This window comes from Rhipicephalus sanguineus, chromosome 2 (assembly GCF_013339695.2).
Source record: "Rhipicephalus sanguineus isolate Rsan-2018 chromosome 2, BIME_Rsan_1.4, whole genome shotgun sequence".
In the NCBI taxonomy this organism is placed as follows: domain Eukaryota; kingdom Metazoa; phylum Arthropoda; class Arachnida; order Ixodida; family Ixodidae; genus Rhipicephalus; species Rhipicephalus sanguineus.
In genome coordinates, this window is record NC_051177.1 from 171887497 (window position 1) to 171959585 (window position 72089).

The window sequence follows — 72089 nt, forward strand, 5'->3', positions numbered from 1 at the left end:
GTACTTCAACACCCGCTGTCTAAAATCAGACAAACGGCCACGTAAACCACGAGCATTCCATTGCATAACAAACGTTTGACGCATGCGCTCTTCGAACACCGATGCCATATACACTTACTGTAGAACCACCAGAAGTGGCTCCAGCACCTCAAGTAGCTGTACAGCAGCCTTAGCAGCCGGAGTGTTTAGACCGCCAAGGATCTTGCGCATTGAACCCATCAAACTTTTAAGCATACTCTTGACGTCAGTGTTATCCATCCTGTCTCTCTCCTCACTGCGTTCATCAGCATTATACGGTGAAGGCGTGCACGTGGGTCTTGATGGTAAAGAAGGCCATTGTATCTCCGAAGTATTAGGGGCCAATGAGTGGTTGCCTTGTCCATTCGTCGACTGTAAAGGCGCTGAAGCACATGCGTCTTCATTTCTTGCCGGTAAAAGCAAGCGAGGAGGACATGAAGACTGGACCTGCGGTGTTCTTTCTTCGACTTGATGAGCGCTGTTGCCACGTTTGCGTCGGTGTCGTGAACGACGTCTACTGTGCCGGACAGCCCTTGCAGCTTCTCTGTGCGTGGAGTGATCTCTAACCATCTTCTTCATGATAGTTATTTGGTTCCTCATTTTAGGACATTCCTTTGAGGTTGCGTCGTGGGCGCCCGAGCAGTTTGGACACTTTGCAGCGGCGTTGCAGTTGCCATCATCATGAGGTCCACCACATCGTTTGCATGTTACCACGCCCTTACAAACAGCACTGACATGCCCGAATTTCATGCATTTATGACACTGTAGAGGCCTCGGCACGTACGGGCGTATCGGATGCCTCACATATCCAACCTTGACGTGTGTAGGCAACGATTCCGATTGGAACACTACTTTCACACATCGCGACCTTCCAAAGCGGTGAAAACCAAGTACAGGAGCCGAAGAAGAAAGCAGTTTCTCAAGACTCGAGTCTGTAATCTCTTCGTCCACATCATAGATGACGCCTATTGTTGTTTCCTTGTCGTACGCGGAAAATGCGCGAACTGGAATGTTCCCCAACTGAACAATAGCCTTTAACGTGTCCAGTATAGTCTTTGAATTAACCTCGACTGACAGGATGTTCTTGCGGGTATTTATGCGTATTTCCTCGACTTGGCCAGGGGCGATGCGTTCGAAATACTCCGACAAGCTTTGCCTATTGAGAGAGTTCAGGATGTCTGTCGTCGTTGTCGGCACGTACGAGATCGTGAAGGACCGCATGCTACTCGCCTTTTTCGGTGCCTGTCGATCAGTCGGCGACGTCCTTCTGATCTTTCTCTTCAGACGGCGGCTTGACACAACGGTGAAATCACTATCCGAGGCCATGTCTTCGGTGGAAGAGCCATCAGAAGCGTCAATCTGAACCACGTTGGGGCCGAAGCGGGCGCTCACGTCAGGCGCTCCATGATGAGACCGTCCAGGGCCGCCCGAAAGCTGGGCGGGGCTTTGGTCCCCCATTTTAAGGGACCACGTCCCCCAGTGTTCTTGTCCCTGATTGCAGCAATCACAGAGAAAATCGAGAAAACTCGGAGAGATCAAAGCTGAAGCTGTTTCAGTTACGTTTTCGTTTCGGTCCAAAATATCGTTTTTTTCGTTTTTCGTTTTCGGTTTTCGTTCCGTTCCGACACCCTGCTTCTCGGTGACGGCACCGAGAAATAGATCTAGCTCACCACTAGACAGAGCTAGTTCTTTGTTCGGAGTTTTCTGCGTCGCAAACAGATTGCTCTGCTGAACGATGTGTTCCGTGAAGGTGTCATAAAAATTCCTTGAAATATTCAATAGGAGCTCGGACAGTGTCACATTGAGGATGTGCGGTTTTCCAGTGCGGCAGTTCCCGCTGTTCTTGACAGTCTTTTTTTTTCCACCGCAGTGCATGTTTTACAGTGGCACTAGCTTGGTTGGTCTACCACAGCTTCGTCTTCATGCTCACTACTCGATGAAGACACTCGTGCTTGTGCATTGGATCCACATCGTCGTCTTCGCTGTCATTGACACAGCTGTCGTCACTTTTACCTTCAGGTGGCAAGCGCATGCGAAGCCTTTTTAGGGGCGAAGCTCCTTAAAGGGGCCCTGCAACACGTTTCGAACATGCTCAAAAAGCGCTGCCGATCGGTAGTCGAGGCTCCCGAGAACACGCGAGCCAAATATTACAGCGATGCGCACGGCCTGGAATTTACAATAAATTCTCAAAGTCAGCTGAAAATCGCTCCCTCTTCTCTCGACAAATGATGTATTAGTCCGCAATATATGACGCGATTGTCGGCAGTTCCACCATTGGCTGATGTTATAATCACGATAACACCCTCATTATTACTTTCGTTCTTAATTTTGAGTTCAATAAGTAGATAATATGTATGTTTATATTATGTTATCGCGTTAAAAACACCGAACAAACATTAATATTAGCACTTCCGGCCTCACCGACAGCTCGTCTGCTCGTAGTTGCGTGGTTCCGTTTTCTTCGCCATGCGCAGTGCCGAAAACGTGAATATCTCTGTGCTTTTGACCATCGCCGGTTGCCGTTGAGAGTGGCAGCCGTTCGAGTGTTGCCTCGTCAGCTGAGAACTGCATCGTCGGCACGTTCTCACGACCGACCGAGGCACGGGCGCAGCGTGTCTCCGATAACAATGCTGGTGTCCGGTAATGGCGGCGCTTCGGGGTCGTCTGCCAGTGCCGTCTTACGAGGCGGTGTATCGGAGTATGGGCCGAAACCGATCTCAGCTGTCATTCGTTCCAAACGAGCGCGCAGGTTTGCTTCCATGGTTGGCAGAGCGATGAAAACACTACGGCGTTCGAGGTGCACACACAACATTACCAAACCGACGCGCAGTTTTCAAGCACGCACGATACACAGAGCGATCGACTCCGCTCGACGAGAACGACGCAAGCCGACCGGAAGTGGCGGCACAGACCACGTGGTTGCGCCCAGACGTCAGAGAGAAAAAAATGAAGAAAAAAACTCCGCCGGCGCTCTTGGGCGGAGCCTCGCTCCTCTGCGCTGCCTCCCTCGACTCGCTGCCTAGCTTTCCGCGCGCTCGCGGCGTTGAGTTGAGGGAGAAAGCCGCGGAACGTGATCTCTATAATTTGGTAACACCACTTAGACTTGACGGATTCGAAAAATTTTTGCGGCATATGACTCGTGAAGAGTCATACGTCAATAATGAGACTATTCCAATATAACTAAGAAAGGTGTTGCAGGGCCCCTTTAAGGCGGCACCCGTTCGTCTCTCGTTGTCGTAGTCGTCGTAGTGCGTAACCAGTCGTAACGCTAGTACCAGATCTCGACCTCCAAGGTGGTGCCGGTGGGAGATTTTTCCTGTGCGTTGTTGAACAATAAAAAATTCGCAGCGTGCGCGTTAACTAAAAGCCGAATTCTTCTGTCTCTCATTCCCCGTTAGCAGCCATTGGCATGTTCCAGTAGGAAACGTTAGTAGAAGTAGGAGTGTAAGTGCTAGCTAAAAGCCGACTTCTTCTGTCTCTCATTTCCATTAGCAGCCATTGTTTACCTCCAAGGTAGTGCCTGGTGAGATTTCTCCTGTGCGTGAGTAAACAATAAAAATTTTGTTCAAAGCGCCGTTGATTGATGAAATAAACCAACGAAAGACGCCAGATGTTTTCTAAAAGCAAAACGAAAGAACGCCAGATATTTCTAAAGCAAAACGAAAAGACGCCAGCTGCTTAACGAAAGACGCCAGATGTTTTCTAAAGCAATGGTTTTCTAAACAATGAAAATTCACAGCGTACATGTAAAATTAAAGTGAGCTGCAAGTCGTCATAACTCTCATCGAACCTTTAGTATAAACGCGCCCGATCTCACGTCGGTGATGATGTACTGGGCAGAATTCACGGAACATTCACCGTTTACCGATGAACCTCCGCCGCTTCGCCCACTCATCATCATTCACTCCGTTGATATGAGGTGATTTTTTTTCCCATAAAATGAGCGGAAGACCATCATGAATCTGTCATACCGGCAGTCATGACTGACTGACTCAAATGCCGGATGTCGCGAGTTCGCGACATACCACAGAAGCGAGGATTGCGCAGGAAATAACGTACTTCAAAACAACGTGACATGTCGTGTGCAACCTCTTGTACGCGTGCACATCGAAAAAGCTTTATAGGAGATGGAACCTAAGTCCCTAGCGCAGAAAACAACGAAGTAGTGAGAGCTGTTGCACGTGCTTCGCACTCTCCGGCAACTGATACAGAACACTGGGTTCCAGCTCGCAATACCTTACATGCAATGGCGCTAGGGGTCTCGTGCTGAAAGCTACGTTCGCCGCAAATAAGTGACAGCCACCGGTGAAGGCATCAACGCGTTTCGCGTGTTACATAATCGGCGTCTTTCGCTATGTCGCGAATTCACGACAACCGGCAGTAAAGGGTTAAGGAGCTTCGCTACTAAAATAACTTGCCCAAACTGCGTAGAGCTCTCCGCGACTACGGAGACGGAAAAACAACCGATGGGACGAAAAAAAACGAAAGCTTTTTGAGCTCCTTTTTTGTTCAAACTGTACTTTCAATGTACACTGTGTTGTCAACGCAGGACTTCGATGACAGTGAAGCGTTAAACATGGATGAATATGAGACGGTCGCCGGGAACAAGGTTAAAAGCGCGTCAGCGGGGCGACGACTGGCCGCATGCCGTTTGCAAAAGTTTAGCGTCACGGAAATCTTGTGAACGGCAAAATATTTCCTGCTGCGCAAGGGATGGATGAGTCAGTAAGAGGTTTTGATTACTCACATAATGCGGTGGATGAGCCGTAGCCCACTCAGGCCGCAGCGGCACCAACAGCCGATGACTCGACGCCGATATCGTCGCTAGGCCTATAGCGCTTCGAAGCTGCAGAGTACGGTACGTTAATAAGAGCCGCCTACGCTGATATAAGAAGCTAAGCTTTGCTACCGCTGTTACTGCTTTACGCTGCGTTCGCGATAATATCACATTTTGAAAGGAATAGGGAAATCCCGGCGGCGAAATCGGCTGCGATGCCGGCACGGTAGAGTTTTCGCCGTGCACTCCGAGGCGCGAGCTCTACACAGCATGCTGTTATAGGTTTGGCTTGTATCACAGGTCTCGTTCATGCTAGACACTTGAGAGTCATCAGCGCTTTTGATGAGATGTCGGCTTAGGTAGAGCTATATCTTTAAGCGATCTCTGTTTTGCAAGGAAAACACCTTGTATCCAATCTATCACCCCGGCGAGGGGATCGAGCACACGTTGTATTAAGTTTTGCTGAGCTGATTGGCCCAGCAGTCGCGCAGAAAGCTTGTTTTGACGCAATAGAGCGCTGCTAAATTACCATGCATTATACACACGGAATTCACAAACACGTTTAACGATACGTTGAAAGTGCGCGGTAGTTGCCGCTCCGTCCGACTTCGTTGACTGTCGCCCACATTCCTGTTTGACATCCTTTGAAAACATGTAAAATCCGAGTTGCTGTTGTAGCGACCCAGCACGCTGCACGTGAACCCAGCCATAGCGATTCACCCAAATACGGCCGCTAAAGCTCGTTAATGCAGCTCGCAGATGCACCAGCTATTCGCAATGCACACGAACTATAGGTGGCGCGCGTGGCGATCCAAGATGGCGGACACAGAGATTATCAACTTGTCGACGGCACATGGCGTGTCGTAAGAGGCCGGCCTTTTCTTGACCCTGTCAGAGTTGATTCTCATCAGCTGTAAAATGCCGCTGCCTTTTACAAAACAGCTATCACTAGCGAATATCATGGGACACCTCGAAACCCCCGAAAAAAGGATTCGGTGTCTCGTCGAGGGCGAAGAAGTTCTGAACGCCGGCCACTTAATTTGTTGTGGCGTTAAAGCTTGCAGCGTTCGCGCCGTTAGCGTTCAAGCACTCTGCCTACAAACGTCCCATGTCCGAGGAAAGCCCCATGAGGTGGAGTTTGTTTTCGACGTAAGCAGCCACATCAAGGTACGTACGTACTGCATGAGCTTTTTGTTTATGTTGCAGCCGCAGTGGTCGCACACATGTCCACACCGTGCCAGATAGCGCGTCGTGCTCCACATCGTGCCGTCACACCCCGTGTAAATATAGGTGATTAGCGTGCTCAACAAGAAGTGCGTACGTGCTTATCTAACCGCGAATGACGTACTTAACCTTACTGAAGGATGTATACAGCGCTAAAGTATCCAAAACGAACGATATGGCTTGGGCGCGTTTTCGGCGTGGGACAGAAAAGGTACGCCGATCTCGTTTTAAAGTGGATTATAATCGAATACGGTCCGTGCACGCAACTATTCCAGAGAGCTAGGAACGGCGCGCAGCTGCGGATCCAGTTACGTTCCGATGCAATGAGCCTAGCGAGGCACAGGACGCACTTCAGCGTGCCACCCAAAAAGTTTGTTGCTTCCGTTTCGCCTGCCACTGCAACAAAAACGAAGTAGGATGTTGGGAGTGGGGTTGAAAGCAGTATCGTACAACCTACGTGGGTTAGAAATAGCGCCGCAAATAGTCGCAACCCAAAACCTTAATCAGTGTACGTACACACCGTTTCACACTTAGGGGAAAACTTGGAGCACATTGCAATGCGCTTCGGGCTTTCCCTTAAATGTGCAACAGCCAGTACCTTGCCATTTTTTCCTGTATTGCGAGTTACGCCTCTGTACTACAGAATTTGATTTCATTCGGGCCAAGGTATCAAATACTCTAAATTCATGCACAGTGCGGCTGAACTGTGTGTGATGTGTGTGCACGCACGTGATGCAGAGTGGTTCATAACAAAATGTAAGCCCACAAGAAATACTGCTCTCCAAAATAATGCAATGTTCCTTTGATCTATAACTACCGAAAGCAACCAAAATTTTGGTTGTAAGCTAAACCACATCTGTTAGAAATACGTAAATTCAGTTGGCAAATTTTATGTTTGCATAACTGACTAAATTGCAGCACCTTTAGGTAAACATTGTGTGGTTATGGCGCATGTGTGGATATGGTGAACCAAGTTTGGCAAATACGAGCTGATGTCTGGCAGCCGCTTCCCTTTCCAAGTCAAAGTGACTAATGTAGTAGTGCAATATTTATTCGGAATGGGTGTTACCATTTCCTGAGAGGTGGTATTTGTGTATAACCCACTTTCTTCTGCAGGGCCACTGCTCCTGCAAAGCCGGAAACTCAGAGCGTTGCAAACATATCATTGCAATGCTGCTACACGTGAACAGGCAAGAGCAGTTTTCTCTGTTTATTCAATTGCATAAAACACCAACCAAGCGTACAGATAGCAAAACAGAACCATGTAAACTTCCTCCAACGTTTTCTACAGCAGCTGTCCCTGCCCCACTCTCAAGCGTAGCATACACACCATTCGAAGCCGTGCAATCCAAAACTCTGAAACAATCAAATATTAAAGGTGGTTGTACTTTTCCCTTTGCTACTTATGTCATATGGCCTCTAATGCTGAAGCAGTCAATCGTGCACTAATGCTTGGGATGCCCATCGTATAAATCGATGTGGCTTCTTCTGTCTCATGAAAAGTTGTTCGTTGACACTGAATGTTAATTCCACAAGCTTCACTGTCAAAAAATATTTCTCTATGAAGAGCTCACCTTTTGTAGCATTTTTGCAATTAGCCTCTCTTCAACAAGGCAGCTGAAGACAGGTTGCACATGAATGTTTTGCAATAAATAGCTAAAATTACAAACAAGTGAATGAAGTCTTTTATGTTTCACTATGGTTTCTTTATGCTGTTTGGTTTATGCTAGAATCACTACTAAAGACGTGTTGATACTGTGCAAAACAGAAGTTATCAAGACCAGCAACACTGATGTGCGCAATAAAATGTTCAAGATAACTGTGAAACAGCATGGGCATGTCTCTGAAAGTGAGCCATAAGCAACATCGTTACATGTTACTTTGCAGAACATGCTCTAGAAGGTGCACTTGATCCCAAGTATTCTGTTAAGCAGCACTGCAAAGGAGCAGAAGATATCAAAAGTGATCTTTGTGGTTTGTTTTATTTTATTGATAGGACTGGCATCCAGAACTTGGACCTGCTGACGTCAACTGATGTGACACAAGCCTGGGGCAAGTTAAAGACTAGTCCACTATATGAGGCTTGTAAACTTAAAAGAACTGTGCCATGTACAGTCGTAACTGTGGCCAATTCTGGACCCAAAACGACAAGAGGAAGTACGGCAGCGGCTGATTGCCGCAGCGCAACAGAGTGCATTGGTGCTACATCAGCGGGGCAGGATGCATCAGAATGAAAGCAATTCATTTCACGAGCGTGTCACCCTTGAGGAGCGAACTTTGATCAAGCACACCATGAAGAATGAAATGAAAAAATACAGCCAACTAATGTTCCATGATGTGGCATTTTGAGATGCAGCAGCGATGGGAATATATAAGTTTTCACAGAATGACCTTGCAAAAGAGGAGCTGCACGTCTACAAGGCACACATTCAGCTCACTGAAGAGGAGGCTTTTCTAATGTGCACCGAAACAAGGCATCAAGACAACACAAAATGGCGAAGAGAACGAAAAGTGAGGATAACAGGGAGGCAATGTCACGCTTATTTTACATACATACCAAAAGATGCCACATCTTGGGAAAGCAAGGTGTCAAAAATGTTTTCCGAAAGCTTCTATGGAAATAACGCAACGCGTTATAGTAAACACTGCGAACAACTAGCCATCGAGAAGTACAGCAGCAAAACAAAAAAATATGTTTCAAAGATAGGAACAATCGTGCCGGGAAGGTGGTTCAATTCTTGAGACGTCCTGGGAATAAATGATTCGTGACAGGTTCTGGAATGGCAGTGCATTATCCCAACCTTATGGACATGATCAATGCAAGAGGAAATGTAAAAAGGGGATGATATAAGATTATCACGCAGGTAGGAATTGTACAAATATAAGTTACGGAATAAAGCAAGGCGAAAACACTTACGTCGGGATGAGAGGGGAGAAAGTAGTAAGGAGTTTTTCATGGAAGTTGCGCTTAATGTTCGGCTGTAATTACTATAAATGAAACGCGTGGCATTATTTCGGATTAGTTCAAGCGATTGAATATGGGTTGCGGAGTGAGGGTCCCAGATGGGATGATGCGTAGTCTATTTTACTCCTAATGAGTGTTTCATATAAGGTTAATTTTAATGAGGAAGGAGCAGAAGAGAAATTTCGCCGGATATATCCTAACATGCGGTTAGTATTGCTTATTACCTTATCAATGTGTAAGGACCAGGAAAGTGTCGAGGTTATGTAGACGCCAAGGTACTTGTAGAATGTCACGGCTTCTAGGGGAATGTTATTAAGATAATAGTTTGGCGAAGGAATATTGTTACGAGTTACACGCATTGTTTTACATTTAGTCACGTTAAGTTGCATTAACTATACGTCACACCAGTTAGAGATAGCGTTAATATCATCTTGTACAGACCTGTTATCGTTGTTATCCGAGATTTCGCGGAGGATAACACAGTCATCTGCGAAAAAATAAATGTTAGAGGAAACAGCGTTTGGTAAGTCGGTAATGTAGATTAGGAAAAGAAGAGGGCCTAAAACTGATCCCTGCGGCACACCAGAGTCCACAGCGTTAAATGAAGAAGTATGACCGTTTGATGCAATGTACTGTGACCGATTTAAGAGGAAAATCTCAAGCCATCTAAACAGGTTAGGGTCAAGACTAAGCTTACTAAGTTTAAAGAGAAGTTGGTGACATAATGATATTAACTGTGCACAGAAATGATGACCACATCGACAAACTGGTCCGCAAGCTTCAATTCGTGTATTTCAAGCACGTTTTGCCCAAACTTGCAGAACTTGCTTAAGGATAAACTGTCCATGTGTTTTTATTCAGTAGCATTTGGCCTTGTATACCTCCTCTGCCATGCTAAGTTCTTTACTCTTTCGTGACCGTGGGAAAATTGGCCACATTTTGTATGTTTCAGTAATTATTTTTTGTTATGAATAACATGATAGATACAGTGTGGTAATATATATCAATATGGAGCGAAGTGATTGTACTTTGTAGTGATATTACTTCAAAAAGTGCATATTAAGGTATAATATGCAAGAGCATTAATAAAAAACAAGCTTTATTGTCAAGCGCTGTGTGTGGGGTGTGTTCTTGAGTGAAATGTGAGTGTTGTTGAATGCGAAGTTGCGCTAAGTATGTTCAATATGACAAGTAACCCACTAGCCCAACAAGTTCTAATATGATTTATTGAACATTGCATAGAATATTTTCAATGCTATACCCCGAACATGGAAAAAAATTGAAAAATAATCTAAGATAGCAAAATATTTGCCCAACAGCTTTCTTATTAAAGGAAAGTTTGGTGTAGCTCAAAAAGCGTATGAGTTACAAGTTTTTTTTTTTGTGCACACTGAAAACTGCATTACTCCATCAGGTTACACGGTTACATTTCTTCCCTCTACAAATTTTTGAAACACAGCAATACAATAAAGATAATTGAGAAGAGGAATAGATTTGCTATTCAGCCATAGGTATTTTAGCAAAGCATGGTAAATAGCAGCACATAAAAAAGGTAGCATTGAGCACGGCTTCCCCGCACACAATAAAAATAATCTAAACGTGTAAGTTACAAAAAATCTTCCCATTTCAATGTATGACATTATCGAAGTAGGTGGAGCCCTGCCTGAAAGCTCTGAGATGTAAAAAAAATTTTTTTCTAAGGTTGGTGTGCCACTGGGCAAAACAAGCATTACAAGTAGCATTTGTCCAGTCAAGTTTCTTGTCCTCTTAGCACCTTTTGTATTTTCTCCGCTTCGTCAATCGGTAGGACTTGTTCTGAATGTACTTGTTTTGGCGAGGTATAGTCGTGGAAGCTCGACAATGCCCATAAGATCAGCAGGCAAATGAAATTCATCATTTCTGCGGCCGTGACCATTTCCCAAGAATCATCAACTTTGGCATAAGACTGCTTATATAAGATTTGCAACCACGCACTCTCATTTTTATTAGCACAAATCCTGCTTATTACTTCCGCGGTGAAAAAGATGCCCGAAACGCCGATTTTCCTTGTGACACATATCGCTTCACTGTGCAACACTACTCTGAGGTCACGGCCAGGTAGCTTTCTTGGACTGAACGTCTCTCTGCTGGTTGACGGTTATGTCACCAAATTTTTACCATATACTGTTGCGACACTACAAAGAAAAGATATAATATTGCCAACATTTTCACGACATTTCAATCTGAGTAAAAAATCGATATGCCAGAAAGCGTAACGTACTGATCAACACCTGACTACAATCCTGGCTCGTTCTACGGTTTTTTATCATACAAACTATATTTTCATGATTTGACATTATCCTCCGAGTCACTTCTGCTAGAAGCAGCAGAAAATTCGCTTGCGGACACAACAGATTCGTCCATAATTTCACTAGAACCTTTTCTCAGAGAGAATAGGAGTGGAGAGATTTACAATTCCACCAATCACAATAAATATGTCATCAAGGGCACCAACCATTTCCCAAGGCACAGGTTCCCTCAGAACTTTAAAAAGTTTCATCCTTTGGATTGCCCGCTCGACGTGCACACGTGCCCTGGCTATTTTTAATGTCTTTTCTGAGTCTTTTGCGGTGAACTGCAGCTGTCCACGAAGAAATGGAGGCTGCACAACCCCCAGCCCGAGGTTTTCACATAATACGTCTATGTTGAAACCTTTATCAACCATTACGTCATCTTCAAAACTGTTGAGTTTTGCTAGAACTGCCGATTTTTCAACGCAGGCTCTGTCTGACGCTCTGCCTCCAAAACCACGGCTGACAAAAGTGATTAAACCAGCAGGCGAGACACCAACAAGAAGCTTTGCTGTGTGCGTTCCCTTGTAATGCGAATACGTTAGAATTCTACACGAAGCACAGTGCGATTTTTCAACTGTGACCTCAGTACAGTCTAGCACAACACGTACGTCCCTGTATTCTTCAAAGCACTGTGGCAGATTTCTTGCAATTTCCTGTTTATCTGGCCATGGAATTGCAGATTCCAGAACCGCTGCAAGGTTATGAAGTGTGCTGTAAAAGTGGCGAGAGACAGTTGTTCTGCTCACACAAATAGGGGGGCCAAACACACAAAGGGTAAACACGTTTTCAAACGTACAAGAACGAGAATAACGCGTTCAAGAGTTGACATTTCAGTGACTGCCTCTTCAATTCTGCCTACTTCATTACTAACTGCTATCAGCAGATTCATTGATACACCAGTAAAAGCAAGAACAATGTTGTCTGATGTGAGTAAATCTACAAGCCTGAACTTCTTCCCCATAAAGGAGTCCACATCGACCTGGATGCTCTTGTCTTGTGTACACATGTCTGGTACATTCTGGATGAACTGTGAAAGCTGAACAAGGGCTTCTGCAGCCTCCTGGTCTAGTGAGGAAGCAGCTGTACCAGTTGCACCACTAGGACATGGTTGTGATGCAGTTTCCTGGCCATGCTGTCGTACCTGCGTGCAAGAAAGTTTTCCCGTAAGGACCGATTCAAGTCAAGAAACACATCTACGAATCTTCTGATATACTAGTCTCTGCTTTAGAGCTATTTTGGGCATTTTGGCGGAAATAGTGTCACACTGATTTAACTCATTTTGGATTCATTGCAATAAAAAAGCAATAGCTTAGCTAATTTGTCTTTGTAATTTTTTTAAATACTTGATAGGGTCATATGTATGCACAGCCGCATAGTGGGTGATGAGGCGTGCTATAGTGGGATGCTAAGATCTTATACTGTTTATATCAATTTATGCCTACCAGTGTTGTGGCTTTTCACTGCTTACTTATTCTATCAGCTACCTGACTCATTGTTTCCGTAATAACATGACATGTTGAGATGTTTGCCTACACAGCAAAATACGAGAGAATTGCAGGTACATGCTGCAGCGACACAACTATTCTGAAACAAGAGTTTGACTTCTTGGAAGAAGTGAAATGTGGCATTTTACTTTCCTGGAGCCTCTTTGAAATGCAATGGAAACCTTCACTTCATGTATGATGATATTGCACAAGTTATTGTGCATGCCATGAGCTGATTTGTATAATTTCCCTTCTGTATACCTCGCAATATATAAAGGGTCAGATCAGAGTATGGCATATTATGGTGAAAAAGTTGCCAGAGGGTGTAACGAAACCTTGAGGGGTATGTGCTTTAAGCTATTGACATGAACTTGTGCTCACTGGTTAGCAGAAATGCATATCTCGGTTGCCAAGCTTTCTCCCTGGATGCATCTAGCTACAATGGCAATACACATTACAACATGTAATTGAGCCTTTACATCATATAGGTCATCATCGGGGTTCTCTTCACAAGGTAGCCCATGCACAGCTCGGGCAGGTTCCCGACATGTTCCTTGAGAAGTTGGTTCTGCACAAAAGTGAAATGAAAGAATTCATAAACATCCCACACTGCAAAAGAGTATGCAGGAACAGTGACAGCTCAGGGTGTATTTACGATACTGTAAATATGCAAGCCTGAGCCAGTGTATATTCAAGATTGATTGAAAACCGCTTTATCTTGGCCATAGAACGACATGAGTATACTTTATATGGTTGGAGATGTGGTTTGCATTATCTAGCACCACATGAGTGCAAGCAGCTAGACTGACCACCACATTTTTATTCTTGTTTACAATGACCGAGTCTAGCCATGTGAGTAATCCTTTAAAATTAACCCTGTTATGTCTTGAATTTCTGAATATTATCTGGCATCACAGGTCGGCAAACTCACTCACGAGTGCACTCACTCAGACTCGGAGCTGTGAGTCTGTGCATGAGTGAGTTGCGGTGAGTAATATTCTGGTGAATTTGAGTCCGAGTGAGTCCGATTGAAAAAAATTTTGGTGAGCCTGAGTCCGAGTAAGCCCTAAAGGCAAAATATACTATTTAATGAGTTAGTCTGACTGAGCTCCACATGTTTTGCCAACCTACGCCTGGTGTTACCGCATTTCGTGACCAACTGTCATCACTACCCACAAGCAAATTTATCCAGAGAGGTAGGTGTGTAACCGAAAGCTCTCAATTTCTGTCCTGCCATTTCTTCACTGCTTCTAGAGCTGGAGCATAAGAACATGCAGTTTGGACAAAATGTCACATGCCACTTTCTATGCCTTGTTAGTTTTTTTGGTAATTTTTGACAACGTGCACTCAGAGATGCACATCAGCCCTTTGAAGTCAAATAAACCTACAGCGCAATAACTATTGGCTGCCTGTCAGCCTGGCTTCCCTATTGCAAAACCCAGCGCCACTGGGTACCAGCGTCCAGTGCCATGCCTGATTATGGGCCCAGCGTCGCGCTGGATACTGGGCCGCTGGAGCGGCGTTTTACTGGGAGGCGCTGGGTACTCAAGCTCAAAACGGCTCTACAGCGTTAAAACAGCGGTGCCTACGTTCCCTACATAAATATATTACTAAAAAAAGTCATATAGAAAGCATTAGTGCAATAAAAAAAAGAAAAAAAAGCCGTACGAAAAAAAAAAACTCCACCACGAGGATTCGAACTCGCCACCTCTCAATCTCCAAACGAGTACTCTACCACTGCGCCACGCTGAAACACGTGAACACCGCTGTAAAAGAGCTAGTCAACACAGTAAGAAAGCGTTTCGTTCCATGTTTCGGTGTCGTGCATTAAAGGAAGACGCGATCTTCCTTTCCAGATCACGCTTGCTTCTTTATTAGACACAAACAGGGGTGGCCGGCAACGAATGAAATGCCCAAAATGGGAAGAGCACTAGGTTTCTTTAAGAATTCCCGTTTTAACTCCGAAAATTATCAAATGGATCGAGGATCCGGGTACAGTTTGACGGCTGTTACTGCCGATTTTTAATAGCCGTTTCTCGCCCTTACTAATGATGAACATGTACAGAAGCTTTATGATGACTCTTTCGATAAACACGCGCCTACATGAATTCATACTGAGTAGTTTTGTCGCGCGAGCGACGATATTACTGCGGGGCGGGCGTGTCTGTATTCTGACTTGCACTTCTAGCGATACCTACAACTATAAAACCGCTCAGCAAAAACAAATACATTTAGTTGAAAAAAGATGCCGGTGTGTTAGTTCACTAACGCGTACCAGTTGACAGGTATGTGTTCTGACGTATGAGTCGGAGAAGTACCGGCGAGTGCGGCCGGCTGCTTTCGGTGAGCCTACGTTCGTTTCTGAAAGCGCGTCGCATCGATGGTCATCGCTCCTTGTGCGAGCACCGTACACGAGAAAAAATGGTTAATTTAGGTCAACGAATGTCCAGACTATACTTTACCGTAAATCTTACACGTTCGAATTGCGTGTACTTAAACCAAGAAGCGCCGGTGGCATGCAGACGAACTCGGCCGGTAGGCTAGGCCTAACGCTCGCTGGGAGCCGCACTGGGTAGGACCGATCTCGGCGCAGATGAGTTGCGATGGTTGAAGTTTCTGCATTTTAGCCTCGAAACCTTTGTAACTGATACCTAACGTATAGCTGAAGTAAGTGGAAGTGCAAGAATTGCGCGAGATGCGTTTCTGGTGTGGCGATATCGAACGACGGCTGTTTTTCTGGCCTCCGTTGGGAGGGGTCGCGAAGCCAGAGCTCATTAACTTCTTGCCAACCGCACGGCGATGTAACGATTTGCTCTGTATGTTCAGACCAACGCCTTCAGACTTAGAAACATTACAATATGAAGTCAATACCGCAACACATCACGCATGAAAAACTGATATATATGATCGACATGCACCAATTGTGTATTCATTGCTGCTACGCGCTCCGCAAAAATTGACGACGTTATTGGCACTGCATGAATAAAAAAAAAGCGTGGTAGAAATTAAAATGATCAGTGTTGGCTGCTTTGGGATATTAACATATTTTTCTTCACGTTCGACAGGGAAACAATAAAAGTGACCGTGATTTCACATATATATGTATATCATATCACGTATATCATGAAAATAGTGCGCATCTCCTCGTCTTTCTCTGCCAAGCTAGAATTTATGACACATGTTTGAGACCCGTTAGGATAGCATCTATCAGTACCATCGAATCAGACATTCGATATTCAACGATACCAAAGCCTTCCGCCGCGCACGATACTGAAAGCAGCGCGCGGCACTGGCAGAACAGTGCAGCTCCAGTATGTGCCAGCGCACACCAGTGAGAATTCCAGCGTCTCCAGCGCTTCCCAGTGAGCGCCAGCGTCACAGCGGCAAAGCCAGTGGCTCTACCAGTGCGACCCAGCTCTTTCCCAGTGCTTTCACCGGAGTCCCAGTGAATTCGAGCGTATACCAGTGTTCCCAGTGCGGTCCAGCGCCAGAAAACGTACTGGTATCACGCTGGGGGTACTGGAACGGCGCTGGTTTTTGCAATAGGGTTGTTTACTGTTCCTTAACCATGCATTCCTGCAGGCAGCTGTTGTATTTTTGCAAGACGTAAGCACTTTAAAAGTTTCTTTCGCATGTTATTGCAACGCACAGATGCACAACAATTTATTCCCTCGTTGTGCAACAATGACGAAAGAGAAAAGTCAGTAGTGAAAACGGCCAGATGCATTTTTATGACGTTTGTTTGTGTGTACTAATGCAGCTGCAGTGCAACTACCAGTGTGTACCAAGGCAGAGGTTGTGCAGTGGAACATGGATTGAGACCAGTTTATTGTATTGCTGCAAGACATCACGAAATGCATCTTGAAAGATGCAAACACCAGTGATGTCAACGAGAGTTGCGAAGTTGGCTTGTTAGCAGATAATTAGAAGCAGTTGGTTGCAGCGTGAACTCGACAGAGGGACGAACAAAGGCACAAAGAAGCGCTCCGTGTGTGTCTTCTTTGTGCCTTCGTTTGTCCTTGTGTCGAGTTCACACTGCAACCAGTTGCTACTAGTGTGGCATGCACATATGACACTTTCAATGAGTTTGGTTGTCTGCATTCCTATCAGTTCGATGACCCACACTGCAGTGGTAGTCATAATGTCTGGTAGCATTGTTTTGCAAGTGTGTGAAAGCATCATGGTGATTGCAGAAGAAGTTAGAACCATAATAAATCAAGAAGAGATGAAACCTTTGCCTATGGATACTGTGGAGATGGCTGACAGCCAGGAGTGCTTGAACAGCTTGCACTACTTCCTGAACAGAACTTAATTAGATTGACATTGCACCTTTGACTTTCTACGGGCTTATCAGCAAAACTTTCTCAAAGTAGTAAAGCAAATGCCAACTAAAACAATATACTACTGTGCCACCCAATTATGATCAAATCCACAGCCTTCCAAGGTTTCTTACTTGTGTGCCCTACGTGGCATGTCATAATAAATATTAGCAATAACACAGCATGAATAATGTATTTTTACTGCACTGAAGAACCATAGATGCTTTAACCTATGAAACAACATACCATGACAATGTCTAGCAGAGGCACGGGCATCTCGCGCTGCTGCTTCCTGTATTCTTGACAAGTCCTTTTTCTTTTTGTCATGGGTTCTTGTGGGCAAGTTCTGTGAAGGTACAGCAGTCTTCTTCAGCCGTCTTCGATTAGGCGTCCACACTTTGGGGTCTACACAAAATGAGAATTGAAACGATATTCGTTTTTACGTGCCACAGTGACAATCTGATTTGAGGCATTACAGAAAAGCACATTTCGACTACCTTGGTGTTAAAAGAGCATCCAGTGCGCGGTACCGAAGCGTTTTATTTAATTCTGCCTTCATAAAAGTGCAGCTGCCATGGGTAGGAATAAAATTAAATTGATTAATTTCTTCATTCAAACAAAGTGCTAATGCACACTTACACAATCACTCTAGAGGAGACTGTTTAAAACCAGTGATAAAGCTATCGCGCTGAAAAGTAATACCGGTGGCACTAGGGAATTTCTCGCGCGATCAGGGCCGATTCGTATTGTGCTCGGTCCAGATCAACTGCTGCTACAGTGTCACTTGCGATCAGGCCCGATTGGGATCAATATGATTGCGGTTTGGGTGACGTCTACGCTAAACTCGATTCGGATAGGCTTTGGCCGTGAAGCAGCGACCAGTGTCGATCGCGAAATCCGATCCGGACTGGCCTTGATTGCGATCGAAGGGCCCACGTGGAAAGATGCTTCAAAGCGCAATCGCACATTATAATCTGTTGAAACGATCGACCGGTTCTCAGGATTAACACGCCGTTCATTTTTTGCTGACGCCAGAACATCAGACACCAGCTGCCTAACCGCTCTACAAATAACAATCAATTGTTGCGGGAGCGATCGGGCGTCGTAAGGCATAGATAGGCAGCGACTTGTTAGCGTGTATTTACGTCCCGCATTGAACGTGCCGTTCACGAAAGCTGTTACAACATCGTAAAAGCGTAATCTTTGTGCTTTCGGGAACAATGTCAACAATAAGCATTTGGCTTACCAATGCTGCTCCAGAAGAAGTCTTCGGAGATGAAATGTGCGCTGCAAACCTTCATTGGCGGCGTCACGGGCTTGCCGATCCGGAGCTTCACCACCCACTCCTTCTTAAGTCGCGTGTCCAGCGGGAACGAATGAAGGCTTATCTCATCCTTCACCGCTCGGTTCGTGCACTGAGGCACGCAACACATCCTGTTGCTTTTAAATTTTTTTTCCATCGCGTAGATAGAGGTTGCTAACCAACGAGAAACGCGCCTGGAGCCACTCTGTAACAGCCATTACAATGCGCCATACTCTTTGAAATTGCGCTCTCGCCGGCCGCTACGCGGCGCAACCGTCTGTGTGCATTGCGAATATGCAGCTGAACCGGCTGAGCGTACCGAGTACTCCAAGTACCGGCATGCACTGCGGCAGCGGTGGCGTAGTGCCACTCGCGGTGAGGCCTATTCGCGCACCACAGGTAGGAGCTCATCCTGCGGCACGGAGTAATACAGTTCTTCAATGACCACCGAAAATCCCGAACTCACGCCCGGAAGGCCTCCCTTCGAGACGTCGACGATGCTGGAGGAGCTCTTGACGGCGAAGGGGTCGTTGATTTCAAGGGCGCCTAGCTTGGTCTAAAGACATCGGCCAACTAACTTCTGCCACGAACCATTCTCCGTGACAATGGCTCGTAGCGGGCACGCCGGTTTGTGGGCCTTTGCAGTGAAGAATACACGCAGTTTGTCGTCCTTGCATGCCTTCACTTGTTTTTCGAGCCACTGCAGATCTGATCTTTTGAGAAGCCGGACTACCTCCGTCTTCGCCTTGCTCGGTTTCAGAGCCGACCTCTTGAAGTTCTTGCTGATAGCAGCCAAGGCCTTCTCATTGAAGGCGCTTTTCGTTAAGACCACAAAACCTCCTTCTTTTTCAGCCTTCAACAAAGACAAATTCTCGCCTACGAAATGGTCACCAGCGGACGGAGAACATCTTTGTCACCGGCGTGTAGCTCGGAATGGCAACGGAAGAGACAATCCACGCCCTCAGCGATGCACCTGGCCTTCTCTTCCATCGGAACTTGACCACCAAGGCAAGCGGCTAAGCAGTACTTCGAGCCCTTCATGAGGACTTCTTCATGTTAACTTGGTAGACATGGGAGAGAAGCGCCATCCAAATACGTGACAGTGCCACTCTGCAAAGCTGTCTTTGCCCTTCAGATGCGAAGCACCTTCAGGCGGGGGCTTTGTCCATCTCTCTCGCGGCGTCCACACTCCCCACTGCGCATGCGCGTCCCCTCCCCCTCCTCTCCTACGCTCAACTCCTCTCGCACGCCTCATTCTCTCTTGCGCAACGCCGCGATGAGCGCCAGCGTGAACGCCGCCGCCAGTATCAGCGTTAGCGTCAGCACAAGCACGCCACGGGAGGCGTCCACATTCCCACTATGCATGCGCATCCACTCCCCCTCTCTCCTCTCCTACGTTCCCCCGTCTCGCGCGCCTCATTCACTCCTGCGCAACGCCGCGATGTTTGGTTGTAAAAATTGTTGTGTATCTCCGTGCTTCGCTGCAAATATCGTCGAAAGACGATAGTCTACTATCGGCTGTACTCCATGAGTCCTCCTCCTCTGTGTTGAATTGCAACATCTGGCTCCTAGCGTCGCACTTGCAGCGCAGCCCAAAAACACTAGCATTTTCAGCGCAGCGCAAGCAACATTAGGGTCTTTAGAAATACGTATCTATGTATTTTCTAGCAAAGGAACACACCACCGTGTTGATGTTGGGCCTCAGGTGTGCGTAACATTTGCTTTTTGATCGACAATGTTCACAAGTAGGAACGGCCATACCAGTGCAAGATGGCTGGGCGTTCAGAAAGTGGTTAAACTTTGGCCGGGTGGCTGGATTGGGTGACAGAGAGACAAACAGACAGACAGACCAAAATTCCTGCGTCTAAGTTCCCTAAGAAAGACTATCGTCTTTAAAAACCGACTGCTCGCTCTGCACAACCGTGCACCAGCCACCGCGTATATATAGGTACTGGATCTTGACCTGCAATATAGTGCCGGTGGCAGATTTCTCTTGTACGTCGTTGAACAATAAAAATTTGCAGCGCGCACGTTAACTAAAAGCGGACTGGGGGTCTCTGTGTGTAATCTTTCCACTGTCTCTCATTGCCCATTAGCAGTGATATTGCTCTGAGAAACAACGGCGCACACTGCATGCTTCGCCCCTCTACTGGTTTTACGTTAGTGGAGCTGAACTTCATTTTTAGGTAGACTACGACGCACATGATTCCATGCCGCCTCTGTGCCTTGCGCGGCCAACCGTCGATGCTCTCGCAGATAATTCAAGTTGACCTAGCCGTCCTCAGACCTTCTGCAAAGCAAAACTAGGCGATCTTGCAATAATCTCACTTGCGTCCAATATTCTGACTTTAGGAACCTGCACATTCGTTTCCAGTGGCCCGTCGAAGGTTCTAACAACCCGAGAAGGGCAACTACCTCTTGAGGGGTCTCCCACACTTAAGGTCGTAGGCCATCACACGGGCCTTGCGTGAAGCGATGGCACTGGCGCTTACACACGACGTAGCTTGTGCACTTCCGTGGCGACATTATGTACAAAAACGTGGATAATGTACAGGATCCAGCATAGCATCTGTGTTAAAAAACCTTTTTTGGCAAAATTCGACCGCATGTTACGCAATATTCTAGACGACGACCGTGTGGTCAAGATTTATGGATACGTGGAAATTGTTTGGTGCTTGTAGTCATGCCACCTCGCATGACTGTAGAATCGGTGGCCACAGATATTCTCAACTGTTTTAGTGTCTGCGCTGTGTCCATCCGTTTCAGCTATGAAATACCACAAAGTAATGCTATAAGGTTTTTAGATTGAGAAATTTAGAAATGCTGGACATATGCGCCGCGCTCTAAGAAAGACGTCCTGCCATACAGCTCATGCCTCTCAGAGCTAACAAAAAGGGGCATAGCAATGCTTTGTTTCAGGAACGCGTTGCGAAAGAGCTGCTTTCACACGATATAGGCGAGTGTAGAACAACAAGGAAGTAGACTGACGTCGGCTGAGTTCTCGGACCATGTGACGCGAGCGGTTGCCGAGAAGCTGCTGCACGAGCAGAAAAGGTCGCGCAGAGGGGAAGCAGGTAACGCCTCTGCTTGGCGGGACCAAGGCAATTTTGCGGTCATGCCATATGTGCATAAGGTATCGCACGATATAAAGAAAGTGGCGATGAAACATGGCATGCACATTGACTTCTTGGCTCCGCGGAAGTTGAGTAGTCTGTGCAGCCGCATCAACCGGCATGCGCAGAGAAGGGCTACGTGCGGCACGAATCATGTCTCGGCATTTTTGCCTGTCGCTACTCACGTTGTGTATCATATCCCCTTATCGTGTGGCAAAGCATACCGCGGCCAAACTGTCCGCTGTCTGAATGATCGCCTCAGAGAACACAGGGCCTCTCTTCCTACGAAAGACGGTGCTCATCTACCAAGTCATTGCAGGCAGTGCGGCTGCAATCCTGTTCTTGACAACGCTAGAATCCTAGCTCGTGGAAAGACAAAAGACCAAAGGGAAATTTTGGAAGCCTTCTACATTAAGAAAAGCGGAACGTATTGCTTCAGTGACACGTCAGTGCACCTCTCTGGTAAGGAGATAGCATTTCCAGACACTGTCATAACTCAAGATTCTGTTTTGTTTTGTATGACGCATGGCTGCTTCATGCACGCGCGAAGGTGCTTGCCGGCGGGTATAAGCCTTCGTTTCAAGCATTCTGTGATCAGTTGTAAGTGCCGGCCTGTCCCGTCGTCGCGTTCTTTCTCCGTGCTTCGTCTTTCCCGCTGGTTTTTATCTAATTCAACATCTAGTAAGCACGTGATAATTGATGGTAGCGCAGGCCAAAGACACGGACAAAAGAAGGCACATGAGACACCACAGCGCTACGTGTTTTGTAGCAATCGGCTCGTTGCGGCCATGATCACCCACGCGTATGTTAGGTACAAAGATGACAAGCACTTGGCAATTGTGCCAGTGGAGGACATAAAGAATTTCAACCCCTAAGACTTTTAGATGTGAAGCATCTTATAGCGGACTTCAATCCGGTGGTGGTGGTGGTGGTGGTGGTGTGCCGCGTGACCACCCTTACTGCGCATGCGCTAACCTCCACTTCCTCTCTCCACTCCCCCTCTCCACATCACCTTTCATCTTCCCTTTCCCCCTTCCCTTCCCCCTCCCCTTTCCCCTCCCCCTCTCCTCTCCCCTTTCCCCCTCACCACTCCACCTCTGAAACGCGGGCTCTACATGCCGAAACACTGCTTCGCATCGCCTCATGATCCCCTTGAGCGGGAGATGGTGTGATTTTTTCGGCGGAGATCCGACCGGCACATGTGACTACTACCGTGCCAGGAATTTGCAGGTTCGAGGTAAGTTTGCGCGTTTTTAAAGCTGGATTGGATCAGTTCGATGGTTTCGTGTTCCACTCAAGCACTGATGTGACGCGCGATACATGGTTGTTTTCATCAAAGCTTGTGCAATACGGCAAAGTTATAGATTGCGTGCCCCGCCTAATGTGGGGGCTAGAACAGGCGGGTGTACAAAAGAACGTAAGCAAGGCGCACTAGATTTCTTTGAAGACGCAAAATCTAAAACTTCCTAATGAGATTTGCCTACACTCGCGTGTAATCGCTCTTTGTCATACGTATAGGTGCACTGTAGACACATATTTTGCATTTATGTGATCGAGGAACATCAAGCATTCGTTTCAGATTTAGTCATGAAATTCCAATATAGACGCGAGATTGTGTATAAATGAACATGTTTTTTTTGCTGGTTCATCAATGTATGATTTATTTTGCCTTTTCCAGCTGAATCAGATTGTGCCATTTGCAAACATGCTTATGCTGAGGGTCTTAAATCTTGTATGTATGTATGGCAATCTGTCGAGACAATTTAATAAGTTGTAGGTTGGCATTTTGTGCTACCCGAATAATTCTTTTTCTCTTTAGGGTAATGTTGCTTGTATGGTAGCCATTAGCAAAGTAGTTACGCTTATTGCTAGCTTGTGACTTGTCCTGTAATATGATGTATTGTATTCTAGAGTCAAAAGAAGGTGTAAAAAATTGCCTTGAAAGAGGCTAGGCGTGAACCCTCTCATCGACGACTCCGATGAAGCCAGAGATAGCGATAAGGATGTTCCACCATCAAAGCTATGTTTCATTCTATATGTATATGTAATTCCTTGACCAAGCATGAAAGAAAATATTTCCCAAACATTTATTGCGCGTTTTTTTTTTATTTTTAGCCAAAAGACAAGTGCTCGGAAAGCAAAGAGCGGTTCCTATCCTAAGGATATTACAAAAAAAGAAAAGAGCCGTGAAAACTCCACCTGCACGGAAGGCTGAAATACGATACCTTCGCAGGGCAGTTGCGGAGATGAGGGATAAAGTACAATCCCAGGAAGAAAAGCTCACAGAGCTTCGAGATCCGAAGAGAGATCTGCAGAAGAAGCTCTTGCGTAAAATCAGAGAAGGCAAGTCTAACTCATTGTTGTCCTGCAATATATAATATATAAAATGATGGCATGCAGTTTTTACCTAAGTGGCTCCTGGTTGAAGGAATTTTAAGTAAATCAGGGTGTAAGAATGCCTGAGCAAATCAACCTACTAAGCGAATAATCATGTTTGTCTGGTAGTTGGTTCAATTCAATTTCCAATGTGTAATTTCCACGTAGGCTCCAGTGGACACAAAGGCGAAGATCCTACAGCTCAGTCACCCAGCCCTGGCTCTCCACGGCCACTTAGCCCTGCCTGCACTCTACCAGCGCTGCCCAGAACACCGTTTCCCGCTTCGTCACCCACCAGAGAGTGCCCACAATCGCCCATGAAGCCAGAAACTGGTGCATCAGGTAACAGCTTGGTAAGTAGTTTAAGATTCAATTTCATCTTAGAGAAAGCTTTGCTTAGTGCGTTCATTATCACAGCAATCATATAATAACTACACTTGAAATGTGCAGCTCAGAAACCTGGTCTAGTCATTTGGCATGGCCACGTTCTTCCTCTGACAGGTGATCCTTGCTCAATGAAATGCGTTGGCAGGCTAGTTGGTGAGAACTCATAGTGCTTTTATAGCGAAAAAACGACACCACAAGAAAAAATACAGAACAAAGCGCTACACTCAACTGACATAGTTAATTGCGTCATTCCACTCTTTATACCAACCAGATACCGGTAGGACATGCGCCGTGTACCCTATGTGCACAACCACCACAACTTCGGCACCTTAGCGCAATCATGATAGCGAATCCAAAAAACATAATTCAGTAGAAAACAATGTTGTGGAAGGCACAATAATGCACTGCGACCCCAATGATTGAATTTAAAACGCTTCTAATTCTCGGGCGAATGTGTCACGACTCTTCTTTAAGATGGTAGTTAGTCTAAACAAAGCTTCACAATTGAATTTTTTGCAGTGTTGAGCTAAATGAGAGCCTGTACCAGTCGGCAGGGATCGCTCATGTTCTTTAAGGCGCTCATTCACACAGCGGCCTGACTGACCTGCATAAACTTTGCCAAAAGAGAGCGGAATCTTGTAGACAAACCACTACGCTGCACTCAACAAACTTCAGGTGTCTCTTTTCCCATTGCAGCTTTTTATTTATATTGTAGGTATATAGGGAAAGATAGTTCTATTAGAAAGAGCTTGCTCTATTACATCCAAGATGTGTACCGGTTGTGTTACAGTTAAAATCTTCTTTGCGTAAAGTCACTCTCAACAGCATGTAAGTCAGACTTACATCCGCAAGATCCTTGAAATCAGTGGTGTATAAAAGCCACGAGACGCAAAGCAAACCCCACTCTTCCATTCTTCAGACTTCGTAACCAAGCACCACGCAAGAGAACCTTCGATAACGACACTACAGCTGCATCCGAATTATCGTGACTGACGCCGCACGCATTGGAGCACGCGACACATAACAGTGATTAAACGCAAATGCCTCGGCACTGACACAACTAAACAGGAAAAACATCAAGAAAACAAACGTTCGGCCGGGTGACGTTCGCACGCTTGTTTTCCTCGAGACGGCACGATCGCCACCACATGGCTGTGTTCCCCCGCAAAACTCATCGCCGGTCCTCGCGGGAAAGCTCTGGTGCAAACGTCAAAGAATTTCACTCTCTTTAGTTTTATTCAGGTGGCTTTGCGGCAGCAGGGTCAGCTTTGGCACGATTGTGTTACGATCGTTGTCTGAAGCGTTACATGCAGACCCACCGAGGTGTTCTTGCTGAGGAAACCAAGTTCTTTAGTGATCCTCCCATGAATCCATAAATTCCAACATCTGGCCAAGAGTGGTCTCTTTTGCACTGCCTGGTCTGGAATGATAGCATGAAACATTATCTTAAAATTTCTCTCCGATACAAATGAGTGTGAGATTTATCCTAGTCCTACCTTAGAGCTTCAGCTCGAAATCTGGACGTCATGGCATCGATCAAGTTTGCCATAAGATTGATCAAGGTCCTTGTTGGGTACACATTCGGATACTGACTTTCGATTTTCTCTTTGTGCTAATCTATGTCATGTACAACTGCACCACTGAAAGCGTGGAAAGTCAAATCCACCCTCATCTTTTCAAGCCCATTTGTGAACAAATGGGTTTTCGTAAGCTTTGGTGCGACCTTTAAGGTTACACTGTTGTTGTCTATCTTCCACGTTGCAGACACGTGAGCCTAAAAAATTTTACAAATGAGAATGTTATGCAAACACGGGAATTATGCAATAGGCATGCCTTGTTAATACTTCACAGATTATCGAGGTAATATAGTAGCGTACCCTTCCATCTTGAGTGTTGAAGCCTGTCTTCATCATTGAATTTCGCACACATTTATTGAGGTGCGGAAAATCCGACACGAATTGAAGGAACCTGCTCGTGTCACAAGGATGAATGAGCTTGCACCGCACGTCTTTGAAATTAAATAATATCTGGGGTTTTACGTCCCAAAACCAAGATATGATTATGAGAGACGCCGTAGTGGAGGGCTCCGGAAATTTCGACCATCTGGTGTTCTTTAACGTGCACCTAAATCTGAGTACACGGGCCTCTATCATTTCGCCTCCATCGAAATGCGACCGCCGCGGCCGGGATCGAACCCGCGACCTTCGGGTCAGCAGCCGAGCACCGTAACCGCTATACCACCGCGGCAGACTCGTCCTTGAAATTGCCACGTATGTCAAAAGCATTGCACATGGAGCAGTTCCAAGCTGCGCCGTTAGAGCAGATGTAGTCTACATGGAGACCTGCTTTTTCAGATAGGATTGTCGCTTCCAAAAGAATTTTTTGCTAGCACCCTGGATTTGACATTTCCTCGAGACACAAATACAGCTGAAAAAAAAACACTAAAAATTATAGAAACAAATAAGTGAACTAGTTTTACAGTGAGAATTTCAGTGAACACTATACATACCTATAACTTAAGTCCATTTTCCAATAAACGGCTGGAACATAACAACCAGACCGTGGTCTGCTTTTGTGGGCTTGTCGCAGTCATCAGTAGACTTTCGCAAATCAACAAATCCTTTAATGTGACCGGAAGATCTCATGTCAAGATGAGTAGAAAGTTTTATTTCATCTAATACAAGGCCACCGTGCCTTTTCATTTCGTCCATTTTTTTAGATTTTACCTTTACCCACTCCAAAATCTTCTCATTAAATCTAAATGAAGCCTTAAATCGCTGTAAGCAAGAAATGATGAATCAGCCTGTTTTCACAGTAGCAAAATATGCAACCACATATCTTAATATACCTCTGCAGGCAAGTACGGCTAGGAAGGACAAGAATTCTGTGGCCCCGCAGGTGTTCACAAAGCAGAGGGCATTGCATTCGTAGAATTATGCACTCTAGGAGCTACTCTATATTAGCGGTATACTCACAAAGACTTCCGCTTCGCAGCATCAAAACAGGCCCACACAGCAGCTTGTTGCTTGCTAGGGAGCCCATTCAGCTGCGAAATAGTGCACACATGTGTTTATTAATCAGTGCACTCTAACTGGTTCTCGAGCTAATGTGGACAGTGACAGGCATACCTCATGCTCAAATGTAGATGCCTGATCTTGGAATTCGCCAGTTGAAGCATTCCTAGGGCTTCGTGAAGAGAGTCAAGTTTCTTGTTTTTCTTCCTGAAAGCACGTGCAGCAAACTTCAATCGCTGGGCAGCAGTTCTTGATAGTGGACGCCGGGCCGTTTTTTTCAAACGCAGTAGGCGAGGCACAAGAGTGTTTCTGGTGCTCGTACATGCAAAGCACCGCTGAATTAGATGAATTGGGACACCTGAAATAACAAGAAATGTGTGCCAATGGAAACACCGACTTGATCATTTGAGAATTGTTGCTTGTAAGCACCACCTAGTAAAATATGGGTCAAGAGGCAAATATACCTTGCTGTGGAGGTGGCAAGGACCCATTGCAACGAGTAGCAAACAACCGCTATTGAGATGTTTTAGTCCCGTTGGCCAGCTGTACTGCATCAGATTCGCATACTTTTCCAATCCCATAGCATGTGACGAGGCTCTCTGCATATGCTAAAAGATCCTGGGCTTCTTGCGCTGATTTAAAATCACATCTCTTGTGCAGAAGTCCCACTAGAAAAATGCTGCAACTCGGAAGTGACTTGCCTTCTTCTATTTGAAAGATGACTATCTTGTGGTAAACAAGAAGAGGAGTTGCCCTACTGACGAATTCAGCCGTTTGGTACGCAAGAACACTGGGATCTTTTAGAGTTTGCAAGACCACAGGGTGGTGGGGCAGCGAAGCGCCGTGTGCAAGGATCTGAAGAAACTTGAACTGGTCGAAGTTTCTACTTCACAAGTGTCCGTTGTTACTTCTACCTGCAGGCTTGTTTGCAAACATTCAGGTATCACATCCTTTTTCTTGATTGGAACGGTGGCTTCTACAGCTGTACTTCGCCTTTTGCGTTGCTTCGGCAGTGTCTTGCTCAAGTAGGTCGGCAGGTTCGGGAAAATGGTCCGTACCGCGTCTTTTTCAAGCGCATAGACATCCCGTGGCACAACGACAACGCTCCTATTTTTATTATGCTGAAAATCCCGCTGTATGAACCTGCCGAAAGAAAAAAAATACGTTACACACAATTCGGAATGCTGCGCTAGCCGCGAAAATTAACGCGTTCAACACTTGCAAAATGCAAAGGTTGATAGGAAGGGTGAGTTCAGTTATGGTGTTTTAGCTAAATGACGGCTCTTACACGAAATTTATAAGCTTAGAATGGATTACGTACCTTGCGTCGAAATGTTTCTCGCATAACACTGAGTTCTCTTGCAGCTGCCTGTCAGCTCTGGGGATCGCACGAGCCCACTTCTCAAATAACTCTTTGCACGCTGGTGCACGCAACAGCGACGTTTTTTCTTTCGATGACCTGTACTTCGAGTTGCAGCCAGAAACGAAGCAGGAACGTTCACTTTTATTGCCATAACAATTATATCGACACTCTCGGCTGATTTTCGCCGTCGCCATCGCCATCTGTCGACGCCCTCATGCCCTATATATATATATATATATATATATATATATATATATATATATATATATATATATATATATATATATATATATATATATATATATATATATATATATATAAGACCGCGTTTCCCTATAGTCAGGCCCATCGCTTTGAACGATTGTGCTCCAACCGCGAGGATTTCATAGTGAATTGCGAACAACTTAAAACTTCTCTCACTAAACGGCAATATCCATCGGTTTTAATCGATGACGCAATAGGTCGAGCAGATAAATTAAATAGAGCGGAAATTCTGAGGGGGAACCGTTTGCCCGAAAAACAGAATAGCACCAACCTTGTACTAACACACTCAGCATCAGCACCAAAGGTACACTCTATATTAAAACGCCACTACAATATCCTTGCCCAAAGCGAACATCTCAAGAGTATTTTTCCTGAACCACCTCGCGTTGTGTACCGACGGTCTAAAAATCTCCGAGATTTATTAACGTCATCGAAAGTAAATAAGCCCGAAATAACTGGCTGTGCACCCTGCAACAAAGCACGTTGCAAGGTGTGCGTACATATGCAAACGACACAGAAAGCCAACAGCACGTTTTCAGACTTCTCCCTTAACATTCGAGGTTCATTTATTTGCGATAGTTCTAACGTTATATACATGCTTGAGTGTACCGTCTGCAAAAAACAGTACATTGGCCAAACGGAAACTTCATTTAGAATACGCTTTAACAACCATAGATCGCATTCCAATAAGCTTCCTAGCCTACCATTATCAAAACACATTCGTTTACCTGGGCATTCTTTTGAAAATATTCGGGCCACTATACTTGAGTCAGGCTTTCGTTCTCATCATGATCGTGAAGCCCGCGAGTCTTACCTAATCTATAAGTTTAACACCGTCTCATCCGGTATCAACGAAAGCATAGGCACACTTACAAGCGTTCCCACTAAGCACTGTTAATCATAACCTGGTCTTCAACGGGATAGGCAGCTCTGTTTCTAATCTCGCTCGTGTTTCTTCTACGGTTACGTTGGTAATCACCCACTATTTTTCAGCTTTCGTACCAGACTACGTGCATACGTACTGAGTTGTGTGCATCATGTACGGTGTCTGTGCTGTTTTTTAGTTTTTTTAGTTTCTTCTCGTATTAACCTTGATGTGTTTGAAGCGTACTTCACGAGAAGTTAAAAGTAAAAATTGACCTTAGTGCTGAGTAGATTTTCTGTTTGCGATTTCAGACTGTTCGCAGTTTAATGCTAGCATGTGATTACGTTCCTGCGACAAAAATAGATAAATCGCAGATCTGATGTCATTTCCCCCCCCCCCCGCCTTTTCCTCCATGTGACGTGCAATCCAACAATTCTGTCATATCACTAGTGTGTAATGCCATATCAACTGCGTGTGCAATCTATGCTACCCTGTGTCACCTGACTTCGCTGCCACGAGTCCCAAATGTGCGCGCATGAATCCATGTCGACTGCGCGTGACCGCTATCTTATGTTGTCATTCTTGCTATCGATAAGTTCTTTGAAACTATCTATCTACTTTAAGCGTGTTTATAAGGAAACCCACCGCGATGTACTTGTTACTTTGACAAAGTCTGGTCCACCAGACGAAACGTTAGTGAAAATATACAGTGCCAAACCAACGAACGTCGTAGTTTCTTTCTTCATTCCTTATATATATATATATATATATATATATATATATATATATATATATATATATATATATATATATATATATATATATATATATATATATATAAGGCACAACGAAAAATAAAGCAGAAGAAAAAAGTTAACACCATCTTCCAAAAGCATCCCTCATGGGATGCGAAGCAGCAGCGTTGCGCACGGGTGGCGTCACGGGATGAGCGGCGCTAACGCGGGTGCTGCGGTGAGCACTGGTAGATTCGTTTGAAGCGATGGCTGGCGTAGGTCTTGTCGTTTCTTCAGAGTGGACACGGGCGCTGGGCCGGAGATGGCGCGCGTTTCGCCTTGACTACCACGGCCTTGTGATCGGTGAAGTGCACGCTGAGAGGTTCCTGCAGACATTCGACGTCGAAGTTGGCAAAGACCAGATCGATGCACGTTCCCCTTATTGTGGTGGGTAGTTGTCAGCAAGTGCACGTCACGCATGTAATCGACGAGCCATTCTCCTCCTCCTCCGCTGACGTCAACGTTGAAGTATCCCGCGACTATAAGAGGCGCGCGTCGACACACCTCGCCGCAATCAGTCAGCGTCTCCTCCAGACAGCGCTGAACTTGTTCCTTCGGCAGGTTGGAAGCGAGGTACAGCGGCAGGTGTTGTGGGCGAACGGACGAGGCGGCAGCTGCGGGCGCTACGGCGAGCGCCGGCAGGCGAGGGAGAGAGTGACGTCAGTGCGCACTGCGAGGGGAGCGTGATGTCAACGCGCAGCTGCGGCGTGACCTCCTTGGCACCGCTCCAGCACCTGCGGCGAGGGGAGCGCGTTGCGACGCGTTCGTACGGACGCACGGAGAGACAGTGTTACACAGGCTTGTCAAAAAGCTGCTTCGCATCTAAAAATTCTGAAGTACCCGACCGTGGATTCGAACCAGAAATCCCAAACTCCCCAGCGCGCTCCGTTAGACAACTCAGCCACACGCCATGTATGCGCCGGCGAAATAACGGTGAGCTATTTATATACGCCATGTACCGCGGGTGGTAAGCAAATCTCGGAGGAGCGTGAGCTTTTTTTTTATCACGCAACGCTCCTAATTTTCTTTCAATATGAAAACTGCCCTTGAGTCACGCACGACAAAGTGGCCCTTTTCTGTGCCCACTCGTGATGTGAAAGGAAAAAAAAAAGAACACCGGGAACACCTTGCATCAGACGCCCCCGTGTGGCTGGAGACGCAGGGGGTAACTCCACGCGCCACAGTTTAAAAGAAAAAGAAATATCTAAGAGCGTCTGATTCTCCATTGTCGACACTTGCAGACGCAGCGCTCCTAATTTTGTTTCATTTCGAATACTGCCCTTGAGACGCACACATCAAAAGTGGCCATTTTCTCTACCCACTCGGGATGCGGAAGGGGAAAAAATCACAGCATATCCACGGAGTGAATTATGATGAGTGGGCGAAGCTGCGGAGGTTCATCGGTAAACCGTGAATCTTCCGTGAATTCTGCCCAGTACATCATCACCGACGTGAGATCGGGCACGTTTACACTAAAGGTTCGATGAGAGTTATGACGACTTGCGGCTCACTTTACATTTACATGTACGCTGTGAACAACCAACAAACGCGCTGTGCTCACCACACCTCCCCCTTCTAGCCAACCTAGTCTCGATACCAGTGATAGAGTGTACCAGAACAGGGGAGTGCTCGGTACGGCCGCAGCACCAATGTACAGAAAGTGAAGCCCAACAGGGTCAAACCCCTTGTGGCGCTGCGATCGGTACCCTGCAGTGTGTCGTCGTTCAAGAGTTGCCCGCGGCTCCGCCAAAATGGTAGAGAGGTAGTATGTCCGCATCCCACAATAAAGGGCCGGGTTCGAATCGCAGCTGTAGGTGGTCGGTTTTTATTGTCAGTTTCAATTGTTACAGCCGTATTGGTTTTCTTTTGTTTCTTAAAACTAGCTTCACTTGCTGCGTATTACCACAAAAAGTTACGTAAAATGTTAAGTATCGTTTCGAGCCTCGTATTCGCAAAAATTTCGGGGGCCATACTTTACGTTTCTGTTGAATGCCATGCGGTGGCGCTGCAAATAATTATTTTTACTGTCAAATTACTTCTATTTTTGAATTTGGCATGTCCATATATACACGCACACTTGCAAACACACGCACGACTAATATTAAAACGTCCCCCGCCACGGTGGTCGAGTGGTTATGCCGCTCGACTGTTGACTCGAAGGTCGCGGGATCGAATCCCGGCCGCGGCGGCTGCATTTGCTATGGAGGTGAAAATGTTTGAGCCCCATGTACTTAGATTTAGGTGTACGTTAAAGAACCCCAGGTGGTCGAAATTTCCGGAGCCCTCCACTACGGCGTCCCTCGTAGTCATATCGTGGTTTTGAGACATCCCAGATATTATTAATAATAAAACGTCGTTCAAGCACCTGTATTCAGAAGTGTTGAAAGGCGGGCAAGTTGGTATGGGTAAGCTGTGTCCCGTTTGTTTGCGCTGCCAATTTTCAGTATGCACCTGTATTCAATTGCTTTCAAGTGCCATATCTATGGTGAATAAATACCATGAAAAAAATTGGGGGACCCTTAAGCTTCGCCTTTAAGAGTTGAACGCGATAGCGAAATCCGGCCCCTAGTGCGCACTTCAACCACTAAGTGCATACTTATTAATGTGTATTGTTGCACACACACGCACACAGAAACACACGCACGTACGCGCGCGAATTCTACAGGTTTTCGATCTAAAGCAAGACTCGCATGGCCTCCAAGATATACGCCGCGTGCCCGCCCTCTCGGATGCCATAAGAAGTCGAGACATATTTCTCACAATGCCTCACAGATGGCAGCACATTATCTAGTTGGCATGATATGTTTGCCGCTAGATGGCCATAGTTTTCCATTTTTAGAGCTGTTTGAAAGTTCGTGTGTGTATTTAGCGGCGATGGCTGCACCAGTGGAGTGACATACCCATAGGGCCAATGGGGACGTTTTTCCGCATCCGGCGACGGTGGCGGTTCCTGGGATGGGCGGTAATTGACTTGATTTTGGATTTCTGCTGGAGGCGAGCCAATCCGAAAGGAAAAAATCCAATATGACCGCGCCCGTATGCGGTCGCTTCCTCGCTCGTGGTGCCGCCGGCCCCGCGGCCGCGACGTCGGTTCGAGCGTTTGCGCACTAATTGCTACTGCACTGTCTTCTCTCTTTATTGCCGATATACGTACGTAATGTGTGTAGTTGTTTTTCTGCTTCGTTGTAGCCTCTGTGGTAGCATGGCGAATGGTGGCGAGCGGCGCCGTCGCAGCTGCATAGCAGCCGCTTTCGGCGCTCGCTCGAGAAGCAAAAAGCGCATATAACTTTCTTCACATGACATTTTATTGAAGGAAACGTAAATTGCTGCACATTTAGGCAATATTTGGGCTATAATATCGGTAATAATAACAAAAGAAAACGAAAAAGATTCGAAATACTGCTGTGGTAAAACCTGAATACAGGAATGCGTACATCGAGCACGCGTACAATATAAATAGGATACGAAAACGCATAATACAATCACATAAGCAGGGTAAGCATATAAAGAAGTGCTACATCAGCGTAAATAACTGTACACATACTAGTTGTATAGATTATGACTAACAGCATGAAGCGAAACAATCCCGCGCATTGAAATATATCATAACAAAACAAGTTGTTCGAATGGTTGGTTCATACTGTGCAAAAGATAATGACGCAACGCAAGCTGAAGAAAACAAGGGGTATAGGAAAAACACCCTTTCCTGTACCTTTTTTTTATTGCCCTGCGTTGTGTCGTTGCCTTTTGCACATACACACGCACACACATACTTTTGCATATATGTACACAGAAAGTGCACCTAACAGTCATAGCCTTTGGCTCATGTAGACGAACCCATGGAGCATAAGTATATCAATGTCATAATATGCTGCAGATACAGCATATTATTTTGTAAAAGCAGTGAGACAAATCTACCATTTGGCTCAGTTATCCCTGATCATGTTTTCCTCCAGGTAAATGTGTTGCAGGCAAGCTCACGTGATGTGAACAAGACACGCGATGCTTTAATTTTCAAGTAATAAAGGGAGAAAAACGCAACGAAGAATGGTCTAGACTCAGTTGCAGAGGTGACCTTTGAAATTTGTGGAAACATTGTGGTTGTGACTGGTGAACAACAGGAATGATCACGGGTCATTAGTTAAGTTGGAAGTGGTGCGAAATACTCAAGGTAACATGAAATATACACGAAGATAAGCATCTTATCAAAGAAATAAGTAGAGTAAAGTGCAAAGTTGAACGCAGCTTCCCTATTACTTTTCTACCAGGTGTCATGTTGGATCCATCACAATGTCAGAAGATTTTCTGAGCAGTACTTAAATTGCAGATGGGGAACGCTGCACAGTTTCATCATAATGTGTCACTAACTAGAACTGCATCGCTTGTCATTCGTTGGTTCAGGAAGTGGAATGTCGGAGTTTGCAGAGTTTAGTTAAACAAGAAACACAGTTGCTCTACACAAACAGTACGTTGTGAATAGTTTCAGTGAGTATGGATGCATGCTTCTATTTCAAACTAACATGCATGTCAACCGAGTCGCAGCTTCTGCACAAACCCCTCTGGAATCCTCACAGAGCTGAGCACTTCATCAATGTATCTTTTATGCCTGTGAATCGCTGACACCATCAGTTCTTTGCAGTGGCACAACAGTCATGACCAGAGGTTTGTAATTGAAAAGTGACAGAGCCCCTGGGTGCTGAAAATCTTTTGGACTTGGTGAGCACCTGAATTCATGCATGCTTCAAACTTCGTGGCCCGTCGCAGTGGTCTAGTGGTTACGGTGCTCAACTGCTGGCACGAACGTAGTGGGATTGAATCCCGGCTGCATATCAATGGATGCAATATGCTTGAGGCCCATCTGCCTAGATTTAGGTGCACGTTAAAAAAACGCCAGGTGCTCAAAATATCTGAAGTGCTCCACTACTGCATGCCTCATATTCGTATCATGGTTTTTGGACATAAAACCTCCACATTTTTTATTAATCAACCTATTTTTGCAACGTTCAAACGTTCATTGTGAATTAATCACACTGTTACTGTTTGTAAAGACTGCTTCAGTGTAAAACGAGTCGTCAGTATTATATAAATTTTGGCATTTTTTGGGAGGCTGGATGTTTGATTGCCTTCCAAACCATGTCAAGCAAACAGAAAGAAAGCAGAACGAGCAGGGTTTTCCAGTGCATTTTGGGAAGTGTTGGCATTTCCCAATACTAAAGCAATCCAGAACCTCTGGTTGTAATACTCATGCTGATAGGGGCACACAAGGCTTCAAAAAAAAGTTAGTCGGTTAAACTTGTATAATACAAAAGTAACGCAGCAGGAGCGAAAGTAGTCAATGCATTACATACAACCACAGCAGAATTATAAATACACATATATAAATATATACCTACATAAAATATACATATATACATAAAAATACGTACATATACAATAAAAAAAGAAATAGTGTAACACATCTAAAAAATGGATAGGAAATGGGTGCAGAAGGCTGCACTAGAAATCCAATTTATATAATCATGTTCTAGAAAGGCACAGGATAAATTTAGCCTGCTACTTTACATTTTTGCTGGCAGCAGCACTGTGCCTTGACTTTGCTTCTTGTGTGTTTTTGTTTACAAATGTAATGTGCCAATGTAGCCTTGTGCGGCAGAATATTTTAAGAAATTTCTCAGTGCAGCCAACTGAACAGAAAATAGCTTGCCGGATTGGCATCCTTTCCACCAGATTTTTGCACACGTTGGAAAAATGTGCACAATAGTTGATTTCACGTCTGAAGGCCGAATCTAATTCCTTTATGTAATTCAGACATGATTCAGAGGTTACTGCAATGAAACCGAGGAGTTTCTCGGGTACACCACTTTCCTTGAGTAGTGTAAAGAATTGGTGTCGTCCATGGAGATAGTCACCATCCACTTCACGGAGTGTTCTCTCACATATGCACTCACTAGTCCTCAGTTCAAGAAAGCTGTTCACAAGAGTACCAGCGACATGGTACACAACATTTTCATACACCATGTCGGTCGCATCTTGTGAAGATGCCTGCAGATCAGATGAATCAGAGGCCTGCTGCGTGCTGTGGCTTGTGGTTGGTGTGCTGCTAGTTGACAACAATGCAGATGCACTCTCCAAGTTGTTGAGGAAAGCAATTGTTGTCACCTCACAGTTTCCTTGAGAAAGCTTGAAGAGCTTGCCAATCCAAATATGTTTTAGATCCGCCACGAATTGGTACACATTTGGTGTCTCATTGCAGCCATATTTTTGACAAATGATTCCAAAAAGTTTTCTAGGGGATCTTGCTGCAACCAACGTGTGAAAAGATGAGTGAAATCAAAGTCCTCTTTTAAATCAGTCCACAGCAACAACAAGGCTTTGATTGTAATCTGCCAACCTTTAACAGTGCGCGGCTGCTTGTCCCGAGGACTACCAAAGTGCCATTGGGCAATCCAACTGATGCATGACTCAAGGGAAGCACGGTGTTCCGACCCATCAATCATTGCATACCGCAACTTATCGTCCTGATTTTTTAGGGTCGAACTGTTCTGGCTGTCAAAAATCTTATCCATTCTTTCTGTCAACAGAGCTGTAAATTTAGCATCAAGAGGAAGCTCTTGAATGGCAATGAGAGTGAGGAGTGCCACAGAGACAGATTCATTGAATACTTGTGTGGCATACTTCACTCTTATGTCAGCCACGGCCGCTGGATGAAAAAGCGCACTTTTTATCCAGCGGCCGTGTGTCAGCAAAGGGCATCTTGTAGATATGTTGCTCTTTGAGCTTCCTTGGCAATCTTTCTTTTTTAGATGTTCAGTTGGTGTGTTAGAGGCGTGATTTGCGAGTATTTTTGTAAAAGGTTTCAATGTACGCCCAGTCAACAACCTCGGAGCCAATCGTGAGCTTGTGTTTTCTCAAATTATTCCGCGTGCATTTTATCAGGTGTGGGATGTCAAACATGAAGTATAGTTTGCAGTTGTTGACAGTAAAACATGGTTCATGAAGAGAATGGATCAGCATTCTTGACAGGCTGACATTGTTTGACCCTTGATCATAGATGACCACTTCTACCAAAAGATCTTTTTTTTCAAGCTGCATAATTACATCTAATAGCAGCTTGTGCATTGCAAGAGCTGACGTTGCATTGCGGGACACTGCAAAGGCTACTGGCTGCATCCAAATTCTCGATATGCCAGACACAGCCATTAGAATGGCTGCATTTGCCACACGAGAAGTCCTTGTGTTTCCATCATATGTGTAGCCAATCACTATATCTTTTGATTGATCGTACATCAAATGTCTTTTCAAGGCTATTTAATCGAATAAAAGACAGCATGCTTTGTCTTGCAGAAGCCAAGCTTTAATGATTGATTCTATTGCATCCATGGCACCTGGAATGATACCAGGTGTCATTGGGATGTCTGCCAGCCAGCACCTGAGTGTCCGCACATGTGGCAAATGAAGCATTTCTCTGAGGAAGCGTGAATTGAGAGTGAATTGTTTCATTCATTTGGACCAATGTTTTTTTTATTTTGGTAATATACCAAGCCTGATTCGTGCTTTAAGCAGTTCAAAAAAGGTCCTTTGACAAATCCGGTTCAAGCTTGTTTAAAACCTCCTGCTGCGTTACTCGCCTCGCCTCGTCCCTTTTTTTCATCTGACCGACTGCCTTGCGGTACCTTTCACTTCATGAGTGAAGTGTTAGCATCTTCTTTTTGGTGCGAAGGGTGTGCACAGAGCTGTGTTTTCTTCGTCCACTTTTTTGGCGTTTCTTGCATCTGCTTCGCGCTGCTGCCCTCCTTGGAAAATTGGAGGCCGCTCGGACCAGGCTCAGCTGAAAAAAAAAGACATGGAAGAATGCGAAGGTATAGGCTTTCATCAGTCTTGTAGAGAAAAAAAATCACGATTAAGCTATCAGGGCGCAATCGCAGGGCTACTAATATACGGACCACTATGTGCTTCCATGCCATTTTTCATTGGAAGCAATGTGTATTCTGCGACTGAGACCGGAATCATAATTGATTTATACATTCCAAGCATTTTATCTTCAAAGAATCATCCATGATTAAGGAAATATCACAAAGCCTTGCAAAAATGAACATTTCATGAAATGCTGAACAGAGGCAATGACATTTACAAAGTGGAGGATTTTGAATTATTCATCTCATAAATAGCTATCTGGGCTGCATAAGCCACATTTACATGAATGCACACCTTGATTGTGCATCATATTATGCTGGCCTATCTCGCAGAGCTACTCTCATCACAACAAATCGGACAGCACAATTTTCAGTGTGAACCATGTAGGTCCAACTGCACCCACCTTATATTTGAAATATAAATAATTGCGTGAACTAAATCACGGGTTGCAGGCCCTGAACTATATGTATGGTTTTGTCAACATTATAGGTTGTGACAATATTACACAGGCTTAGGTGTCCATATCTACTAGGAAAACATCAAGACTACTGGTCCATACTTCCTTATGCAGATGCAGGATGTGTACTTTGCAATAATTATCTCTCTCACTTTTTGCACTTACCATCACTTGGTGAAACCTGTGACGGTGGTGTGGGCCTTCTTGTGGGTGTGCTTGGCGAAGCGTCTGTTGAAAAAGAAATAAATATGCTATAAAAGGCTGGCAAGCAGGTATTTTATTACCCTCACTTTGCATTGCACGTGTGAATACTGAGCAACAGACTTATGGAGCAATTTTCACATGTGCCTGAGGAAAACTACTCAGTGTTTTCATCTCTATGGAATGAGCTCAACAAAGAAAGCACTGAGTCTATGCATTGATGTAGAAAAAGAAAAGATATCTATACCACGCAACAAAGTTTTCTTGCAGGGAGGTTGGTTTGTTGTGAACTCATACCGAGCTCCACAAACACTAGAGGAGTAAGGACGGAAACAGGACAGAGTGCAAACTATACTGTGAGATGCCAAAAGCCATTTTCGCTGCTCTATCTCCCTGTTTCTTCATTTTGCGTTTGTGCAGCATGCTATCAGTTCATCCATACCATGTAAACAGTGCACTCAGACATTCTTACTGGAAAGCATGCAAAATGCTACTCTATGAGTGCAAGCTAACAACATTTTTTTCCCCTAGAGTACATTTCCTGCATTTAAGGTTTACGTACAGCAATTGTTCTCATAGCACTGGTAATTGAAAAACAGCTGTGGCATTTCTACCTACTGTTCTAATTTCAGAGAACAATCTGCTCGAGTGTGCAGGTGTAGAATACAAAATAGTACCGCTCTTTGTTTTTATTTTTTGCAAGCTATTCGTGCAGTATTACAGTGGCACCACCAACCAAATATTCTGTACCCTTTCATTCCAAGCAGAAAGGTGAAACAGATCCTTGTTCGGTACACCTACCTTCCACACTAGGGGGGCAGTCTCAGCAGCAGGGACGGCAACTCGCTTGCAGTAAACTGGTTGTCTGCAATTAAAGTACTCGAACTTAGTCACCCTACGGTGAAAAAACAGCTGGTAGAGTAAATACACTTGCAAGCTTTTAAAGGCATGGCACTAAGCTTAATAAATCTGCTTGTTTTTAATCTCCACTAACTTATAATTACAGATAATTACATATATCCCGATAATATTCTCTGAAATAAAACTTGATATATGAAACACAACTCGATCGAGTTCTTGTTTTTCCACTGCTTTTGCGAGTCGAAACGATATTGTAATCTTATAAGGAATTATGGTGCGTAAATGCTAAGTGCAAACAGCGCATTGAAAAAAAAATAGATAGTTTTCACGTGACGTCATATCCGGCGTGCGGGACTTTTGTTGGGCAGTCGCCGCCATCACCGGGCGCCTACGAGCACACGCCGTGGCCGCAAAGCCAGCGTGCGGTTGCGTCAGCGCACGTTCCGGCGGCATTTTCGCAGGCGACACTTGTGCACGAAATGGAATTTTGTCCCGGTTACTTCGAAGAGCTCGCAGGACCCACCAGAGTGCGTTATGAAGCGAAAATTGCCATGTGCAGCGCTGTGGACCCGTATAAGCTGCGCATAGGAAGAGACGCGACCACGGATGCCGAGGTACTGCCACCAGCAACGCATGTAGATATTATAAATTACCTGGTACTGTCAACCAGCTACATTTCGTTGCAGCAAAGGAAGTCTTACAAGTCACTTAGATGCGCACAATTATTTGATGAGTGGGTTCGTGAAGAACATTGCAGCGAAGAAGTTGCCGTCACAACGTGTCGTCGTGTTGGTCGAGGCGAGTGTGTAAACAGCAGCCCAAGGCGCTTCTTGCGAGTTTGTGCGCGCTTCAGGCCCCTAGCCAGGGCGCAGGGGACCCCTCCCCCCGAAATTTGGATGGTTGTAAGTATTTTACCGAAAAAATAATAATAAAAATGGGTGTTTTTCAAGGCCTTCAGCAAGTGCCCCGCTCCCCCCCGAGAAAAAAAATTCTGGCGACGGGCCTGATATGCTTACGCACGAAAAAAACAAAAAATAGCGGACTTCTTTTTCTTTTTATCTTCGTAAAAGTATGTCGTACTCACTGCTCACGCCAGTTTTACCGTAAACTCGCAAGGCGTGCACAAAAGTGCCTTCCTTCTTAAGCGAGAGCTTCAAAAACAAAAAAAGAGGCGAGCATCTAACAATGTGCAAGTGTGAACATCTGAAACAAGCTTAAATTGGTTGCTTTAGCAGAAATGCCAGCGGAGATATCCTAAACACTTTTTTTTTGTTCATGAAAAAGAAAAGCTCGTCGAGAGTTCAACTACCAAATTACTACCTTCTGGTGGCACATTTGTACTAGCGCAGATCTGCTACTAGCGGCCTACTGCCATTCTGTAATAAAGTGGCGACCACAGATGCGAATGCTGTCCAAGTTCTTCAAGACTTTCCTATTTATGCGGGCCAGCCGAACGCCCCAGCGCCTTTCTGAGAGAGCCCGCGTTCTCTCGCACTGCTTGATAACCTTCGGCAAACAAAACATGCCGGTGCCTGATTCTCTGTGGGTCGGTTTCGCAAAAGTCTTGCTTCTGCTACGACAGCCGAACATCGCACAAATCGTCATGGCTGTGGCGCTAAGTATAACACAGGAAAATGCGCGCGCCAGCTGCCGCAACACGGTAGCCGGGTTAGCCGCGTCTCGAAAGGCTCCCGAACATGGCGGCTGAGCAAAGCGGAAGTGGCTGTGGTGACGTCGCGTGACGTCCGTGAAAACTATGTATACAAAAGTGAAAGGGTGGCGGTGGGGATGGGTCCAGATTAGAGAGGAAAAAAAAAGTGGCCCCGCGCGATAAGCGCGGCCGGTTTCATGAACATCCAAAACCGAGCTTGGCCATGCCTTCGCCCGTTGGAAGCATCACGAGGGGGTAATGAAGAGATAAGCGAAACTGTTTCCGGGAGCTTCCCGAGAGCGAAAAGGGGCAGGTAGGTATCACGCTTGGTTCAAGGTCCCCCGTCGAGCAGCGCGGCAAGGTACGCCGAAGGGAAGGAATGAGGACAATTTACGGCGACAAAAATCCGAGCAGGCGGTCGGTGTGTAAACAGACACACAGATGAGGAACGCGGTGGTTTTCACTTGTGCAACACCGCAGCACACATTCGAATCTGAGGGCAGTGTCCCGAGTTCGCTACTGGGGCCTCCGCAATAACTTTGCGAGCGATACTTTCGTCGGCTGCGAGCACCACCCATAAACTACACGAACGTGATGTATACGCACGCATTAAAGCGCTTAAAAAAACAGCTGCAGCGAGCACAACAACTATCCCACTCCGTTAATGTTACTAGCACGCATAAGTTAAAGTAACACGTAACAAAACACCCTGAAGACATGATTGCATGACACGGTAATCCGAATTGGTTAGCTTTCATGAGATAGTAGAGATAACGTCAGGCACTGAGGCACGCACATATATACTAACGTGAGCAACCATAACTAGCGAACAGCTCCGCTTTTGAGAGGTGACGCCGCGTCGAGCCACAAACTGCAGCCCGCCCACTAATTTTAACTTACTATCGTAACCATTTCTCAAACAGATAGCTGCAGCAACGAATGGCAGCAAGAAAATTCGCTGTTCATTCAGCAGTTTCAAATCATAACGGTCAACGACAGTCAAATCAAAACTTTGCGAACATCTTGGGAAATATATAATAGTGAACGTATAAATACCTGTGGTCAGCAGGGATTCTGAAGAAGTGTTCGCCTTCATTCCCCGAGGAATTGCACCACTTCACGCCGCAATAAAGGTGCGACATCGCTGCTCCTCGCTGCGGTGGTAAAGTTTGCGTTTCTATGCGCTCTCGTGCTCGCGCGTCGTCTGCTTGTGCGCTGCGCAGGCGTGATGGCGGCGGTACCTAGCAGAGCCACGCACAGTCATGTTTACAAAACTTCTTTAAAACTTTGCCTTGTAATACTCGTGGCTGGTTATAGTTTAATGCAAAAGCACGTTTTTATTTACTACTGTGTACTACCGTGGCCGCGTTATTTTATTTTAATTAGGCTTACTGAGGCCTTCACTTCCCGCCCGTACCAGGTTCGCTGCAATCGTTTCGACGGTAGCGACGCCCCATGGCCCGGACGCCAAACTGCCATCATGCCTCGGGCCTGGCTGCACTATCCCGGCCTTTTTCGACGCAGTTTGGTGGCCTCGCGAATGCACCTACAAATCGCCGAATGGGCTCGTTTTCGTCGTCACACCTGCCGAACAAAATGCGTTAAGGAGACTCCTTTCACTACATGGCATTTATGTAGTGTTTTTTTCCGCAGCAACTGCAAGTAACATCGTGGCTTTGTGGTAAAACGCTTGCTTGCCACGCGCACGGCCCGGGTTCGATCCTCAATGGGACCGAAGATCTTATTTTATTTGCTTCTTTCTCGATTTTTCGGTCACGGACGATTTTTCGCTCACAACCAACGGAGCCGACGCCGACACCGGAATTTCTGCGACACGAGCTCTCTAACGCTATCGCGTTAAAATAGCAGCATGGCTCTCTGATAAAATACTCGACTCCACGCAGAGGAACCGAGTTAAAATCCCACTCGATTCTGGGTATTTTTTTCTTATTTTATTTTTTCGTGTCTATTGGTTCCTTTTTCAGGTCTCTTGGTTACGCCATCGACGGTGACTGCGACGCCGCTCAACGCAGGAACGGGCGTCTAAGTGCTGGGCTCTATAAGTAAAGCGGGAGCCTGCTACCAAGAAATCGCGCACACCGGGACGCAACAGTGCACGTGCCAGTGGCCTATGAACTATCCCGCGTAGTTCACGTGTTACTCTTCCTACTCTCACATGTAACTCTTCCTACCCCCATATCAGCAGGCAACACGCCATTATGAGCGTCACACATCACAAATCACCTTACAAGGTTTATAGCTTTCAAATACTCCAACAGTAGTTCCTCACCAGTCGCATGCGAGCTTTGTTACGATTAAAACATGTAGGCGAGTACACGCTTTATTGCATTCTTTTACTATCATTGTGATGATAAACCTTTCTTCTTCTTACTGAAGCAGATTTAGCACTGAAAATTTTAATGCTCTTTTTTTTGTAAATTTTCTACTTCACGTACACCATTAGCACTTTGTAATAGGTATTAGATGCCGTGTTGAAGAAGAGCGCTTGCTCACACAAGAATAATTATGCTTCAGTATATTCCCTAGCACGTACTCTAAATGCTGGCCGAAATCTATGTTCCTATATACAGCGGTTGCTGAGATAGAGGAACAAAAGTACAAAAAAGCATGTTTTGACATAGTCGCGTTTAGAAAATGTGCTTTATTTCAAGATTACCATAGAATAACCGCACATTGAACGACCCTTTCATAGGGACCAGCCAGATATTTAACACCAATATCAATTTTTCTTTTTGTGCTGAGGCGTCTTGCCTGGCGAGCCCCCTTTGTCGCTTGCTGTGCACCCCTGTCCGCGAAGCACTGTCGGCGCATGTCAAGGGTGCGTCGGCCCTGCACTGTGTAGCGCCGTGACGAAATTCCAAAGGAGTTCACACATTCACACGGGCTATATTTCCATCAATAAAAGTGAGCACACCATCAAGAGTGCATATTTTCAACGTTTGGCGTCCGTAAAACACGTTTTCTTGAGCGCGCACCCCCACGACGTTGTTGGACGACTCGTTGTGGTTTTGAGTTTTCCCATGGAGGCATTTAGCAACAATTCGGGATTAGCAAGTTGCTGATAATTGGTGTAACAACCTCAAGAACAGACGCTGGAAGGTGTTCTTTGTGAACGTATGGTTCACCACTAAACTGGGCTTTGTTGAATTTGCACTAGGTGTCGGCGTCCTTCGGGCAAAGGCCGTGGGATGGCTTGGTATCCGTTGATGCCATGTGGAAATATGTGATTGCCGCAGAAGCGACGTTTCCTAAACACCTTCTTCGATCTTGGCATCGCAGGTTGAAAACCGAAAACAGAGAACTCTACAACGAACGCGCGCAAAATGTTTTCGGCTGCGGCTAGACATGGACTCGGCTGATGAAGCACTTGTTGTCAGACCAAATCTCATTCCCACTAAACTTGTAAAAAAATTCGTCCCCTTCATTTCGGCGCGTTTTTAGCCGCTTACGTGTGCATTCGGCGAAGCGTAAGGAAGGGGGGCGCGGTAGGCCGCGGCAGAGGTTTCGAAATATGTCATTTTTAGACAAAAAGAAGTCGCGCTGGAACAAACAATTGACTGATCCTTGTTCAGAAAAGACCGCTGATTTCAAATTACGAAAAAAAATGACTTTTTATTTCCTCCCTTAAAGGACGTCGCCGTTGCGACGAGCGCGCGCGTCTAAAGGGCGTGGTCGCTCGTGCGTCCGCTTATCTCGTGATCGCGGTGGTTTGTACTTCTCGCGTTGAGAGCACGAAGGTCACTTGGCTCACTGCAGCGGCCGCTTTTGCGAAAGGAGCGCGGTGCTCACGCAGAAGTAAGTTAAAATGTGACAGTTAGTTCGCTCTCATCCTGTGTATGTTCGTTCCGTGCGTCCTTTCTGTTTGAGCAGCGCGGTGCAAGTTTCGAGCTGCTAGCCGTTCTTCGCGTGACATTACAATTTGTTGCTGCAGCATTCATTACTTCGCCCTTGGGGCGAAAGAATGCGCAACAAACGCTCAACAACGTCTGTGAAACGTTTCACTTTCGTGTTATACCGAGTGACAATCGGTATTGTGGACAATACCTGTTACATACTGCATATACAGATCGAAAAACATCGGTGGCCGTTACGGTCTGTGAAGGTGTGTGACCAGCAGCACTTGATAAAATAATCTGCGTCAGTCTCTTTTTAATTACGCGTGAGCGCTCTTTAAGCCTAAACCCAATTCAGCGGCATCATGGTACTTGCATTCCGTATTTATTCGAATGCAATGCGAGCTTTTTCTCCAAGCTTTTGCTACTAAAGTCGCCCCCCGCGTTACAATCGTGATCGCGTTACACTTGAGCAAACACCGTATTCAGGCTGCGGTGTGCGCTTGGCAGCGTCTTATTTTGCTGTCTTCGGGCTTCACCCGCAAAGGCTGTTTGGAATGCTTCGCGCAGACCGCGATGCGATGTTCCAGAAGCGTCACGATTGTTTTACTCCTTTCTGTTAAGATTGCGCGCGGTACGCGAATAGTCTAGAGATTACGTGGCCACCAGCGATAACTCTGGAACATTCGATAGATAATGTATAAAAGCCGACACGCTTTAGCACTTGTCAAAATTATTGACGGACGACGCTCTGACTGACTCGTTTCCCGCCCACAAGTTCGGCCAAATAAAGAGTTTTATCTTCGACACGCCCACTGCTGCATTCGTCAATGTGACAGACCCGTGACAATATACAGTACAGTAGGTAGGTGCATCTACGCACACTAATCACAATTTCACCATGGTCCCATTCTGCATGTATACGTGCTGCTAAACGTTCTAGCGATACGAGCAAGCGAAACCGAGACTGGAACTGAAATCGGCTGCAAGATGCCAAACTACTTGCGTAGTAACACAAATATGCGGATGCCCCGCCTCCGTAGCCTTCGCTCCAATGCCAAGATAAGTTGTTGCCGAGTATAGCGCACTACGGGCGCTTTGTCGAAGCCAGTAGCAGGCGGTCTCCGCGCCCGGTGCCGGCGCAAAAAAAACAAAAAAACTATGAAACGCTGCGCACGCCGAACGCCGCTCGCGGCGTTCCGTCGCAGTCGTGGAAGGTCCCCGCCGCATCACCGCTCGCACCCCTCTCCCTCCTTTTTTTTTCTCCCTCCTGTCTCCCTGCGCTGCGCGCACCGCACACTCACGTCACGCGCTCAGTCGTTCCCGCCACCAAGCGCAGCATACGCCCTCCCCACCCGCTCCCCACACTACCGCCTTCATGAAAGCCAGCAGCGAGATCAGGCGCATAGTCGTTCGCGTCCGACTTCTGAGGAGCTTCGCTCATCGGTTGTATTCGTACATGGAACTGCTAATTTTTTGTTGTTAGTGTGCATGCTATATACATCTATGCTGATTGCTTCGCAATGTGACATACTTCAAGTAGTTGCGTCACTTAATGTTACCATTGTATTATGCTCTAGAATGGCCACTATATGATATATAAGTCTTTATTTTACACTGGCGGACGGAGTAGAGAAATGCTGCCTGATTTAAATGACTGAACAGCCCTTATTCTAGATCGATATAGACGTGACGTCTACAAGCGTTCTAAGCTACATATATTCCGAGAATTCACTGCAGCGTCATAGACAACTAATCACGAGACGCGAAAGGAGCGTTCACCGGCTTAATACATATCACTTTATCTCGCCACTCGATTGCACACGAAGGATGCAATGCGGGCTTGCTGGTGACGCATTTTCAGAAAGTTTTCATGTAGCGTAAATAAAAGACAGGACAGACGCAATTGCAAGCGCCGTTGCGTACAATACAGAACTCCTGCAGATAATGATCATGTGTGCGTTAACTATTTCGCATATGTGTTTTGCACGCTAGGCCGAACTTACGATTGAAGTTTCAACTCAATCGAATACTCAAGTCATGAATATTTATAACCAAATTGGCACGGAAGATGATGTTTACTCGGTACTAATTTCATGAAGTAGGTTTTCAGTGCAATGCACAATTTTTGCGTGAGGTGCTCTAGAGAGCAGAACAGTCGATATCTGAGCTACTTGGTTCATGTTAGTTGACGAACAGAAAGAATGACATATTTTGCAACGATGACACAAAATTACACCATCTCCCGCTAAAGGGGACCATGAGGCGATGCGAAGCCGGAGCACTTGCACGATCGCGTTCCGTTGGCGTTCGTTGGGCATGCTACCGACCTCGCGTCGTGGAGCGCGAAGAGGGACGCTACGCGCGTCGTATCTTCCATCTAGCCTGGCCGTTAATTCTCACAGGGCGAGCGGGGAACGCGGTCGACAGACGGGCGAGAGGGGGGCAGCGTAGGAGAGGAGAGAGAAGGAGAGGGGACGCGCATGCGCTCGAGCTCATCGCGGCGTTGCGCAGGAGAATTTCGGCATGTCTAGCCCGTGTTTCAGAGGAAGAGTGGAAAGGAGGAGGGAAAGGGGTATGAGAGAGGGAAAGTGGAGATGGGAAGGAGAGAGGGTGAGTGGAGAGGAGGTGTGTGGAGAGGGTATGCGCATGGGCAGTAAGGGTGGTCACGCCGCACACCACCACCACCGGATTGAGCTCGGCCTTAAGATACTTCGCATCTAAAAGATCATGTTTATTCTTTCTTTCACTTGGGGACGTGGCAGGCGATACTGATGTATTGCACGTGCGCTGTTAGGTTTCCTGGTTGAATACTTTCTTCAAAAAAGGCACAGCTGTTAGTTCCAGCGTTGTGTGCGTCTGCCTTCTTTCTCGTGTCCCGTGGTTTCACTGGCTCAGGGTTGCTAATGGTGGCTACTTTTCATCAAATTGGCGAATTTGAGGGGCCCGTGGCGACCTAATATTATGAATGGTGACATGGCGAATTTTTCGCGATCTTCGGCTTAGATCTCCGCTCAGTTATGCATCCTAAGCTCAGTGTCTTCCCAACGAATGAGCGGCAACATTCTCTGTATTTTTCTCGGTTTTAGACCGACGAGTAGAAAGTGCACGTTACGTGACATTCGGTATGTCCGTCCTGTAACTCGTGTGTATCTCCTCAATTCCTCTAGATGCAGGAGGTACTGGAGCCTCCCTTAGCGACATTCTAGCAAAATGTAAGTCAGTGGATTGTTTTGCGTGCCGCGAGGCGGCGGTGCTTGACTATGAGTTTATGGCTTTAAGTGATTTAAGCTTCTCTAGAGTTCCGCTTCTGAAGGGGCTAGACGACTGATTAGCCCCTTGAAGGGGTTGGCCGCGTGTTCCGACCATTTTTTCCGCCAAAGCTCTAACTGTTCTGAATAGCTTGGCGACTTATTCACTGTTGCAGTACACCCTAATTCGGCTCGTAAAAAGTGTTTTGGAACAGCGAAGAGAGGCGGATACACGACTGCTCGTGCAATAAAAATTCTTTATTCAGGCATTTTCCACTGCTCTCGGTGAGCGTGTCGAATGAAAACAATTGCTATACAGGATTTCACATTGTCTACCAGTTCATTTATAACGCATCGGATTGACGCGTGTAGATATAAGTGACTATAGGGAAGAGTCGGTGGCGTCTGGTATCATATGAGCTCACACTGAAAAGGTATGATTGGTTCCTGTAAGACGTCTGTCGCGTTATCTTCAATAAACTATTTAGTCCGTTTAATTCATATAAGGCTACGAAAAACTTTCTACAAACAACGCTTTCACCATTTTCGCCCAAGGTTTACCACACTTTTACCTTTAAAACAAGCGGACTGGGAAGGACATCATGAGCGCTTCATTCATTCAACCTTGCGCCGCAACGCACATCTTGCGGCTAGTCGGAGAAGCAGCACCAACCGCTCCCATGGATTATGAAGCGGGCGAATTTTCGCTCGTCGTTTCGCGGCATTTAGTCGAAAGTCAGTGGCAACACTGCGCTGGCTGTTCTTCATGCTCTAGAGACGATGTATTACCTTTTCTTGGATTTCTGTTATTAAACTAAAAAATACACACATTTCATACCCTGTTTGTTCGACGCACCTGTTTCGGAACGAAATTCTTCAGGAACGGATACGAATATACTCGCTTTGCGATCCCCATTCAGTGACTGTGTACTTACTTCGCGATCTTCTGAACTTTGTCTCTTTCTCGATAGCAGTGGCCCATCGTCGGCAGTGGGAATTAGTTATCGTCACAGCGATGTCCCTTTCAAATACGTCATTGCACTTTTCGTTTCTACTATGTGTGTGTGTCTGCTTCCGTTATTAAGTCGGAAGCATTGTATGTCTGATGCTAATGTGACCTTCAGCGACCTTGTGGTACAAAGTGTCAGATAACTTCCCGCGCGCCTTGTGGCGCGTGAGCTACGCGTTCATTTCATCTTTGCGGTGTTTGTGTGGCTATGAAATAAAGAAGCGACGTTGGATTGGATTGGAAGAACTTTATTAACAAAGTCCGGAGGCGTGTGCCTTAGCACACGGCGGGCCGCTCCCACGACGGGACAGTCCGCGTGAAATGTATAGTCCACAGTAAAATAGGCATAACTGGTGGCGTTCGCCTTCTAGTCCTCTTAGGCACTTGCATAAGGGAGCTTGTGAGTTTTGTGTTCGTCACAATCAAAGAATTTAGGCGGAGGATTCCTTCACAAAGCTTTTCGTTCAATTCATTGTTTTGTCTTCGCGTTGTCTTTGTTGTATAATTTTGTAATATTTGCTGCAATGTGCATGCGATGCGTGTCTTGACAGATGGGTTTCCCCGCCTCTTTCCTGATCGAATTTGTCTGTCACAGTGGCACAGGTGTCGACCATAGTGGGCCAGGCCGAAGTTCTGTGCTGCCTCCTAATTCTACTGCCTTTCCTCTGCTACCACAGGTCAGACGACGTATAAGCGGCGAGAGATTGTGCACTCATACGAATTGATAACAGTACGCATGACACTCTCTTTATATATTGTGTTGTTAGACTGTGTAGTGATGTTATCGGTGGGTTGCGTTAAGGACACAGGGTAGAATAAAAGTTTTAAAAATGTCGAGATTTGGTTTTTTGCTTGTTTGGAGTGGTAAGGCCTTCCTTAACAATGCCCAATGTCCGGCACATTTTTACGCGTTTTGATTGAGCCAAAACGACCAGGTTTTCGAGACCAACTGAGAAGCAGCGAAGCCCCCATTTCTCATACCATGCAGAATCTGAGATTTCTGCCTCAAGTGACTTTTTTTTAAAACGAAACTTGTAGTTTCTGTGAGCTTTTTTTTCCCCTTTAACTGATCATTTTACTTTTGGATTACAACTTTTTTTCTATTTTTCACTGCAAACCTTATAGATATGGTGCAGCCATATCACAGTGAGTCAGTTAAAACAGAATAACACAAACACTTCTTAGAATAAAATGTGTTTTTATAGTTTTCTATGTGTGAACGCCGCAAGTAATGCCTCTCTGTATAGCTTCGGACGTATACGCTTATCTAGTTTTTTTTACGTGACTATATTTGATGTTTGACCTGTTTGTAGTGCTTGTACAGTGTAGCACGTGTCGTAATTGCTTTGTTCACATTAATTTTTCCGCTTGAAGATACAAGGTAGCAGCCACAGATTATCTGCATTTCCATGCGTGTCAACATCACGGACACATTCACTTAAGATGCGCCCCGCCACGGTGGTCTACTGGTTATGGCGTTCGACTGCTGACCCGAAGGTCGCGGGATCGAATCCCGGCTGTGGCAGCTGCTTTTTCGATGTAGGCGAAAATGTTTGAGGCCCGTGTACATAGATTTAGGTGCACGTTAAAGAACCCCAGGTGGTCGAAATTTCCGGAGCCCTTCACTACGGCGTCTCTCATAATCATGTCGTGGTTTCGGGTCGTTAAAGCCCAGATATTATTATCACTTGAGATGCACGAAAACTGCGACCCTACTTGAAATCAAAAGCATGCCCTCTTGTCTGTTTCACTACATACGTACCTAAACCAGTTACTAGCATACGCACCAGCTTAACAAGTTACAAGGAAAGTGTACGTCTAGAAGCAATACCGAAATAACGACACTATTCTTTCTGTCTTCCTGGCAGAGGATCTTACTAGAACTTCAGTTCTCAGATAATGTTTTGCGTGAACTTATTAAGGAACTTTAAAAATCGCCAGGTCTGGACGGAACAAGCAGCGCAGTCACAGCGAAAGCAGCAAGAGCAGCCTTTCTACAGCCCGCAATCGACTCTCTTGGGGCACCTAATACAAGCACACATGCAAGGTACCCACTACGCCATAAGTAATCGTAACTTTCGTGAAGTAGGGAAGCACCCACTATGTCATTATTCGTCATTCTGCGGAGAAGAGTGGTACCCGCTACACATCTGTAAGACATTCTGTGCACTTTGTGCTGTGGCTGATAGCGATGAAGTATTATGGCTGAACCTTTTATAATGGGTTGGGAGCAATGAACGACTGGGTCACTCGTTGCGCATTTCACATTGTGTGCCGCCTGGTTGTTATTTTACTCTTCTACGACGCTATATCACATATGTTAACACACTTGCTTGCCCGACATGAGACCTGTATAAGGCATTTTTGTGAGAAGTTTCAAGCACCAGCGTGGCCCTATGGTAGAATACTTGACTGAGATGCAGCAGGGCCCGGCTTCAAATCCAATCCGTTCCTAGAATTTGTCTGTATTTCCCGTTTTTCCTACTTCGCGCGAGAGCGGGTACGGGCAGCGTAGGCGGCAGCGGATAACTACGGCGCGAAAATCGGCTCTTGTCATCTCAGAACAGCTTTCGCTGTAATATATATCAGGGCCCTGAACACCATCGCTGTCACCAGAGCCGTGGCTGAGAGCACAGAGTGGCTGCTTACCAATAGTTAGGTAAGTGGTGGGTGGAAGCAAAGAATAACGCACCACCGGTAGTATCTGTCGTCCAGGTTGGTGCCTAGAAATTTTATTCTCGTTTCACTTTTTTTCTTATTCCGCGCGATAGTGGTTACGGACACCGGCGGCGGAGGACAGTTACCCCACTGCTGATGTTATCTGATAACAGCTTTCGCAGTAAAAGAATAATGGAAAAGACTACCCGTTACATTTTCCACGGATGTCAATTCCACGGATTGCCACTCCAGGCGATTCCCGACTAGGTTGTCCGAGCTTACGCGACCCCACGGCAAAGTCCACCTTGTGACACGCTTCAATCCCAGTGCAGGTGACCTGGAAGATATTTTTCGCCGTGTTTCGCTGAGTCCATCCTTTGTCTTCCACTTTACGATGGGGTGAATTGTGGTCTGTGATATTGTAATGAAAGACCTCTACACAATCCTCTGGCGCTTGGAATGTGACGGTGAAAGAGTCATTTTTGGCTGTTGTCAGCTTCAGATCGGTCACTTCCGGAAGTTCTGCAAAGGAGAACGAAACGTGATTACCATAAAAAGAAATATATTACGAGCTTAAGGCATTTTTTGTTGCAATTGCATCGATCTGTAGTGATTTTCCAGGTATTCGTTTAGACTTACTGGTCTGTAGAAAAGAAAAGCAGGAACCGTCAGCTTTCGCACTACACATAAAGATGGATACTATATTTAAACCTCTAATCTTCTACAAGTGGTCTCAGATCAAGTGTCACCCATGACATTGCAGCAATAAGGAAATCTGCTCTGGGTGCATGATACCACGTCATTGCTAAATGCGGGTATGTTGTCCACGTTCTGAGAATTGCATAGTTACTGAATGCAAATAAAGTTCTCTAAGTCGAAACTTTATCATCATGCCCAATAAAGTATTACGAAGTACTTGGCGGCAACATTTTACTCTCGAACGTATTAAGACTTATATTAACGAAGAGCTGATTTAGTTTGTGCATATTCATGTTAAAAGGCTGGGCGATCAAACACGGATACAAGTGAGAACTCAGGACACCACAAATGCCAATAAAATGCAGAAAAGGCAGATCGACGAACCCAGCCTTTAAAGACACGTGCACAAGGGAAGTTTTGACGACCACACACGCTGGTTCCAATATATACACCTACAGGCCCAACACCAGACACTTCTGCAGAAAAGGCGCGCAGTGGAGGAAAATAAGGTAGGCGCAAGAACTTATCAGCGCATGCCCAGGTAAGATGTGATACCTATCAATGCGGCGCGTTGGTATTTACGTGGATAACTGTTCAGGGATTTGTTTTTTTTTTCGTTGTAATAGAGGTACACTCTAAAAAAGTATTTTGATTCATTTCGGGCAGTCTTGGCTTGCCACGTAAATGTATCTGTTTATAAAATTACTTCAACTCTCTTTCAAGATCATTATGCTGAGTTCGGAGAGTCGTGTCACCCACAAGAGAGTTAACGTGCTTCTTAAAGAGAGTCATATACGTGGCAAATCAAGGCTGCCCGAAAGGAGTCACGCATACTCTTCCTTTTTTTCCTTTGAGAGTAGCGCATGTGGAGCCAACCGTGGTTGAACTTGCATAAAGATTAAATATAATGCCAGTTACCTCTCACGTAGACCCCAACGTGCGCCGGATTGATAGGTATCGTCTCTTATCTCGGTATGCGCAGACAAGTTCTCATGTCTACCTTATTTTCTGCCGCAGTGCACATATTTCGTTGTTAGTCGGCGTTTGAGGTGTTTCGCTTTCTCTCTTGTGTCTGTGTTTGCACGCCCAGTCTTTGAACACGCATTTAGACGTTTCTCCGAACGGCCATAAGCCGAAGGAAGGCTAATACCTGTTCCAGGAAGAAGGACGTTCTCCAGGGTCACTCCAGGTGACTCGATTTCAGTAGGACCTCTGGTGTGGGTTTTAACTCGAACGCTGACGCTGGTGCAGGTGTCGGATTTCGTGCAGGTCAGGCTTGTCTGCCTCGGATTGATTGCAGCACCGTTGTTGCACGAAACGATGCTGTGGAACCTGTCCCCGATGTGGCCACTTCCATGGTCGGTGACCTCAACTGTGTAGTATTCGATGCTCTCTTTCGGCCGCTCCCAGGTCACAACAAAGGAGGTGCCTCTAATGTTCTCTACCTTCAAGTTTGACACCTCAGGTGCAACTGCAAGAGTCATGATTTCAAAAACACCAAATTCAAGGTTATTTCATACAAAAAGCACACACAACGTTTTACGTATGATTGCCCTCTACTCAGATTCATAAGGACACTGAGAAAAGGCATAGTTTTCGAAGAACCAGAATTGATTTACATACAGGGTGCAATACTTAAACGGAGTTATTTTCTTTACGGGACTGTCAGGTCTCGTTTTCTCATTGCATGAGGCGACAAAAGCTTTCTTGTGCATTAGTTATCTTGAAGAAATACAAAGAACGCTATTATAAGCTGGCTGGATGCAGGACTTATCTTTGAAGTTAGGAGAAACGCTTGAGGAGTACTTCTGTACGGCGGCCTTGCAACTCCTTTGCCGGTACAACTACAGCACAACGAAGAAATGGACCTCTCAATCAATTTCTCTTGTTTCGTTCATAAGTTTGCTTGCATTACCCGTAAACCAACGGTCAAATGTAGAGCCTCCATAGTTCATGTTTACAATTCTTGTACTGTCGATTCCATTACTACGCAACCTTTTCATTATGGTCATTCACATTATTATCCCCAGCTAATCATCATAGGAGCGTTTAATTATTTCTATTAATCTCCTAGAAACAACGAATACTTTTGAAAAGTCTGTGAACGAGCAGATGAAAATAATATGCAGTAGCGTTTTACGCAGGAACTATTGAGCTAGCATGACTTATATTTTTTTTGCGTATTGGCATTTTCACATTTAGTGCAAGGCAACTTTTTTATGACTAACTACGTATAAGTGGTAAACAGACGATCTTCGCCATAAATGAGCACCTGTAATCCGGCTACTCACACTATGAGGTGAGAATGGTACCTTACCTTTTTTGTTCGTCACAATGACTGCTGTTCTGCCGGAAGAAGTCCGCGCAGGTGGTCCGGTAATATGAGTGTGCAACCGCAACTCGTATATGATCCAAGGCTCCAGCTCGGTGCACGTTAATTCTGTCCGGTCGCGGTGAATGATGGCTCCGTTTGCGCAAGATCCAATGCTCGAAAGTTTTTGTATTTCAGGGCTCTTTAGCTCCACGCTGTAGTAGTCAAACGCAGCCTCTGGCCTTGTCCAGCCGACGGTGAAGAATTCTGCCCCAACGTTAATAATTGTCAAGTTGGTGACATCAGGAGGCGCTGCAGTGAAACAGGTGATCTTTTAGCCGATTCCCTATCCGATGGTGTTCCTAAAGGTAGCTATGTTTAATGCAATAAATTTAGCCACATTTAGTGGTTTGACATGCTTGTGTTGAAAACTGTGATGACATTTCATCACTTCTGAGGGCAGAAACGAAGTCGAAGCCCAGTGGTATGAAATCCTGATTATTGTATTTCAGTAAATGTATTTAACACCCTAGCGTCATTAGCGTGAAATAATTTTTAACTTCATGCGTACATCTACCGCCTCATAAGGCTTAAAATATTGAAACACTTTGTTTAATATATATATTTTCTCAACCTGGAATTTGTAAGAATCAATCACACAATTTCACGACAAATTCGGTGCTGACGTCTTGTGTCAACACGATGCCGCTTTCGCAAGGGCTGAAAATAAATAATGTGTGCAAGCGACCTCTTTTATTCAACTGATCAATTAAGCAAAATGTTTTCTACGTTAGGAAAAACCTTGCGAATCGAAAATACCCATGCTGTATTCGTGTCCGGAGCATCCCTTTCAGCACTATTTTCCCGGTTGCCATCACATAAAGTCAGATTCGTAGTTTGTTCATAGCCTCAACTAGTGAACTGCTACAAATGCCATTTCATTTGATGGGATTACCGGTAATATTAACTCAGGGATCCTGATAGTGAAACTAAAGCCTACTTATTTTTGGTCATTTCATGCATGCCATAACTTCAATTGAAGGAAAAAATTCACAGTTTCACCACACGGGCGAAGCAGTGGACGCGATAGCAACAAATTGTAATGTTATACGAATTAAGGCTGGCAGCTAACTCTTCTAGATCCAGTCACGCGTGACTCTACTCTACAAAACGCTGGTGTAAGAGAATACGCCCGCCACAAGAAGAGAAGCGGATTTCACCCAGTCTCTTCGCCTTGAAAGCGCAGCACGTAGAATGGTATACGAGACGTCCGCTGATGGTTCGCGAGATAGCGCGCGCAAGCTATCGCGACCGCGCCCTTACAATGGAAGTTCACAGATGCTGCTCGGTTCCCCCTGCCCCGGCGCCTTTTCATGCTCCTTCAAGGCGGGTGAGGCGCTCCCTCTTTTCTTGAGCAGCATTCGATGGCAGGTCTCGCATACGGAATGATGTTATCGCATGCACGACCTGGCTCGTTTGATCTTTGCTCCGGCCACGTTCGTCACCCCTGCCCACGCGTTTTTACCCGCGGGTAGAACCTAAGATGCGCGGGGTGACGTTATCGATGTAGACTTTATTTGGCGTCGGCGATGCCGACGCCAAAAACTCGTCGACAATGTCCATATAAATGCTACCGCAATAACGTTGTCACGCAAAGTGCTAGGTAAAAAAATACGGCGCCGGTCATGCCCAAGATGGTTAGGTTGTACTCTTGGGACCATAGGATAATGTCAAGATAAGCTTTGACATGTTGAACTGTATAAGTCCCAATGGGGCTGTCATGTACACATGATGTCACCGGTAGTGACACTGAAGAGACGATTCGTAATATCAACAAGAACTTTGTCGACATCCGAGTTTAAACGAATAGGAAAGCGTCCCTGTTTTCTGTCTCTTCAACTTTCTATATCCGCAGCAAAAACCTTGAGATAAGAACCTTTGCATGGAACATAACACCTTAGTTGATGATATTTTAGAGGCAGCATGGGCATGACAATAAAATCGTCGAACTTACCAAATGACGGTGTCCTTACTACCGACATTGCTTTGGGGCTTCTTAACATCCGGGGCCCGCACTGGGCATTTGCCACGACGACAACGCAATGCGTGGTATCGACGGTGCTTTCGAAATCCAGCCATGTATGGGACGTCTGATTTTCCTTGCAGCCATACAGCTCTCCGTCACATGACGTGAAATTGGGACATACTCTAACTGCGTACACGGTTTGCGTTTCGGTCAGGTTGGACGGCGGTGCCCACTGTACTCGAGTAAGTGTTGGTGATATTCCGATCGCGGTGATATTCCTTGGTGCGTCTGGATCTGAAACAGAACGCGGCAAGATTAAGGACATTTTCTACCAATTTCTTAGAGGCAAAGAATGTTCACGCTTTTGCATCTAGCGAGAGCTTTCGCTAAGTCACAGCATTTTCTGCCTGCAGCGCCCACCATTTCTCAACGCCGTGAAGACGCACGCAGCTCAATTTCGTAAATGCCGTCAACAGAAGGAGCATCTACGCGCTGATATACCTAAGTATTTGCATACCTTCAATCAAACAACTCATGGTCCGAAATCATTCCTATTAAAGCGAAAGCCTTAGATGACTCATCACGCGCGACAACTGAACGGCGTCCCGCGCCGGCGTCCTTCGTCGGCGGCGTCAACTCGAGTAATGCAAAACGTCATCATCACGTGATAATGTCACCATATGACGTCAGAATTTTTGACGGTATCATGACATCATCTTCAGCTACTGCGACGGCATCAGATTACGTCATTCTTTGTTAAAGGTGGGCCGATCTCTGAGGCAGTGCAAAACATGGTGAGGTGCAGAAAGCTTACAATGTATCCGATCCTGAAGGCATTGAAGAACCACGTTAGTAGCAAAAAGCTTTCGGAGTGGCTCTTGGGAGGTTCAATACATCGATATAGAAGAAAAAGACGAAAATGTATTTCGTCTTCGAGTTGAATGAGACGAATGGATAAGGGACCCTGTGAGTTTTTGAATAAGACCGCGTTCGTGTTTGAACCTTTAGTATGCATTCAGCATCTTTTTACCAACGTCATCCTGTAAAGTATATATGCATGTTTGTATGAAGTCCATTAAACGCCAGCATGAAAGATTTGCTTTGTGCGGCTAATCGTTCAACTACTTTGCAACCTACTTTGGTCACTCTGTGACGGCCACATTGCAAACTCTCATTGGTGCGGAATGGAAGCTGATAAAACGTCACTTCATCGAGAAAATCTTGTTTAAATGTGCTACCATCATTGCGAGATAATTTCCTGCAGTATGTGTTCAGGTGGAGTATAAATCGTGCACCTCCATAAACATATCTACGGCCAGGAATGCGCACTTTGACAAGCCAGGCAAGGTCTCTCGGTGGAGCGCGAACTATACCTTTGCAGCCAATCAGCCTGCGGCTTATGCCTTTTTACAGGCTGTGCTATCATTGCAAAGTTTTTGTTGAAGCCATAGACAGAACTAAGGTCACTTCACTCGCTGCAGCTGTCGCGTTTTGTTACACCAGCGCTTTGTTCGAGTTAAGCAAGGTCTCGTGCTGAAAGAGTGAGCCGCTAACGTTACATTGTGTAACATTCCCATTGGTCGCTATCGCGCTAATACTTCGGCTTGGCGGCGAAACTACGACTTGTTTCTTAATAAATTACTTTCAAAGCACAGAATGTGTTTATCTCATAACCGCCATTGTTTTGTACCATCGTAAGAGAACTCTGCTAAAAGGGTAGTGCACAAATAGCTTCGTAAAAGACCTTAACTTAGGGAGGTACGCCTGCATGATGAACCCTACACGACATGCTAGAGGTGACTACCAACAGTGCAAGTAGTCGGCCTCATAGACACGAACTGCTCATGGTTGAGAGCGACTGAAGTTTGAGTCACCTTTTCCAGCAATAAAAATGCCTCCTATTGTTGCTCCCTCGGAAGTACGTTCCGGAGGTCCGTTGATGTGCGTACGTACAGTAAACTTGACGTTCGTGCAAGCGTCGACGTTGGTACAGGTGACTCGGTTCTGGCTTGCGTGGATGATTGTACCATTCGAGCAGGAGCCCATGTAATGCTGTTTCATGGTGGTGTTCTTTTCTCGACTGTCCGCGCTGATGCTGACCCAGTAATAGTCGAAACGAACTTCAGGTCGCTCCCATGTGACCGTGATAGAGTTGTCCGTGCTCGACAGCAGCACCAAGTTACGAACATCAGGCAGGTCTGAGACAATGCAGGAGAGAATATGGTTAATAGGAAAGCATGGGAAAGACACACTTATTCGAACAAAATCGGTTTTGCGTGAATATCAAGATCGAATGGGAAAACGCTGGTTCAGGTAAATTTACATTCAGTGAAAACTCATAGAAGGGCTGAAACAGTGGATAATTCGCAGCACAGACAAAGAAAAACCGGAACTCATACGTAACTTCAGCAATGAAGACAGAATTGGATAGAATAATGAATAAAAGTATTGACACGCCCATCCATGAGACCCAGCACGTCACAAGAACGTGAGTTATGAATAGGGCTTCGTGTTTCCGCAGTTTATTTTTCTTCAAATTGGGAGATCGTTTTTCGGAGTGTATTTTTGAAGGACATTCGGCCTTTACCGGAGCTCATTTTTTGTGAATCCGCAATTATCCTAAATTATCGCCTTGAAGAGCGCACGCGTAGCGCGAGCAGGAAACGAGAGGGGGAGAGAGCACGCGCGCGCGTGGCGCGAACAGAATGCCTGCAGCCGCAATGTAATCCAACCGCCGGTGGAGCGCCGTGCGCGACCGCATCACGAGATATCCGAAAAAGGGGGCGCTTTTCAGAAAGGCGCAGCAGCGCCACCTGGCCCAGGTTTTCTCGTCAATTGGTGATTTTCTTTTAGGAAGGAGACGAACAGTGGTATCATCGACGATTCTTTCACAAAAAAGAAAGACAACAAAAGTAGAAGTTAGAGCTCTTCAGAAATCCTACTGCCTCACGATTCATGACCGATCCCCCGTGGAGGGTTGATCAATTCCACTAGGAACCAACCAACCATCCAACCAATCCAGTATGCCGTTATGCTGGTTAAACGTACCACTATAAAATTTGCCTTGTGGCTTTTAAACCAAGGGCGGCCTACCTTCGAAATGTACCATATATAACGTTGCGCTAGCGCTCTCGTATCACGAGTGTCAATATTGTCGCGGTGCGCCGTAAACGGACAACCAAGACGTTTAGCAGAAGAGCAAGCAGCCCGCTTTATGCAGCAGCATAGACAAGAACAAAGACACAAAAACACGTCTTCTTCTCCGGTCAGAGTTTCGTTCCGCTAGGCTGTCAAGGCGCACATCATCTTCGTTGTCTGCATAGAGTGGGCGCGGCATTTGCCTCCCTCTAAAAGAGCGTCGCACCGATGCTATAGTCGGGTCAGTTGTACAATACGTGACGTTGATGTCAGTGGTAGCAGTGGTGACCACAGGGTCCCACTGGCAAGACATTCCAATGCAGATGATGGGCGGAGACGAAGGAGAAGGCTTGGTTGTGTCTTTACGCGCAGCAAGATGTAGAGTTTTAGTGAAGTGGCACTGTATATGTAAGACGGCTTGCTTATCTACTGTCTAAATCATGGCACACCAGAGAAACTAAAACATTTGTACATACGTCCCACAAACAGTCGACTCGATTTGTAAAGGATATTTTAGATGCCTTTGCACTGTCAAACAAAAAAAAACACATGAAATCAGCTTTGAAAGTGGGTGTAAGAAACACCGGCAAGTGCCATGGATTATATATGTCGTTCATCCCTTCACAAAAGCCTATCCGGGAAGAGCCAAAACGGAAAGCTTACCTAACTTTGTAAGGGGTTCTGCACTTGAAGACGGCTGAAAAGACAACAGCATGTAACATGAGCACTGCACACATGCATGATTTATGCGGAAATATTCGCGTAAAAGTTCGCAGATGCTTTGTCAAGCCCAATATCACGTCAACTATGTGGTTCGTTCGTATTGTGTAACTTTACTCATTTCAGTTGAAGATGTCAAGAAAGCAATGAGTCAACCTAGGAACATATTTCTGTTATATGCACTTGTTTTTTTTTTTTGCATAATGTGAAGATAGATTGAGTTTGCGTTTAATTGTAATAAAAACTGTCTATATCACTGTATATGCTAATGGCGTTTCACTGTATCAAAAATTTCATGTTATAACTGCATAACAAAGCTTCCGCAGCCTCATCAATATGCTCGCGGTAATGGGACAATGTTCGAAAAATGACTAATTTGACATCGATGACTGAAAAAATGACGAGGGTCACGTGCTCTTAGATGTTCTTGAATCGCGTTTCTTTTGTGAATGCATAAGATGCGAACGATTGCGGTTCGTATTGTACCATGACGTCACGACACGGTATGAGCTCGTCAGGTGCTCGCGCACTGTATAGTGTCGTGTATACGGCCGCTCCACTCTGTGGCTCCGTTGGTGATGCACAATCGGCAATTTTGGTACCTGACATCATCAAAACTAGCCATACGGGTGTGTGAGGGCATCAGGATTCATGCTGTAGCCTAACGTCACGCTAGCCTCGATGTCAGTAGGTGCGCCATAGGAAAACTGACTTTAATGTGAAAATAAAAACTTGTAGGACGCTTGAACTTCGCTTTCACGAGCAGAACGCGATAGCGTAATCGAACCGTGTTCGTATCGCCTTCCTAACCGCTGGCCTGTATTCGTTTCTAAGTGGACACTTAAACCGTGCCGCAAGGAAAGCCGAAATGCAGACGCCCTCCGGCTCTTATATCCATGAATGCGGCGCGACGAAACACGGCGCCGTGGACCCTTTACTCCATCTCGCAGGCGATATTTAAGCCTTTGTCACGGTGAAGCACCACCGAGATGTGCGTACCACCAACGGTAACTAGTGTATCTAAATAGCTCGTCGTTAGTAGGTAGACATGTGCGCCGGACCCAAAATCACCGGCGGCGGCGCGCTGGTGTTTCCACCTCCGGCGCCGGGTTTATCGGATTGGCGGCGCGGGGAGGGGGGGGGGGGAAGGTCAAAGCAGTGAATGCGATAAGTACATGCCGTAATGTTACATGAACGAGGGCTAGCAGCTAAGTTTTTTTGCTCCGATCTCACTTAGCTCTACAAAACGCTGGTGTATGGGAATACGGCCGCTCCCGGGAGAAAAGCGGTTCTCGGTCAGTTTGTCGTATCAGTGGTCCGAGCACGAAGCAGTGAGATCACAGCGCTCACAACGCTCACAGCGCGTAGAAGGAATACGGAATACGCTGGGGGATGTCTGCCGAAATAGCGTGCGTGCCTGCGCGCTATTTCAAAGCCAAAGTTCGCTTGCAGTCAAAGTCCACAGTTGCTGCTCGAGTTACGCAGTCCCTCTCCCCAGACATACCTTACTGCTCCCTCGCCCAGCAAATGACGGGCGGGGCGTTTCCTTCTGCTTGAGGAGCAATCGACGGCAGGCCTCGCACGCGGGTTGATGTTATTCCGTGTGACGGAGATGGCCAGCTTGTTTCATCTCTGCTTTAGCCATGTTCCTTGCCAACGCTGGCGAGCTTTTACTCGCGGGTAGAACATACAATTCGCTGAGCGATGTTATCGATTTAGAGTTTATACGCAACATGACGGTGACGGTGAACACCTGTCCTGAGTGTCCATACAATTGCTAGAGCAATAAAAAATATACAAAAAACCGTCGAAGTGGGTTCGCCTTTTTCCTGGAAAGCTGCATCGTGTCCGCTGTAAAGAGTGAGTCCGTTGGAACAATCATATAAGCCGGCGCTTTTTCCACTGGTTTTGTTCTCGCCTTCAATACCCTTCTTACAAGGGACATCTCCTCGCCACTTATTCCTTCATAAATTACGCGTACAATGTCAGCACTAAGCGCTGAACCAATCATGATTTCGCGCTTGTCGGCTACTGTCTGTTATCTCTGCATGCGCGGTCGCAAGCGCACAAAATGGAGCGAAATCAGTTAATCGCGCACGATAGTCGTGCGAGAGAAGCAAGAGCGGGTGGGCGGCTGCATAGAAAAGCAGTATGGGAGACAATTCACAACTGTTATTTCTCGTATATGGACCAGTCGAGAGTATGTACCCTGATGATATTACGTGAATCACTGTTCTGGCATCACGAAGTGCACCAAAAGACAAGAAACGCCAAGACAGATTAACGCGCTCGTTCTTTTTGTTTTTTGTTGTATTTTCAGAGGCTGTTAGGGACACTTTATTAAAACAGGGCGTGCAAACACGGACACAGGAGAGTAGTCAAGACACCAGAAACCCGCTAACAATTGAAAAATCACACACGGCGGCACCGAAGGTAGACACAAATATTTATCTGCGCATTCCCACGTAAGAGGCCATACCTATCAATCAAGTGCGAGTACTGGTCTACGTGAGAGATAACTGTTCAGTCTCTCGACTTTTCTCTTATGTCCGTGTTTCCACGTCATGTCTTCTTAACATGAATACCTACCAACTAGCTCAGCTTTATTGAAAGTTTGCCATTCTCTTTACTTCTGTATTTATTTATTGATTTACTCCAGTAAGCATGAAAGGGCAGAGTGTACTAACGCGCCGAGATATATATATTACTCATCTATTTTTTTATTTATGCACAGTGTGCTAGGTCCAAGACTCCAAGAATAAGCTATCCAGCGAGTTGGGTCGTCGCCCTTTAAGGCTGGAGGACGCGGCAGAGTTAAGGTCTGGCAATACCCTGGATATTTCAAGAGAATAAAAAGATACTACAACTTCTGGGGAGCTATTCTCGATGCGTTCATCCAAAGAAGATGTCCACAGTCTATTTCGGCAGAGCGCATTCAGCGATTCGAAAAAGCGGTGAGCCGTGATGTCACCTCACCCTTGACCACATCGCCACACCGAACCCGCCAGCACATTCCTAGCGTAAGAAGAGAGTGGACGAAATGCACAGAAACAGGAACTTTTCAAGTCTTAATTTGCATATGAATGTGTCCCAGATGTTTGAGAACGATGCAGGGAATGCGTACCGACCTTACAGCTGCGTTAGACGAGCGGCCGCATTGAAGGGGCCATGACACCCATTTTTTTCGACCATAATCTGTGTTATGTGGGTTAATCCTTGTGCATTCATAAAAAAGTTGGCGAAATTTTAGCGCATTTGGTCGAGCACTTAAATTATAATCGAATATTTTTATAAGCACGCGAGCGGCCCGAGAGTCAGGCAACATTGGTGCACTCGCTAGCCGTGACGTAACAAGCAGCTAGCTGTGCAAGCATCTGCATTGTGGCGAACGATATTGTTCCGTGGTCAGCTGCACTTGATATCGAGATATTTTAGCTTTGTTCAGCTTGGCACTGAAATCAAAGGATTTGCAGCAGCTCAAACTTTGGCAGAACACGACGGCTCCGTTCCGTGCTGCACATGAAGTCACACGCGCCATTACAAAATGGCGGTTGCCGGCGGTGGGCGGAGTTTACAGCCGGCGACTTCTAGGCCTTGTTTTGCACAGAAATATTCTTTTACGGCCCACTTGTGAAATCTGCATAGGCATAATAGACCCTCTACTTCTAATTTTCGCTGAAAACTACAAATCTTTGGGCGAGAATGTCATGGCCCCTTTAAACCTAAATCGATGGCTAACCCGATCAAAAGACATGTGCACCGAAAACCGGATCTCTGAGGGCTGCGTTCGCTGCATTGAAGCGCGTTCCGTCCCTATCATTTGTGTCGAGAGTGTTTGAAAGCTTCGTGATGTCATGATGGCGCTGCAGAACAAGAAGCGGAAACAGAGGGCGGGCTTCTCGCCGAGCACCCGCTATTCAGGGGCCGCTAAAATGGACAGTTCATTACGTGGACACATCTAGAAGAGCTCCTCCGGCGAAGTGCTGTATTTTATTTCCAAATTCCCCATTCGAATTAAAAGAAAACACTAACGGCGGCGCGCCGCAATTATTGCGCGGCGGCGGCGTGATCTCTCTTGGGACTTCCGCGGCGGCTCGAGCGGAGTGACCAAAAACAGGCGGCGGCGGTGGCGCGGCGCGGCGGCGCACACTTCTATCAGTAGGATAGAGGATGTATGCGTGGCGGTCTATCTGATAAATGCAATGGGCCATGGAGCGAGGTGCCGTAGGTTCGAATCCCCGGTTCCAATCGAACAGAACATCTTTATTAATTCTTTATTTGCATCTCCCTCTAATTTTCGCTCATGGACAACGCTAATATATCGCTCACAACTAATGACGCCGACACCAGAATCTCTGCGAAACGAGCTGTTTAACGCTATCGCGTTGGAATAACAGTATTTTCTGAGCTTCACACTCGCTGAGAGGCGTTTCTGTATACAGGAGACTAGCATGCTGGAGCAAAGTCAGCTTCCAAAATTAATGTCAGTACCCCTTCAAACTGAAAAAAACTTGGATTCATGGACTATACCTCGTTTTCTTTTGGTCCCATTGCGGCAGTGCTACAGAGGATGAGAAGATGAGCTGATAATGGGTGTAGCGCGAGAGAAAATGCTAGGCGAACGACATCCCGGCTCAAACTTTCCTGCATTATTTTCGTTCAACGGTTGATGAAGGCAATTGGCTCACCTTGCCCTGAACGAGTAAAAACGATGCCAAACATATCAGTATGGCGGCCAGGCAAGCGGCAACGCCAATGTACAAGAAGCTTCTCCTTGTGCATCGAGACGGGCGTGTTCCGTGCAATGGTCTGTATGACGGTTCCTGCTCCGTTTCGACAAGATTTACTGTACCGTCTCCAGGAAGATACTGGACATACGGGGGTGGTTTTTCGTTTTCCATGACAAGCCACAAACCTCCAGATGGGCTCTCGCCTTCGTCCTGCGGGATAAAGGGTGCAAACTGTATGAGAAAGAAAAAAAAAACGTCAAATAGAATTGGTTTAGGGCAAGCGATGTCTTGCTGATGAAACAGCAAAGCGCGTCGCGTTCCCTTCGTCGTGTAACGCATTTTAATGTTTTGCAAGCATTTCAGATATGTTGCATCACTGCTCTTTATTACACCCTCTTTGTTAAGCTCTCATGTGGTAGTATATTATTGCATTCTGACCATACTACTCTTATACACAATAGTAATGACAACTAACCGACAATAATGTCAGGAATGCGTTATTCGAAGGTTACAGTTTCGGTCCAAGCCAGTGGCAAGTTGTCTTTTCGTGCAGTTTAGTTTGGTCACGTTTATAACGTAATTATTAGAAATAACATCCCCTATACTTTCCTTGGCAATATTGGCTCTTAATTCTCTTAATATTTTGTCGAACGAAGAAAAAAACGAGCCAAAAATTCCCCTTCTTTCCTCCACTCATAGCGAGGGTCTCGTTCTGGCAGACTTGACGCCTTCAGGTAGTATCCGAGTGATTAATGGTCAGCTGCCAGCTCGTAAAAAGATCACGTGCTACGTGACGTCAGAAGGCAGAAAAAGACTGTTCCACACTCTCCGCCATGGTTGCGATCGGCGCTGACTAACATTCCGAGGTTTAAATGCACACATATACCCTATGAATGGACAGGGATATGATCGCCGCTGTTGTTCATTTGGCAGGGCATAGGACACCTAATTCGAAGGTTGCAGATTCGGACCCTGCCAGCGGCAAGTTATCTTTTCGTCCCGTTTACTTTCGTCACTTTTATATCATAATTATTAGATATAAGTACTCCTATACTTCCTTGTTATTATTGTCTGTTATTTCTCAATAATGTGATGTCTAACAAAGAAAGAAACGAGCCCTTAAGATATCCCATTTTTTTCCTTCACTCTTATGCACACGTTTAGAAAGAAGCCTTCCCTTAAGACACTCCGATATGTTGCATCACTGCTCTTTAATAAACACTCTTTGTGAAGCGTTGAGGTGGTAGTATAGCCACCACCTTTTATAACTACAAAGTATCACGTGACCGTGGTGTGACTGTTGTAACGCGCAGGCCATTTGTTGGAATAGCTGTTGCCTTCTTCATTTTTAGTGGAAGTTTTGCGTAGTGGGATTTACCCACTTTCTATGGCACATACGCGTTTATGATGCACACAGGCGGTACCATGGATCCCGGGCATGAAATCTCAACCAAGAACAGCTTCGCTGATAAAATCTTTATAACCCGCTGAGATTTCTAAGACTATACAGCTTTAGGGCAGTACCAGGATACCCTTGTACTCCCGAGGCACACTTTGGCATCAAGGAAAATTGAAAAGCACGATCGAAGTTTATTTGCATTCATGGAGAATGAATGCACCAAAGGCAACTATGGAAGAATATTTGCATTAAGCGCTAATTAGAATACAGGAATTAATCAGTAATCGGTACGTTGAAGTGTTCTCAGCTAGAACTTCAATGCAGTATAAGAGAGCTGCAAGTACGCGCTGCGTGTTACACCTACCATGCTTTAATTGCGGAACTTCAAACGCCAAATATAACTGCAGTATATGTGTGGATGCATTAAGCACTGCAGGGAAATCATGCACTGAATTTCTTGATGAAATCTTGAATTTCCTACATACCTCTCGGTAAGATGCCAACAGATGCGGTATCGAGCCAGTCTTCAGGCGTGATACGGCAGCCGAACTGACGTTTGCAGTCGAGCGAAATGAGCTCAGAGGCGACATCGCCTTGCGAGCGGAAGCGCACAAGGAAGTGCGCGGACGCACGAACGCAAAACAAGTTAAAGCCTGTAAATCCCCACGCGAGAAGAGATACATTGGCGCAAGGAAGAAATGCAGGCCAGGCGACAGCATAAAGATATGGCGCTCTTAAAAGCAGTTGTAGCGCTGCATGCTCGAACTATTTCGGTACTTATATACTGTTACAATTATTGATGGCTAATGTCTCAAGAAGTTTGTTAGAAGTGGCGGGAGCATGTACAACGGTTCAAATTTGTTTTCTTTATTGATAGATCAAGTCCCTATTTTATACAGAGACTGCCATTTGCTTATGTTGCAAAAAAACGAAAACAACAACAGAGAATAAATGGCAGGACATTTACTGGTGGTTGATATATAGGTCCCTCGTGAACGGTGCACTGGAAGAGGGGGCCACCAAGATTATTAATTAACATGTCAGCATAATGAACTTGGCATTGAGCCACAGTTTATATATAATAATATAATAATAATAATAATGCCTTTTATTTCTTCCAATAAAGCAGTACATGTGGCTAGGCCTGCCAAAGCCAATTGGTGGCTTGAGCGGCAGAGCCTGGCAGACAGCGAAACAAACCGAACGCGTTACAAGGTTGTAGTACATGGCATAAGAGCGATGATAATACAAAAAACAACGTGCACATTAGAAGCAACAGGGCATACAAGCGATAGTTAGTAGCAATATATAACAATTACAGAAATTGAGAGTGAACAAAAAAGAGAAGTACAGCGAAAGTTTCTTAAGCAAAGTACCACACTAGATGATTGTTCAGTAGCATGCTTGCAAATGTGTACATATGAAAGAACACCCGACATGACATGCATTACAATTATCGAGAGATACGCCGTAGCAGTTTCCTTAATTTGTATTTTGTTTTTATGCGAAAAATGCTGGGGGGTAGCACATTGAAATAAGTTGGCACATAATGGGCTCGTATTCTAGTTCCATACCTTGTTGAACACCGCGGTCTCCAGTAACGGACTTTGGGCCTTAAAAAACGGGAAGTGACATATGGACCCAGGAATTCTTTGGACCAGAAGTGTTTTAAGACAACCGTTTGAATTAAGAGGTCGTTGATGTTCGGCATTAACAGTACTTTGAAAATGTCTCTCTCCGAGTTCATGTTCAGGTCATAAGAAATATTTTTTTAAGATCGAACGTAATATTCTGTTTAATCTATTGTGCCATAGGACAGCACAGTGCCCGTAAATGGTTATTCCATATCGCAGTATACTATAGCCTAAAGCCTGTGTTATCATTTTACCTACTGAAAACGGCATGTAGTATCTTATATAGTAGACAAAACACAGCGCAAAGTCTTTTGCAAACGTAGGCAAGATGACTATTCCAGGAAAGGTTGCTATCAATGTATAAGCCAAGGTACTTCACAACAGATGAATACTGTAATGGCCTACAAGGGCAGGATGAACAATTCGAACAATGCAAAATGAAAGCATAGTCAAGGGTTACATTCTTCAACGGATTATGGAAGCAGATTAAATTAGTTTTAGACACATTTATATTAATAAGGTGGTGACGAAACCAATCCATGGCTTTAGTGGCAGCTGACTGCAGAAGAGTAATCGCCTCATATAAGATCACCGTGTCGTCGGCGTATTGATATAGAGAAACCGGTATCGCGCTGTGAAGGTCATTTACAAATACATTGAATAGCAACGGACTAAGAATCGATCCATGTGGAACGCCGGCATTGATGGCTTGGAACGCGCTATGAGATTGCCCAACGGATACTAGTTGACGCATGTCTTGGAGGAAATTTGCCAATAAAGACCAGAAAGCACCCCTAAATCCTAATTGAAAAAGTGTATCCAATAACAAGGTATGATGGACACTGTCGAAAGCCTTGCTGCAGTCAAGAAGGAGCGCACAGGCAACCTTGTTGTTATCGAACGCTGCGTTCAACTGATCAGAGAAGTCTTCCAATAGCGTCTGAGTGCTTTTCCCCTGCCGAAAACCATACTGACAGGGCGATAAAATGTTGTGGCGGTCGAGAAAGCTTGTCATCGTTAACAACAAATGTTTTTCTAGTATTTGCGCTATAGAAGGCAGAATTGATATCGGACGATAGTTTTCAATTTATCACGCGCACCGTTTTTGTGCAAAGGTATAACTATTGCAGTTTTCAAGTTTATGAGAATTTCTCCACTAGAGTAATGCGATTAATTAGTGCTAGCCAAACTTCATGGGTGTATTCAAATGTATGGTGCAAGTCAGTAATAGAAATACCATCGATACCAGCACATTTGTTACACTTTAAACTGAAAATGATAGATCGTAAGTCCTCTTGTGAGATAAAATGCAGATAAGCCGATTCTCTAACACTGTGACCTAAAGTGCACGGGCCTACCTGGGAATTTGTGTTTTTAATTGTTCGGGAGAAAGAACTGTTAAATTTGTCAGCAATCTCCTGTGCGCTGTTGGCGTGACTCGAAAAAAAGTTATTCAAAATATCGACGCGAGTGTTAACGCCTATAAAAGTGTTAATTAACGCCCAGGTTTTTTTACTGCTGTTACTGGCATTCTTAAATTTAGCTCGGAAATGAGTCCGTTTAGCCGAGCGAATCATAGCATTAACCTTATTTCTGCTTTGCTTAAATTTGACCCGCAAGTCTGAACAGTTAGGATAACGCTTACATTGTGTCCAAAGCAAGTCCTTTTCTTTTACTGCCGCGAGTAAATGTGTTGACATCCATTTATTATCCAAGTTACGTTATTTAATATGTATCGTTCGCGTAGCACTTTTTTTAAACTTATGAACGCTTCTACGACTTTATCATAGAGATCACCAGGAGCCATTATTGACAAAAAAGAATTCCTGTCATAATGAGCCACCAGTCTATCAAATTTTTTTTTGATCTAGCACCGATATTGGTTTATTTGTATTGGTTGGTATCGTCGTCATATGTGGACAGCTGATTGAGCCGCAAACAAAGTAATGCTCAGCTAGCTTCGTTTGTACTATTGCGGTTTTTGTGAGCAGGTTCTGCGCACGCACGAAAACGTGGTCAATGCACGACCCGACGAGCCTGCCAGCCAAAAATTTCTCACGAGTCGCTTGATTTATTCGGCTCTCTAAGCCCCATTTTGAAAGGCTGTCTAGATAATCAGCAACGAGGCCTACAGTGGGACGCAAAAGGTCAATGTTGACGTCGCCTATGATGCATACATGTTCCTCTAGCGATAAGGATGATAGCGTGGACTCAAGTTCAGTTAAGAAAAGCCGCGCATTAAAATTGGGAGGCCGATACATTGATAAGAGAGTCACCGAAAAAGAGGGCGTGTTCAATCGCAGTGCCAACACTTCGGCTTGTGAAAAGCAAAACGATAACTCTGAAGCTGCCCATACGTTGCTTATAAAAACTGCGATGCCTCCTCCTTTTCTTGTTGGGCGTGTGTACGAAAAGAACTAGTAACCCGGCAGAGCAAACTGTGAAAAATGTTCGAATGGAATGTTGATTTCTGTAAGGACGAAAGCATGGAAAGTTGGGCTAGATGATGAAGTGATGGCACAGAACTGATTCCAATGTTTCCGAAGACTACGAGTATTGACATGTGCTACTTTAAGCCGTCAGATGAGGCATCGGAAAGGAATTTAGCTGCATTCGTAAAGCCGGTGCAGGTGATATTTTCCATATCCGCCATGTCTACGCAAGCTTATCCAAGTCAGACAGTTTTCCGATCCGAAAGGTGGGTGCTCCTTCAACTTTTCTTGCCAGCACCTTCCCATCTCTCGTCCACACGAAGTTATAACCGTTTTCGTTTCCTTTCGAGCGGGCCAATCGGAAGAGCTCTCGGTTCATCCGTGTCAGGTTTTCGTTAATGAACAAACGAGGAAACTTATCGGACTGGGCAAGATCACGAAGGCCATTACGAGCTCGCAGCCATTTTTCTTTTACTGAAGTGTTCTGTACTTGCACAAGAATGGGCGGGCTGGGGCTAGATTTATCATCTGTTGGCAAACGATGT

At 45.6% G+C, this 72089-nt stretch overlaps 1 protein-coding gene across 1 annotated transcript; it reads right to left on the bottom strand.

Annotated features, from left to right (window-relative positions):
• Positions 1–52657: 52657 nt before the first annotated feature.
• Positions 52658–60448, bottom strand: LOC119382035 (tenascin). The gene is made up of 6 exons (XM_037649775.2): positions 60442–60448; positions 59366–59689; positions 57480–57785; positions 55472–55777; positions 54305–54625; positions 52658–52977 (listed from the first exon to the last, which is right to left on the bottom strand). The coding sequence occupies exons 1-6, from the start codon at positions 60446–60448 to the stop codon at positions 52658–52660; spliced, it is 1584 nt and encodes a 527-aa protein (XP_037505703.1).
• Between the last annotated feature and the right edge of the window lie 11641 nt (positions 60449–72089).

Coding starts and splice junctions, on each gene's coding strand:
- LOC119382035 (XM_037649775.2), bottom strand. Junction 55,778..57,479: donor AGTAAGGACACCGTCATTTG/GTAAGTTCGACG, acceptor GTTTCACTGCAG/CGCCTCCTGATGTCACCAAC. Junction 52,978..54,304: donor CGTCCTTCTTCCTGGAACAG/GTATTAGCCTTC, acceptor TCTCCTTTGCAG/AACTTCCGGAAGTGACCGAT.